We start from the raw sequence: 72089 nt of genomic DNA, 5'->3' as shown, positions 1-72089 counted from the left end.
TTCCGTGCCGATTTTTCAGCGTTTCAGGGCCCGTTATGGGAAAAATCGGACCTGGAGTGGACCGATAAAAAAGAGGGATACTTCGGAGGAAGTGGTGTGGAGAGGTGCTGTCTTCCGCTGCTCTGAGAAGAGCCCTTATTCCGGACACAGGAAGAAGGCCGATTGGCCGAACCAGAGACTCAACGTCTTAAGTACAAAAGCAGGAAGCGAAAGAGTAAGTACAGGGTGAAGATTGGTGAGCAGGAAAACAACAAGTTGAAATAATTCCATTTAGGATTACTGCTAGGAGGGGATTAACCTTAGAGTCCAGAGGAGCAGCGAAAAGGCAGAGAGACTCGGAAAGGTGCAGGCGGCAAATAACGAGGGGAGCGAAGTGACTCAGCGAAACCTGTCATATCAGCTTTATACAGTGAAGAGACGTTTGGAAGAGAGTGTAAGCGGAGGAAAGTAACAAGAGGAAGCAGGACGCTGATTTTTGTCAGATAAAGCTGCACCGATGGAGAAAGACAATATAGGTAATAACTGATCTGATACAAAGAGAAGCCGGAAAGTTGAGATTGCCATTTTGGACAGTAATAGTGAAAGACTGTGTGCTTTGTTTCCTGTCTTTAAGAAGATTAGATCTCCCTTGGACTAATATTGGTGGACCCTGGAAAGCTGCAAAAGTGTGATTAGAGAAAATAACAGAAGAACTTCATAGTGATTAACTCCTAGAAGGAAAATCTATATATATTCCACATATATTTTACATATATCTTAAATATATTAATTATTAATATTAACGATATTCTGAACTATTAAGTCTTATTGTTTAATTGTTATATTTTATTCTTAATTATTTATTAGATCAATTTAACCTAAACGGTATTAATTTATATATACATATACTAACAAAGTACTGTCTATATATCTAATATTTTGGTTTTTATACTATTACTTATTACATAGCTTGCTAGATAATTAATTAATTAATTAATTAATTGTTTTAAAGATAGAATATTATAACATTTAGTATAAGTCTGTATTATTAATATATTTTTATAGGATATATAGTATTTATAGTATCATAGTATAATCAATTGAATCAAAATTAATTGCAATCATAGTGATAGTGATATAAAGTAAATTAGTAAGGTGTTATAGATTGAGATTTTATATTTGAGTATATATTTATCATAGGAATAATAGAAATAGAGGATTTTTAAACTTACTTAAAAATTTTAGTACCTAACAGTACATAGAATTGATTGAGAAACTGATGTTGATTTGGGAAAGAATAGACAGAATTTTAGAAAAACAATACAAAATCCTGAAAGAAATGACATCTACAACAGTAACCACAGTAAAAGCAGGAAAGAAGGCTACTTCAACACCAATTGGACTAATGGCCTCTCCAGCGATGCAAAAAAACATAGAAGGGATCTTCTGGATTTTTCTGGATGCACAAAAAGCATTTGATTGGGTCAATTGGAGATTCATGACACAACAGATGAAAAATATGAAATTTGGGGAGAAATTTGAAAATATAATAGCTACAATATACACAAAACAGAAGGCAAGAATACTAGTGAATGGGGAATTAACAGATTTTTTTGAAATAAGTAGAGGAGTATGACAAGGGTGCCCACTCTCACCTTTGCTCTTCATTTTAACTCTGGAGAATTTGCTTAAAAGAATTAGACTAAATAAAAATATAAAAGGACTTAAAGTAAAAGAGGAAGAATACAAGGTCTAAGCTTTTGCTGATGATCTTGTATTCTTCATAGAGGACCCATTAGAAATACAATTCAAATTAACGAAGGAGATAGAGAAATTTGGCAGGGTGGCAGGGTTAAAAATTAATAAACACAAGACTAAAATATTAACTAAAAATTTAACAATAAAACAAATAGAAGAGTTGGAACAACAATCAGGACTGTAAGCAGTTAAGGAGATAAAATACCTAGGTATAAACTTGACAACTAGAAATGTAGCTATTAAAGATAATAATTATGGAGAGCTAGTACAACAAATCAAAAAAGACCTAGAGAGATGGGGGAAACTTAAATTATCACTGCTAGGAAGAATTGGGGCAATAAAGATGAACATACTCCCAAGGCTCCTCTACTTATTCCAAACTATTCCGGTCAAATTAGAGAAAAATTTCTTCACAAATCTGAATAAAATAACTTCAAAATTTATATGGGATGGGAAAAAACCAAGGATAAATTTAAAAATATTACAGGATGATAGAACTAGAGGAGGCTTTGGCCTACCAGCCTAGGAAAAATATTATAAAGCAGCGAGCTTGATATGGATTAAGGATTGGGTCAATTTGAATAATCAAAGAATATTGAAATTGGAAGGCCACGATTTATTAAAAGGGTGGCATGCTTATCTGTGGAATATTGGAAATAAAACATACAAACATTTCAAAAATCATATAATAAGAAACTCATTAATTGGCACTTGGTTGGAAATTAAAAATAAACATTACATCAAAGTCCCAGGTTGGATATCTACATTAGAGAAAGCAATACATCCTAATATATCAGCCACCCAAAAAATAATATGATATAAAGACGTTTTGGATGTACATGGAAGACTAAAAACACAGCAGGAGCTCAGAGACCAGGGTATAGAAATGGACTGGTGGCCTTATCTATTAATACAAACTATATACAAAAAAGACAATGAAGAAGAGGAGTTGAAATAAAGCCTAGCCAGTTAGATAAATTATTAGAAACCAAAGAGGGAAAATTAATCTCAAAGTTTTACAAATACCTATTAGAATTTGATTTGGCAGAAAACATAGTTAAAGATCAAATGATAGCTTGGGCTAGGAATATTGGAAGAAACATACAATTGGAAGAGTGGGAAATGATATGGGAAAATAACTATAGAGTAACAAAAGCAACAACATATAAAGAGAACCATTATAAGATGTGGTACAGATGGTATCTAGCTCCTGCAAGATTGGCAAAGATGTATGTAAATTTCAACCCGAAATGCTGGAAATGTAAACAAACACAGGAAACCTTTTATCATCTTTGGTGGCTTTGCCCAAAAATTAAGAAATTTTGGATAAAAATTAGAACCTGGATATTATTATTATTATTATTATTATTATTATTATTATTTATTAGATTTCTATACCGCCCTACTCCCGAAGGACTCAGGGCGGTGCACAGCCAGACAATAAAAACACATACAATACAAAATTTAAAAAATAGAATAAAATCAAATTAAATAATTTTGGCCCCGACAAATTTAAAACCCCAAACTTTTAAAACCAATTTAAAATTGAATATATAAATACTAAAAGATATTTAAAATTTTAAAAATCTTTTATAAAAGAGGGGGAAAATTAGGCCAGGCCGGCCTGGTGAAATAGTAAGGTCTTTAAGGCGCGGCGGAAGGTGCGCAGATCTGGGATCCTCCGTATCTCTGGGGGGAGCTCGTTCCAGATAGTAGGTGCCCCCACAGAGAAGGCTCTCCCCCTGGGGGCCGCCAGTCGGCATTGTTTGGCTGACGGCACCCGGAGGAGCCCCTCTCTATGGGAGCGTACCGGCCGGTGGGAGGCTATTGGTGGTAGTAGGCGGTCCCGCAAGTACCCGGGTCCTAAGCCATGGAGCGCTTTAAAGGTGGTAACCAAAACCTTGAAGCGCACCCGGAAGACCACCGGGAGCCAGTGCAGCTCGCGCAGGAGAGGTGTTACATGGGAACGCCAAGTCGCTCCCATTACCACCCGCGCGGCCGCACTCTGCGCCAGTTGGAGCCTCCGGGTGCTCCTCAAGGGGAGCCCCATGTAGAGAGCATTGCAATAGTCCAGGCGGGAGGTGACAAGGGCATGAGTGACTGTGCGTAAAGAGTCCCGATCCAGAAAGGGACGCAACTGGCGAATCAGGCGAACCTGATGAAAAATCCTCCCGGTCACGGCCGTCAAGTGCTCTTCTAAAGACAGCCGTGAATCCAGGAGTTGCGAGCCCTCTCCGTGGGGGCCAATGATTCGCCCCCAATAGTCAGTGATGGCGTCAACTGACTATATCGGGACGTCGGAAACCACAGCCACTCAGTCTTGGATGGGTTGAGCCTGAGCCTGTTCCTCCCCATCCAGATCCGTACGGCCTCCAGGCACCGGGACATCACTTCAAGGGCATCGTTGGGGTGATCCGGGGTGGAGATGTACAGCTGGGTGTCGTCAGCGTACTGATGGTACTCCACCCCGAAACCACGGATGATCTCGCCCAGCGGCTTCACATAAATGTTGAACAGGAGAGGCGAGAGGACCGACCCTTGCGGCACCCCACATATGAGGGGCCTCGGGGTCGACCTCTGTCCCCCTGTCAACACAGACTGCGACCGGTCAGAGAGAAAGGAGGAGAACCACCGCAACACAGTGCCTCCCACCCCCAACTCTTCCAACCGGTGCAGCATGATACCATGGTCGATGGTATCAAATAGAAATAACGGAATAGTATCAAATAGAAATAACGGATAATAGAAATAACGGAAGAAAATATTGATTTAAAACCTGAAATTTTTCTGTTAGGTATACTTTAAAAAAGTAGTAGAAAGGAAATAAAGTACATTACGTTACATATAATCACGGCAGCTAGATTAACCCTAGCTCAATCCTGGAAAACAGAACAATTGCCAACAGAGCAGCAAATAATCCAAAAGATATTCATATGCGCAGAAATGGATAGATTAACTTTAAAATTAAATGATAAGGAAGACTCACAGTATTTCAAAGTATGGGACAGATGGTACGAGTGGATTAATCAATGGAAGAAAGGAAATGTCAAATATAGTAAGAAAGCAAAGGTAACAAATATACACCGTCATTAAGATAAAAGAAGCAAAGGTTAATGTATATATTTGCATACTTATATATTATAGACAGGTAATCCTGTTTGTTAGTTTTGTTTATAAGTAGTTTTGAATGTATTTTTAGAGTTAAGAACTTTTTGTATAATTTTTATCTTTTTAATTGAATAAAGTTTGTTTTAAAATGGAAAAAAAAATATTGTGGGATTTTCAAATGCAAACTGAAAAAGCTTATAACACACCAAATGTAATTGTGATTGAAAAAAAAGATGGATAATTGATGTGGCAATATCAGGAGATAGTAGAATAGAAGATGGAAAATTGGAAAGAAGTATCAAGATCTGAAAACTGAAGTTGAAAGATTATGGCATAAACAGTTATGGTGATCCCCAAAATTACTAGCACATGGAGTACCATATCAAAAAAAAATGTTGGACAGCATTTAGAAAATCTGTGCATTGACAAAATTTCCATCTATCAATTACAAAAAACCCACATTGCTAGGATCCACACCAGTTGTGAAATGTAAAATTTGTTACCAGCAGTTCTGTGGGCGTGGCTTGGTGGTGGGGGTACTGTGACTGGGTGAGTATGGCCAACTTTTTTTTTTTTTACTTTTAAAAACATTTTATCTACAACCTTAAGAGGTTGAAAAAATGCTTTTAAAAGCCTCTGACGATCAGGCAACTCAGCTGGGATCGTCAGAGGCTTTTAAAGGCATTTTTTTTCCTACAACCTCTTCGGTCGAAGAGGTTTTAGAAAAAATTGTCATCAGAGGCTTTTTTTTTTTTTTACTTTTAAAAGCATTCTTTTGGCCAAAGAGTTGTAGAAAAAATGCTTTTAAAAGTTAAAAAAAACTCTGTTGATCACACAGCTCAGCTGGGCATGGGGGGGCAGGGATTTTTAATAATATTAATATAATTGTCACAGGTTGTAAGCTTTTCCAAGTAAAGATGCCTTTTGCAATTAGACTGATGGTGAATTTGTCAGTGCCAATGGTTTTAGTGACTCATGAAGATATTTTGGAATTGTACCAAGGCACCTATTATTATTGGTACTATCTTTGCTTTTTTGTCAAGTTATTCTATTATCTTTTGCCACAGTCGTCGTCGTCATCATCATCATCATCATCATTATTTAGACTGGCTTTTTTATCCATCTGTTGAGCCCTTCCCAAGAACCTGGGGTAGACAGATGTTATTGTTGATGGTGTTAACACTATTGCTGCAGGATGGTATTCAAGAAGTACTCTAGTAGGTGTGGATCAGGGGTGAAATGCTCCCGGTTCGAACCGGATCATCCAATCCGGTAGCGATGGCAGCGGGTGGTTCGGAGAACCGGTACCGATGGCAGCGGGTGGTTCGGAGAACCGGTAGCAAGCAACATCTGCCTATCCCAGACTCTTAAGAAGGACTTAATTGGTAGATAAAAATGTCAAAGCCAATTTAAATATCTGACTGACTGTGTGATCAACCATAATTTTTAATTTGGTGAAATGGTTTTCTGTTGTTTCTTAACAAGAAACAATATTTTGAAATTATGTTTTAATAATTTAATAAATATACTAAAAACCATACTGGCTGATTTTGGGGAAATCAGCTCATATATATTAATCAAGGTAGAGTATTGTCCTATCTACTTTCACACTTCTGGGGTTAAAAATAAGCAAGCAGTAGCAGTTTCCTATGACCTGAACATTTCAAATATTTCAAGTTTTATTTCAAACGTAGGTAACTTGAAATATTTTATCTATGTATTTAAAGTGGGGTTGTTTTGTTCCATCCTTGAAACAAATACATGTTTTTTATGCATACCCTTACACATAATCTGCCTGTTCCTTCTCTTCCTAAAAAATTTGCTAGTATGCTTAGAAGCAAACCGTATCTTTGAACAGGTATGTTTCTCATGAAAATCAACCAATTACTTTGTAAAAGGAGTAAGATCACTATTCTGGATAAACTACTAGGAAGAAAAATCATTTATAGAAATAATTATGGTAGCGATAGTAAACTGATTGAATTATGAAAAAAAGAAGGTAACTGGAGGCATAAACAGAGTAGCTCCTCTCCTTTGGTTGCTGTCTTTGATGCATTCCAATTGTTTCCAACACTTACTCGTCATTGTACACAGAATATATACTCAATTATTCCACACAGAATCAACATTAAAAGAATCAACTAATTATTAAATAATTAGTTACATGGAGCTGAAGCTAAGTAAGACATTGCAAAATTTTAAAATGTGGCGTTTATTAAATTTATAATACACCAAATTAAACTGCACTAAAAGCTGTTAAATTACTTAAAAACATACAGAAAAGACACACAGTTTATTAAAGGATCTGAATACATAAATAGGGATGGTCAAGATTGGAAAAGGTATGAAAGGAGAATCTGGGTAAGACATTTCATAAATGGAAGGACTATCTTGGCCTGACCTTGGAAAAAGACATCTGATGGGAATTTCATCATGGTCTGTGTAGAATATATAGGGACTTTGCACCATAAGCCACGAAGGCCTTTATATGTCAAAACATTCATTCATTATATGTCAAAACATATATTGTTTGGCCATGGTTGGCTTACTGTCTAGTAAGTCAGCCATGACCAAACAATATTTATTTATTGTTATACTATGTTTATATACAATGCATTCAACTGAATTAAAATTAAAACAAAATGTGTCATAGTATCATAAAAGATTACAATTAATTAAATAATTGGCAGAAAATATAGACAGTACAAAAGTGAGTTGAAAGGAGGAAAAATTACGGTATCCATGAAATTCATAGGAGGAAGGACTGGATGGACATATTTGTCTTCAACATGGACCTAAAAGATCTAATTGGAAATGGCTCCAGTATTAAGGGAGGTAGAAACAAACTCAGAAAGAATTCTTCAAGTACAAGCAGCAAGTTTCTATTAATGACTGTGTTTCTCCATTCCATGACTTAAAACAGGTACAGCAGGATGACTAGCATTGGCTACTAGTAATTTCCTTGAAACATTTAAGAATCTACTGGATGCCATAAATCACTGAGAACTGATCATTTTAGTGGATCTTCTTCATTTGCAGGAGGGGATATATGACTTGAGATAAGTTTAAAATATAACCATAGGGCCCGTTTCTAATTAAACGCCTTAGTGGTTAATAGTCTTTAATTTCCTGGTTTATTTTCAGTGGCATCAAACAGGCAATACATTCTAGCAATTAAAGGGCGCAAAGTCAATTGGACACAGACCAATTCAGGTAGGTGTACAAAATTCTACCTACATGAAGTTTTGTAATCTAATATCCAGAACAATTTGAAGCCCCTCAAAACTTTATGTGTGGACCCCAAAGCTGCTTTGAAAATTGCTGGTAAATTATAATGTAATGAGACATAAAGGGAATTTTTTAAAATACATGGGAGAATATATAACTAAATTTGAATTTAAAGTTAATAACTTTTGCTTTCAACTTTTCCCATGAACCTCTTCTCCCAATTTTTGGAATATAGCCTTCATAGGCCCCATGTGAAGATAGTGCAGTATGTAGATTTTGTTCCTTTTCAACAACACCATTCCATCTGCTCAGTGTTATCCAGAGGCCCTTTCCCAGGTGGCTAGCCGATTAATGAATTCTAGCTGTATCAGACTGTCCACTCAAAGTTAAAACCGCCAAGATTCTGCTGTGGAATACAAAAAGTTTCCAACATGAACTGTAATTAATACAGAGTACAAGCCAGAAGGGTAGTTATTGGGGAGTTTTTGTATATGTTTTGGTATATTTCAGCAAGTTTCTCTCACTCGACAGAGTGCTCAGTGAGGTATGTGTTGATGCATGAGCCTTAGCTTTGTTTACACCACAGTTGGTGTAAAAAATTCTGGGTATATTTGGCAAATACAAAAACATTGCTTTCAGCAGACGTTATGCTAATTCTATTATACAGTATAAAGAAGTAATAAGTTCCCTCCTAATGAAGCCATTTCCGTCGTACTTAAAACAGTGGCTGCAAAAATACTCATTACCCCTCCTCCTTCCTTAATACAACAATAATCTCTTCAGCCCCTTATTCCACTTTTTTCAATCATCAAATTCAGAAATCTCAATTTCACTTTTTCCCCCATTTTCAGTTCATAGATGATCTTATAAAAATACTTATTACTTTGTTCCCTGACCAGCTAGTTCTACCATCTTCACAATCCATTCTTCCATTGTGGATATGTCAGTATTTCTCCACCTTTGTGCAAATAATAATCTTGCTGCAATTAACATATATAAAATCAGTCTTCTTAAGTCTTTTTAACTGATTATCCATTAGTCCCAATAAAAAGAGTTCTGCTTTCATCTTGATATTACTATTCAAAAGTCTTTGTATCATATGGGTACTGGTATGTCAGTTATGCCACACCCTAATGGACAAGGAATTTGAAAAAAAGTCTAGAATTTTGTTACTGTATATGCTTATTGCAGCAAAAAACATTTATGCGCAAAAATGGTAAGATATAAAAACCCCATAATGGAAGAATGCATAGAAAAACTAAGATGGCCAAATTAACTGTTTTAATTAAAGAAAAGATGCTTTTTTCTTTTCCACCTGACTCCACACTTCTCTTTCTCCCCTTTTTTCTTCCATTTCCCTATTATATTTATTTTCATTTGTATTTTCTATTATGATAATTTCAATAAAATTATATAGGTTATGCCACCTCCTTGAACAGAAGGCTGTATTCACAATTACTGTGGCTTTAGGTACTTAGTTGCATTACTGCAATGCATTCTTCATAGAGCTATCCCTGAAATAAGTTTTACTTAGTGTCTGAAAAGTATACACAGAATTACACTGTCAATACATTCAATTATGTTTTCACAAAGTAAGTTCATACACTCAGGACTCAATTATGTTACAACTGATATGAAATAGAAAAAAAAAATCATGCTTGTTTATAAAAGCTATAAAACTCAACAATCAGAATTTTAATTGGGTGTTTGTAGTTTTTAATATAAGGGCCAAATTTTTAATATATTTTAAACAGTTTTTTAAATTTTGTGGGTACATGTTTTAATATGGCTGTACACCACCCTGAGTCCTTTGGGAGAAGGGCAGTATAAAAATTTAATAAATAAATAAATAAATAGAATGTTAAATATTTACCCGTTTTAAAATACTAACATTAAATGCCCTTGCAAAAGACTGAATACTAATGTATTTTCCTTGGATTTTCATTGAGTAACAAATGAACATAAGAACCGGCACTAAGAAGGAAACAAGCATAGTTTGATGGTCAATGCTAAAAATAATCTTCAGCCATCCCCTCAAGTGAAGGAAATTCCTACCACACCTCAAACCAAAAATTAGAGAAAGAGAGTTAAGCCACATAATTTCACCACGGTAAAATTACACCCTTACTTGTATAATCTCTTCTGTTCAACAAGGAATACTTCATTCTCCAGAATCTTTTGCAGCAAATTATACTTCAAGAAATGCTTATATCTACAAGATAACACTTATACCTTGAGGGCATTACCATCTAGAATCCCTGGTATATTCTTTGGCAGAAAACTAGCAAATTATCTTCAGGTAGGAAATTATTTGTTTTTAAAACTTCTATTAATTCTGTGGTAATGTGCCTTCAATTACTACATTTCAAATCCAACTTATCTACTATTGTTATATAATGTTACTTTTAATAACATATAACTTTTAAAAGGACGTACCTCATAATAAATATAAATTTGTCTAATTTATGCATGAATTAAGAACATATGGAAACTTCTCATGATAAAAGACTTAAGATTATTTTGCACAGGTTTGGTAGAAAACAGATTATTGGGCAACAGTAGAAGAAAACAATACTGAAAATTTCCTAAGAGTTAGCTTTAATGGAATCTTATCTTCTCCTGTGCCAGCACTAATGTAGATCTGAATCTGCTGCTTAGCTTCTCTATTGTAGCACTATGATGCTGCTATTTTTCCAGTTCTCTTAAACCATTATTCCAAGAAGCCTGCCTATTGCTCAGCTGCTTCCAGAACAGACTTTGGAGAGAACAGGAATATATTTCAGAAGGTGAAGTATACAAAAACAGAGCTGCATGTGTTGATTCACTCATCTAATACAAGATTCTGCTTGAGCTATAAAGATAACTATCTATTGAAAGCTATTAGCCTATTATTTAAGAGTCAAGGGCTTCATTTAGTTGTTTATATTCAGATCTAATAGTTCATATTCTTCAACCAATGTTGTACTTTTCGGGTTCTTTTGATAAAGCATTTCATTTTTTGAAAATCAGTTCAGTTCAAAAGCAGCAGATAGCAAACCAGAATGAAAAATTCTTTTAGACATAGTCAAAGCTGATAGCAAGAGCACATCTAGATAATGAAAACATGAGGCATGAGGAAACGGATTGGGACACCAGAAGCGTGTGCTTGAATAGAATTTTTAGCAGCAAATGAGGATGAAAAAAGTATGCTTGTCCTCTTGCTTTAGATAAGCTATGATACAAAGTAAACATTTAATTTTCTTAATTATGTGATTAAAATGAATTCAACAGACAAAAAAGATAGGTAGGAAGAAAAGGAAAACAGTGCCGGGAAAATATTTCCTATCTCTTAGGAGACTTGAAATACGTATTATAAACTTTTATAACAGAAGGTTTAGAGACTGTTCTGATTTACACATATGAAAGTGTATACTTCATTTGCCAACAATTTCATGGAACAGAATTTATTTAATAGAAGTGAATGCTTATAAGTGATCTCAACCAATTCCTAATTTATATTCTGCTTAGAAACTTTTGATCTTATTTTTTTATATAATTTGGGCATTTGCTTGAATACAAAATAAATCTATTTACTAATCTGAATTAGGCATAAATTACCTGTTTAGATTATTTTTCCATGTTTCTTGTATTAATTTATCATCTAATACTAACATTGTCAGGCAACAAATTTATATATAAGCAAGAATTTGTGCTATTTGATAGTGAAGTTAATTGCTCAATCTCTTATATGTAAAATTTCAATTTATAAATATTGATCTTGACTTGACATTTACTGAACACAACTGTTGTATAATATTTGGGTCCTTTAACTATGGTTGCTGTTTTGGCCATCATTGTGCATTCTCTCTTCCCAAATTTCCTGGAATCAATTAACTAATTTTTTACTCAGTTTTTGAGACCAACAAGTAATAATATTTTTACTGTGGCAGTTATGCCGCAGTACAATAGTTCCTTTCAATTTATTTTATAGGATAATAATAACTTATTTTAAATGGAAAGACAGTTAAAGAAAATATAATTTCTCTTACTTCTGAGTCTAAGGAACTATATCTAGGCTTTCCAATTAATTGTTTAAGTCCTCATTCTTATGCTTAAATAACTAATTTTTTTTTTTTACAAAACATACATTACTAAAACAACAGCTAACAACTAAATAGCCAGCTATAAACACCCCAATCAATAATTAAAAAGCCACACACAACCAGGTACAATATAAATATCACACACAGAATAGTCCAAAGCACTCACTCTGCTACAGAGAAGTTCCCTGAGAATGGGCTCCAGCTCGAGTCCAAAAGCTTGAAAGAATACATCTCTGGTCCCTGTGACCGACCCAGATTGGATCCTGCAACTTTATCCAGGGACACATATATTTGCCTTCATTCGTATCTAGCCTGTATTTGAAAATCCCTAATGAAAGGGAAGAAACCATTTCATGATGTAACACATTTGACTGATTTGAGAGTTCTTATTGTCAATAATTTCTTTCTACTATCTTATATATGTACATTCTTGGAGTTTCATCTCATTAGTTCTAGTGTGAAAGGCAAATGGGAATAAATCCAAATTCTCTCCAGTGTGACAGCCCTTCACATACTTGAAGACAGTTTCCATGTCCCCTCTCAACCTTCTTTCCTGCAAGTTAATCATACCTAGATCTTTTAACCTTCCTTGTAAGACTTGGTTCCTGTGTTTTCATTGTCTTGGTAGCACTGCTCTGGACTTGTTCCAGTTTATTGATGTCTTTTTAAAACTGGGATGGGCACAGTAGTGGGTTTCACTTACCTTCACTACTGGTTCGGAACTGTGAGCGTGCGCAGGCATGTGCTTGCTTTGCTCACGGGGCTTCTGCGCATGTGCAGAGTGTCCGTGATGATGTCCAGGTGGGTGGGCGGAGCCTCCCGCTACCGGTTTGCCTGAACCGGGGCGAACCGGTAGAACCCCACCGGGTTTCTGGATGTGCAGAATCGAACGCAAGTGAGGCTTGATCAAAACAGAGTAGAGCAGGATAAATTATTTTCTGATACCTGGATTCTGAAGTCCACCTGATGGCCTTCTTTGTAGCTGGAACATGTTGAGCTTGTGTTCTACTAGTACACTCAAGGCCTTCTCATATGTGCTTTTCTTGAGCCAGATTTCTCTGCTTTTACAAATGTTTCTTCTTTTTACCTAGATTTATAATTTTACATCTCTCCTTGTTAAATTTCATTCTTTGTTTCAACTGCCTGTCAAGTCTTTTTGAATCTTTTCATCTCCTCTCAGGTATTACCCACATATCCTAGTTTTGTATTGTCTGCAAATTTGGTAAGCATTTCCTTGACCTCCTCATCCATATATAATTGTAATTGTAATTGTTGTAAGCGGGTTGGTTGGCTGTGTTGTTACATCTTAATTAGTTGATGGAGTTGATGTTTGCAGATTAGTCGGCTGTTTCGTAACATCCTGTGTGGGCATGGTCCTAGCTGTGTGCCCATTAGTCTTTTGTGTTTCAACGACTTGGGTAATGGGATGTTATGAAACAGCCGGCTAATCTGCAAACATCAATTCCATCAACTAATCAAGATGTAACAACACAACAACAAAGCCAGCACTCCACACCTCCCCACCAATATTTATAGAGAGATGGCATCTCCGATCACACTTTGCTCGCACTAGCACAAAGCTGAAGACACCAGCCTGAAGATGACGAGTGTGACCTCGTCGAAACGTTGCCAAGATACTCTCAATCTTACACGGGAAAAGACCCGAATATGCCAAGACTTGCATACCTGTATCCGTGGAAATCTCCAAAAACATATATATATATATATATATATATATATATATATATATATATATATATATATATATATGCCCGGACAGAGCTCATTTCTACTTGAAATGTCTCTCAAGACAGATTTGACACATTTATAAATGTTTAAGACCCTTGAGCAAATTATGGATCCACCTATGTTTTTAAATCCATGTTTTGATAATAAGGATGCTATGAGAGACTTGCCTAAAAGCCTTGCTGAAGTCAAGACACTGACTGCCCTTCCCCAATTATTTGTTTCACATTTTCGAACTTCCCATCTCCTTCAAAGGGCAATTAACCAAGCTTGTAACTATCATGAGATCAGGTTAGTTTGACATGACTTCTTCAGCATATATCCATGCTGGCTCCTGTTAATTAATCAATTCTTATTTAAGTGCTCACCAGGGTGGATAAAAATCAATGATTTTTTTAAAAAAATAAAAAAAAATCAGATTTTTTTGATTTAAATTGGATTTTTTTGATTTAAATTGGATTTTTTTGATTTTTATCGAATTTATTTTAATAAAAAACTTTTGGGGTAAAAATCTATAGTAAGATAGTTTTCTATTTAAGATACATAAATAATTTAGTTTATTCAGCATGAAATGGAGCTTAGTTATGTAGCATGAGGCTGTATATGCTGCAACACTGGGACTATCAGTGAGTCAACAATGGGTCAAAGGAGTAGCAGAGATGACAGTTAAATTATGATTTAAATCGAGTTGATTTAAATCAAGCCTTTTTACTATTGATTTAAATCATGATTTAAATCAAATCCACCCTGGTGCTCACAGACACTAGTTTTCTGTCACCTATTTACTTTCAATTTCTTTGCTGGACTCTAGGTTTGAGCCTTCGAATTTCCTTTAGGCTTTATTTTCATTGACCAGATAAAACTTTCTCCTAAATAAAAAGGCTTACGTTATATCCTACAAACTGAACAATAGATAGACTCTGAATCACAAGTAGAAACATATAAAAGTCTATATATTTCTCTTAGTTATATATCATATCTATTATCTAAGAGGACAAATAATTTGTATTATCTTTATATCTTTTATAAACTTGGCTAGAGAAAGGCTGGATCAATTTAATTTAGAATGCCAACAAGGTACAGAATTTCTTCTCTGACAACCACGTATCTATTGTCTTTTCTTACCATTTGTTATCACGAAGTAAAGTTTGGACTATGTGTTTTTCTACAATGTTCAGTATTTTTTCATTTTATAATTTAATTGGATATAAAAATTAGTGCACAGAATAATATCGTACATAAGATCTTTTAAACCATATTTTAGAAGAAAAGTACATCCAATCAACTGCCTAATTTACTTAGGATTTTCCATATATCAGGTAAACACAGAAAATTAGATTTGCAAAAATCCAGATATCTACTAAATATCTACTGAGATACAAAATACTGAAAATCTTTACTCCCTTCATCCAGATTTTTTTCCAGATTATTATATATGATAGCCTGACAAGAAGTGCTTTTATAAATCTTTACTATTGTTAGAACAATAAACGTTTCTTACTTACTCAATATGGCTTCCACAGTTGATGCTGATGCCTTACAGAAAATTCCTCAACTACCAGTCTTGGATGCCCTAGACATGCCTCCCTTTACCAATGAATTCAAGATTGTGATCTTGCAGATGAATTTAAGTAAAGCAACAGTGCAGGATATCATTCCATTCCTGCTGAGATCTACAAAGGCCTAGACCCAAATGCTTTATAGACATTCTAAGACATCTTGGATATCATTTGATCCACAGAGGACACTGTCTGTGATGCCCTAATTGTGGCTCTCTATAAAAGATAAAGAAAGCAAATTAGACTGCAGTTAGGAAGGACCTACCACAATTGATCAAATGGTTAAAAGTGACAGCAGGAAGTTTCTAATGTTAGATCTGCAAGGTTCTGTTAATGTAGCCTTATTTTTAAAAAGTAGTTCTTGTAGTCATATTTCCTGTCTGGCTTACCTGGGAGGGCTGACATGACATGCTAGAGACTCTGTGCTTTCAGACTGGGCTACAGAGCCACCACCAGGTCCAGAGTTGAACTGCACAACAGTATTTATTTATTTATTTATTTATTTATTTATTTATTTATTTATTTATTTATTTATTTATTTATTTACTATTCAAATTTCTATACCGCCCTTCTCCTTTCGGACTCAGGGCGGTGAACAGCCAAAATAAAAACATCTATACATAACATTACAGTTAAAAATTCATTTGTCTTTGAAGCCAGAGGATTGCCATATTATACTTTAAAACTACAGCCATTTTTCATGGCAGGGAAATACAAATGGAATCATACTAATCAATGTCTTAGTAAGCTAACATCAATGTTTATAATGTGAAATATAATAATTTATGCTATTAGGTTGAATATTCATATTGGATAATTTCAGCTGAAGGAAGAGATCAAAATAGACAATGAGAAAATGTATATAGAGTCCTAAAATAAGTTAAATATGTATGCTTTATCTTTTACATGCCACTAAGCACTAACAAATCTTTTTAATGCTACTTTGCTTAGCTAAGTCTACTGAAGGTTGTACTCATTCAAGCTAAGTGCAAACAGAAAGAGAATTTTAATTCCAAGCTTAGAATCATTTTAAATCTTAAATATGTAGAAGTGTTAGCTCCTAGACAAAACAAAGAAAACATTGTTCTGTTAACTATATAATACCAGTATTTCCTTTGTTATCAACTTTTTAATGTTAACACATTTAATCTTGTTTTCTTCTTTCTGCAGAAAGAAGATGAATGTGGCAAAACTAAGTCAAGTGTTAACTATTTTTCTTCTCTTTGAAATGTCAGTATTTGGTCAATATGAGAGTGATGATTTTGAGGATGAATACGAACATGAAGTGGATAGTGAATATCCATCTATTTTCCATCAAATTCCTCATGTAGAATATAACGTTCCATACTCTACCATAAGTGCTGAGTGTGCCAAAGAATGCTTCTGTTCACCTACTTTCCCAACAACCATGTACTGTGATCATCGTAAGCTTCTGACAATACCAAAGATTCCTGCTCACATCCAGCAACTTTATCTGCAGTATAATGAGATTGAAGCTGTGCCTCTGGAATCCTTTGTTAATGCTACAGCTTTGAAAGAAATTAATCTCAGCCACAACAAGATCAAGTCTCATAAGATTGACAATGGTGTATTCATCAAACTTGTAAACCTCATACAACTTCATTTACAATATAATCAGTTAGAAGAAATTCCATTCCCATTACCCGGAAGCTTAGAAAGGTTGATCCTGGGTTTCAATCAAATTTCCAAGTCACACAATAAAGCCTTAGAAGGGTTAACACATTTAACAATGCTTGACCTCTGTAATAATTATCTTGAGGATTCCCAGCTCAAAGGAATAGACTTTTCAAGTATGAGAAACCTAATGCAGATTAACCTTTGTAACAACAAGCTACAGTCTATGCTTCTAGATCTACCACCTTCACTGATGTATCTTTCGCTTGAAAATAATTCAGTTTCTTCCATTCCAGATAATTACTTCCACAAGTTTCCAAATCTTACTGCTTTAAGAATGTCACACAATAATCTTGAAGAAATTCCTTATAATGCTTTTATGTTCTCTAATCTTCTGGAACTTAATCTTGGGCATAACAAATTGAAACACGTTTTCTATATTCCAAGAACCCTACAACATTTATACTTAGAAGATAATGAACTAGAAGGTTAGTTTAATTGCTTTTATAAATCTAGTTTTTTTAACATTTACTTTTAATTGAAGTATATTTAATTACACTGTAATATATGTATTAGTGAATTAGCTTTCCAAAGGTTCTTATGCTAAAATTCATGTAGTACATGGTACTAAATTAGCTAGCAACCATATGGAATTTTAAGTTAGCATATTAGATATAGGAAGAAAACAAGTAGGAGCTATAATGTTGCAACTAGCTTTTTGCTTAAAAGATACACATACATGCCAAATCCTTACATAGGATTTGTTGTGCAAAAAAGATGGCCACAATTTCCCAAACTCTCAGTTAAGATCATATTTGATGCTGGTTTTTTGTCCCATATCAATGATTGAGGAACCTACATTAACAGAGTGGTGGAGACTGAAAAAATCAATTTCAGCTTAAGTAAAGTCAACAATGATAGAAGATTTCTAGTTATTGGTTTTGCTCTCATAACAGGAAAAGAGTACTTTGGAATATCTTGCAAGAACCTATTTATTTTAATTAACATTGTTTTTGTCTTTTTACAGTCATGAATGTTACTTTAATGTGTCCTACTGTTGATCCATTAAACCTCAAACATTTAACATACATACGAGTGGACCAAAACAAGCTTACAGTTCCAATCAGCACCTATGCATTCTTCTGCTTTCCACATGTGCGAAGCATTTATTATGGAGAACAAAAAATTAGCAAAGACCAGCAAACACAGCTGAGAACAGCTGTGTTCCGAAGATTTCTAACTCAAGAAGAATATGAAGAAGCAGAAGATTTTCACGAAGAACAAGGTGAAAGCCATGAACACGATTCCAGAGGAAGTGACAATGACAACTACCTTGACCCTTACTTCTATTAACAATCTTAAGAGGTAGTAAAACTATCAAACAAACAAAAAAATAATATCAAGTACAAAAGAAAACAGAATAAACTGGAAAATGCAGTAAACCATCTGAAGCATATCAATATATTTTGTAGCATATCAAATATTTTTATGTAGAAAATCTCAATAGCCATGAAAATAGTATTTCTTAGATCTTCAACCTATTAATAGCAGACTATGAAAACATTTTAAATATCATAGAAACATCTAGGTGAATAAAACAAATGCCATCACAATGTTAATATGGTAATGATATCTAAATCCTGATATATTTGAAACTGCAATATGACACATTACTACTATCTGACATAGATCTTATTTTTAGTTTGAATACATTTTCTAAGAGAAGTTACAGTTTATTCAGAATCCTAATTAGGCTTGCAGCAAAACCATTACAATAGTAGATTTTAAAATCTTTTAAAATATTTCAGTTAACATGAAATATTGAATGGTTGAGTGGTCAAGCATTTAACCATTTTACACTTTATTCATGAAAAATTCAACTTTTGCCCAAATTCACTTCACAAATATGAAATTATTCAGGGAGCTATCTATGGACTCAGAAGAATAAATTGAAGTTAATACTGTACTCAAGTGAAACAGATTGCTAGTAGGTAATAGGTCAATTAAAAACCATAATTTGAATCCAAAGATGTATTAATTATATGTATAATAGAACAATGAGCAATCTTTTAAGTTGACAGGACACCCAGAAATAAAATGAAACCTGACTAAAATCTTAAGAGATCATCAAATTTCACATAATCTTACTAACTTTACTCCTGAGAGCTTTGCTATCTCTCACGAGAAATAATAAAACATTCATCCTGCTGCATAACATTTCAGAAGTTTTTGGTTCATTATCATAAGCACCCTATTTTAATTTTTTTAAATTTTCTTTTGCCTATCGGCATTATCTACCTTTTGGGTTACATAAAATCATTGTTGATATCATGAGTACTTTACCATGGGCCCAATTCACTCTTGCTACAAAGTACATTTCAAGTACATTTAATGTGTAACAAACTTAATGTTTGTTACAGAATATAAAATGTTATCTAGGATGCAATAAAAAGAGAATATTTGTAGCTCAGGTTTGATGCAGTCTACATCAATGAAACTATCACTAAACAAGAACGTACACACAGACACATATTGCAACATAGGGAAAAATCAACAGACTTGGCTTATTCACTTCATCAACAATGCAAGACTATCAAAAATGCACAATATTTGCATTATTTTAAAAAATGCACAATATTTTTAATCAGTATTCACATTTATTTTGCTTTCATATATGGATTTTAACAATAAATATTTAAATATATATTCTGTTTATAAAAGTATAAAATGTTACAAATAAATTATGATACGATTGAAATACATAGATTATTTTTGCCAGCAAATTACTTTGCCTCTGTATTAAATTGGGTTATTGATAGACAGTGATGCACCAAAAAGATGGAATTTTATGCACCAAAAAGATGGAATTTCATTTTGATAATCTTTATTTTTCTTTTCTAAATACTAAACATCATGTTGTGCTCTTGACTTGAAATACTACATTAATTCATAAAAATGACTAACATTTAACAGATATTCTGTATTCTTAAAGATTAATATAATGTACTAGTATTCCACAGGGATAAATAATTAGCTTCTTTTATATTTATTGTTATATAAAGCTATGAATTAAAAATTAAACATATCATCCTTTTGGGAACATTTCAGAAGACTAATATAAGAGCTAACAGCAAAAGATATTTTACAAAAATTGGATTACATAGTTTTATTCCTATTTTCCCCTTCCTTTCAATCACTGGTACTTGGAGACTATCCGAACAAGTCCCTGCAGTTTTCTTGGCAAAGCTTTTCAGAAATTATTTGCCTTTTTCCAAGGCCTGAAAATGACTGTCCCAGTCATAGTCTCTGTGTTTCTAGTCTGATGCATTAAACTCTACAGCAAACTGGCTTTTACTTATAGAGATATTATATACAATATTGAATCATCTAATTAAGTACCTTTAATTGATAATACATGCCATAAATTGTTGTAAAGTGCGAATGCTAGCAATAGATTTTATTTACACTTGTGTTGTTTTAACAGCTTGGCTAAATTAGCTAGTATATTTTAGGTAACATTTTGGTTCTAAAGATATAGTCATTTTTGTTTTAAAATATATATATGAGATATATCATGTATGCCAATAAATCAAGACTTTAAATGTTCTTCATCCTGCGTGTAATTTTCAGAGTAAAGCAATTTTATACAATTTTTTTTATTTTATACATTTATCATTGATCTTTAATGTTTTGTCATTTCTACCCTAGCAGTTACCAAAAGGAAAAAACCCCCTTTCTTATTCCATAGTAAGTACTATCTTTATCAAAAGTAACAAATATCATTTCCAAAAATAGTATATCATATTATCTGATAATCTTTAATGTCATCTATTGCATTTCTTATCAACTAAACCAAATGTGAATCAATCTCTTATATTTCACAATCCACATATTCCCCAACATGAGAATAGAAAACTGAACATATGCTCATTCATTTCCACCAAATGAAAACCTCTGTCAAGATTGAGCCGCTTTGCTTCTTTCAAACCTTAACACTTTTCAATTTGCCAATGAACTGGAGGAAGGGAAGGGGGAAATAGAATGCTGAAAATGTGTGTGTGGACCGTGAGAGCCTGGCAACCGTCAAGGTCACCAATGCAGGAGCTTGAGAAAGAGATGGACTGTTCCCATTACAAAAGGACTTCTCATAATTGGACAATGTGATCACCCAGGGGTGAGGAGAAAGGGAAGTTGTTGTTTATCTAAGCAAGCATTTGCATGGGGAAAACCAGAACTGGTTTTGATTCTTCAGTACCAAAATGCTGTATCCAATAAAGTTTTACTTTGGGAATTCAAGGCTCCCAAGAGAGTTTCCTTATTTTGGGTTCACTAGTTGGACAGTTGATGTAGATTATTCTACATGTGCAGTTCATGATGATTCCTGTTATGCCATTATTCCATGTGCAGGATATTTGAACAGTTGAACCAAAATTTTAGTTTTCAGAAAAATTCTATTGCACGTAGCAGTATTTGCCATCTATAAAAAGGTGGTATTTTCATAAATAAATTGTGTTTAAGTAATCCCAACAAAGTTTAGATATTTTATAAATAATACTTTAAAGTTGCAATTGCACAAATTCTTCTATTCACTTGTTTTTTGAATGTACAGTATGGTGAAAAGTCAAAGAAAATGCATATTCCCTAGAAAACAATAACTATTTCCCTAATAGTTTAGGTAATTGGAAATAGTAACAAACAAACGACAACAACAACATTAGAAGGCTAACATAAATAACCAAACCATATTCATATAAATATGGTTCAAACTCAGCACTTTCTGAAAGTATTTTCAACTGAGCAAATTTATAGTTTTCATAGAAATGTTGATAAATCAGTCTGCTAGGATTTGCTAGGATATTATTAAAATTCTATGCTGCCCATATCACTGATACAGCAATTTAGGATGAAATGACACAGATAGGGCCTCTGAATACGAGAAGTTATTGAAACCTCCCTTTAACAACTTTGAGAATAAGGCATTAAATTTGTCAGTATCGACACCCTGTCATGTGAGGTGGACAGTATGTTAGAAAAATATAACATCAGAGTGTCTATTAGCAGAGACTCCCATAGCAAGTTGGAAGTTTTGGAATTGCAGTATCATCCTCCCTCTTTGTATGATCTCCAACAGGTCATGGTTAACAAAGACTGAGTTAAGAGGCTGCAACTGGAGATATCTCAGAGAATAAACTAGATCAGGGGCTCACAGTAGAACACTTGTTTCATCATCTACATTGGGGGGGTCCCAGCTGGAAAATTCTGGGAGCTGGGACACCCCGATGTAGATGAAATAAGTGTTCTACTATAAGCCCCTGATCTTTGTTTGTTTGTTTGTTTGTAATGGAATAGCATGAACAACCTAGTCACTGGGAATCAGCAAAGCCATACTTCTTTAAACAATGAGTAAAAGAACGAAACAAAACAAAGCCAAAGAATGAAATGAGATCATTGTGAGAATGCAATTGCAATTGTTTTTCTTCCCACAACCAGCTATTTAAGGTGCTGTTATCACCTATAAAGCCCTACATGGCACAGGATTGGATTATTTGCAGGAGGAGCCCTCCCAATGACATTATCCAGTTCCATTTACTATATTGGTAGGTACGTTTTGGGTCCCTTCCCTGAAACAATGCTTTTTCCATGTCCTGTGAAATGATCTACCCACTTCTCTTCCAATGTTTGGCTGGCCCTGATCCTGCAGGCCTTCAGAAAGGCTTTATTAAATTGAGTATTTCCCCAGATGCTGGGGCTGGAATTATTGTTCCCATCGAAAAGTAGGTATGAACATGTTTGTCTGAATTTTCATTCAAACTTTTTCTTGTTTTCTTGGCTGTTGTAAATCAGCCAAAGCAGCACTGAACAATCTGGGCAGCCAAATACATACTTTAAATAAACAAATAAACCAAACTGCTTATAAACTGCCTTAATCTGTACACTAATAGCGACTAAAATGTAAAATTAAGCTTGAGTGAAGAGTTGCTTATTATTCTTATCTGTAGAAAACGTGCTGAATATGGACATTCTCAAAGTAACTGGCCTTAAGATAAGAGTGCATCAATTTTAATAGATGGAAGCTACATTTACTGATTCCCCACCACCACCACCATTTTGGAGATGATTCCATACATCCAAAATGTCAGAAGAAAATTTCAGGAGGAAAAGAAGTATGGCTTGCAATAGGGAGGGTGGGATGGGAATTTTTCTTCTCTAAATATTGGCTTGGAATATATGTTTGTTTCCGTTCTTCCAGACTTCATATTTGGAAAATATAAAGATTAGAGATCTATATTCAATAACTCCTGAATTTACTAAATAGAAGACAGAACAGATGACAACTCTAAAAAGTCTGCAAATGCATTAAGATTCAAAACCAACAAAATACCAAATATATTGCAACATAATGTGAACTGATTCCAATTTTGCATTTGACAACACTCTCAGTCAGCACAGTGAATGGAGAGAACACAGTTATGTTAAACTTGGATCAAGTTGCAAAAGAGCACAAACTGTAAAGCAACAGATGTGCTATTATCCAAAGCATCCAATTCCAACTGAGATGGTATTCCAGAGCAAACAGCTGGTTTCTGAACTCTGACTTTTGTGGAGCAATAAACTGTGTACTGTATAACTAAAAACCTTCAGGGTAGCTGTTGTTTTAAAAAGCTCTCTAAAGTTAAGAAATAAAAATCTCAGCTGATACTTTTAGCAGGACTGTCAAATTGAAAAATGTAACAAAAATCAGTAAATGAAACAGCTATGTTCTTCAATGTTAAATGCTCTGTGCACATCCAGTTCTTATTAATCTTCACTGCCTATGTATAAAACAGTGAATGTTCTGAAATAATGTTTTATAGCAGGACATATCAAAAGATTTTCACTGAAATCCTTCATAATGGAAACCTGCTTCTCCTAAACATTGTACATTCAATGAGTATTTTTCACTCTTTTCTGTATTTTTCACTCTTTTCTGTAATGATCTATTAAGATTGGAATGCTAGCCAGTCTTCCAAAAAATAAAAGTAATTAACTCTGACACTGCTGAAGAAAGACCTCAAGGAGGTGAATGGAAAACAGTGTCCACCAATTTGTGTTTTAAAGTTTATGCTGCAAACTTAAAAGTTTTGCAACTTTTTTCCTACACACACAAAAATGGAATGCTTATGCTTTATCTGAAACGGAAGTCACTTTCTTTGTTTTTCATTAAATGCTAGACTAAATGAAAAGCATATGACTTCGCTGAAGTCTTTATTGCATGAAACTGCAGCTGATCTAGGAAATGCTTTCAACTATGAGCAACTAGATTAACATATTTTAAACTGGATTCATTCCATTTTGTAGCAGAGCAAAACTGATTTATCATGTAACATTTTGCACATAAGCCTGCATGCTAACACAACCCTTTTTACCCTACAGACAGTACATCTAAAGTCTATCCATCTTTGAAACTGCATTACTTTAGTTTCTTGAAAATAAACCATAACTTTTCTCTGGCCTTTTGGAATTAATGCACAGAAAACTGTATTGAACACAGATACACAAGAGATCTTATTCAGCAAAACGGTAGGTGTTGTTTTCCAATAAATTATCTTAATGTATACCACATGGTTACAAGTTACTGTAAAAAATATTTTGACTGTATAATACTTAATCTAGAAACTATAATCAGTATATCTTTCTTGAATTGTATACAAGCATGCTTTATGTTTAAAATATGCTTTTATTCATTTTTATTTTTAAATTCCTATTTTTCTGGATAGCATAGATCCCTAAGACAATACAAACTGTTACTTTCACTCCAGGGATGGGCTTAGCTTGACTCCACATTTTAACTATTTCTTCACTCTGTGTTTCAGATCTCAAAATATGGAATTTCAATTTCTTCTAATTAGCATGCAAAATCAGAAATTATAAGAATCTGAAATAATATCAAGTATATAAATATACATTGTCATACTGTATAGTGCCAATTTTTAAACAATAGAAGGATTTAAATAAAGAATACTAAGAGTTAAGTCATCTTTCCCTGTTCCCTGAGCATTAGAAAACTGCTGCCAGCTACTCTTCTAGGGCTTTAAATATTGTTCTGACAGACTGCTTTCCTTGTTTCCAGTTACAAGAATCATTCTCCTTGGTTCTTTCAGCAAAACCCAGGTCTGAGCTCCTGAAATGAAGCCTTCACAGAAATTTTATCTCTTCTGTTTTTTTATGCCCTTGGTGAAGTTAGCACCACCTAATCAACAACACTCAACCCTATTTCATGAAACATTCCAGCAAGGTTTTGAAGATGCATTATTTCAGGAAGACTATGAAGACAATCGACAGGACGGGGTAAAAAATAAGGTAGTTTACAAGTTCTATATTCCTTTTTTCCACTCTGCCAGTGTATGACTTAGCCCTGCATGCGTGTTTCATGGCTAAATATAACAGCCAATAAAGGGGGAGGGGGGGGAGAGCAAGGAGATACCCCCCAAAAAGAAAAAAAGAATACATATATATTATTGTTTTGTTTTGTATGCTTTATTCCTTTATCCTTACCTAATCCAAATACCTGTGCTTATAGAAATATATAATATGGCCATGAGCTCAGCTTAAATTTGACTCAAACTATAATTATTGCTTTGTTCCTAATGATATACACAACGTTATGTAGCGCTGCAAGGAATTATCAGGGTTCTCTTGTACACCAAGCATTCAGAGTGGTCTCCTGAGAGTCATAACTGAGGGGGACCTGCTGCTATTAATTAATTTTCTGGCCTGAGAAAGTCATGAACTAATTCTCCAACCATGTATAGAAAATATATTTAATAACAAACTACTTTCACATGAGGCAAATTAAAATAAATGCATATGAGGTGTATTATATAAATAACACACTGTTGCAAGGTATTCTTTATTGAGACTGAAAGAAAATATTGTACCATCAGCCAGCTGATTAACTCAGTTGCCTTTGAGTAAGAATAAATATAATTTACACTGAATTAACCACACAATAGTCTAATCTTAATCAACAATTATGTTATCTATCCATTCACTAGGTAGAAAGTTTGAGTTTATTGAGCCACATTGATGTTTAGTCAATACCAAGAAGAAATAATAGACTTAGAATTTATACCGTGTGGAGAGATCATGTTTAGTTGAAACACATAAATATTAAAAACATTGTGTGTGTGTGTGTGTGTGTGTGTGTGTGTGTGTGTGTGTGTGCATTTAAATTAATTCAAGGGAAAGCAATTTAATGATTAACATATCTAAATTTCTTTTCATTCCTTGAGAATACCTATTTGCTATCATTAATCTAAAAAAAAGTAAAAACACTAATAAATCATTGGCCTAGCAATCCCTAATTTGAGGGATTGCCTGCAAGTCAGTATTGGCTCCTGGTAACTACTTGAATTAGTCCCTGAAGGCTTCTTAGTAAGATTTTCAGAAGTGGTTTGCTGCCTTAAACTCTACACCAAACTGATTCTGTTACAACTATGTAACAGTATGATACTTACTCTGACCTGTAAGAGCATATATTTTGTGCTTTCACATAATGCCTGCCATGATAAACATTCCCAACAACCAAAATCCAGTTTGGCAAACCTTGGATTGAGTTTGTTTCTTGCCATTCCTAACTTATCTCTAGGACATAGTGCTTTCATGGGACCTGACAACCTACAGCACAATATTCACTGTTTCTCTCTAAAATTGACACATACTGACAGGCCACAAATGAACAATCCAATCCAAGACAGTTGTGACTTGCCTATCCCAGGCACAGGTAAAGCTTTGGTCAAATTGCCAATTAATTCATTGGCCTAAGTGAGACATAAAGCTAGTCAGCATGATTGTGATTAAACACTTATTCAAGTTTGTTCAGTATTTTTTCCTATTGCTTATCAAAGGCTGATGGAGGGGATGCAATTATAGCGCCTAAATTATTTTCCAGGCATGGAAAATAAATGCTTTCTTTGTTTTATATTATTAAGAAAAGCAAAATAAATAAATAAATAAAAATCAGAAAACCTTGGTTTTCCAAAGAGCTCCAGGCTATGAAATATCAAGAGTTTCCTCAAATGCAAGTAAAAGCCCCTATTAAATATTATGTAATAGCAATAGCCATAGCACTTAGGCTTATATACCACTTCACAGTGTTTTACAGCCCTCTCTAAGCGGTTTACAGAGTCAGCATATTGCCCTCAACAATCTAGGTCTTCATTTTACCAACCTTGGAAGGATGGATGGCTGAGTCAACCTTGAGCCAGTGAGAATCGAACTGTCGAACTGCAGGCAGCTGGAAGGCAGCAGAAGTAGCCTACAGTACTGCATTCTAACCACTCTGTCACTATGGTTCAATAATGGTGATAAAGGCAACAAAAGATACTTATTTTTTCCCTTCTGTCCTCTCTACAGATAACCAACTGGCAACCTGTTTAAGGTGATTTATTCAATGTTGGGAAAGAATGGGCTTCAGGACTGACTACAGGGCTGCAATGAGGACTGTACTCTAGCTACCTATGGGGAAAAAAAACTTGAGTTCATTCAAAATTGGACTTCAACTGGACAAGACCAGTTAAAATTCATTTGGCAGTCTTGTGGAGTTAGATAGGATGGCTTTGAGCCTATAAGTTGTTGAGTATGGTGAACCCAATCATTTATTCTTCTTGGCATGTGAAAGTGCTTGGGAAGTGACCTGTGATTGGTTCAATGTGATGATGCAATCCTCTTTGAGGAAGATGTTTTTTTGCCAGCCTTGAATAGGCCATATTCAAGAAATCATAAATGGATCCAACAGTGCTGGACAAACTTTTGTCTAGACTCCAGCCTTTCCTTTTTAGTGGTTGGGCTGAGACTCAGAAGATTCTGAAGGAAACTGATTATTTGGATTCTTTCACTTAGATTACAGTCTGTCAAATAATTTTGGCTGGTTTGGGTGGGTGGGGCAGAAGATTCTTCTCTGTTGTGATTCCCGCCCTTTGGAATTTCTTAACCCAATATGAGATTGGCTCCCACCCTTCTGACCTTCTGTAAGAGCCTGAAGATCTGGCTCTGGCAGATGGCTGTGGCCCCAGTGGGGGAAATATCACACTGGAGGTGGTTGATTAATTCAAAGTCAATCCCAACTCTTGCCCTATCCGGCTCCGCTCTTCCCTATCTAGGAACTATGATTTTACCTTGACTGTAGTTTCTGTTATCTCTGATGTTTGTAATCTTTTATGGGGTAAGCCGTCCAAAGTTGGTGCAAATTGAGATGAACAGCTTGACATTGAGATGGATAGGCTATAAATTTAATAAACAAATAAATAAATAGTAAGAAATAGCACTGATTGTGTTTGTGTATTACTACTGGGATGGAGGTGGCATATCTGAGGAGCAACCCTATCTAAGTCATTCATGAAAATGCTGAAGAGCGCTGGGCCCAGGCCCAGGCCAGAATCCTGAGATATTCCACTGCATACCGCATCTCCTTCTATTTAATTTTTCAAGCTCTAATTTAATTGATATACATACAGAGAGTAATTCCTAACACACTTATAAAGATTCTTCTTTTTCTAACTTTCTATAGTGTGATTCTCATTTTTTTCTTCCAAGTGCTATTGTCTTACACATATGTTTTAAATGCATTCTAGACTATTGGACAACTGTGTATTTGGAAATATACTGTGTATATATATATCTATCTATATCTATCTATATCTATATCTATATCTATCTATATCTGTTGTTGTTGACCAATGAACTGAGAGTCATTTAATAATACTACTCCCCAGTATTTAAGCTTTTCCTCAAAACTAGTGAGTACAATGGAATTTTCTGAGCCTGATAATGTGAATATTATCAAAATACTGTGGAAAAAGATCAGATGGACATTCCTTTTGCATTTTTTAAACAGGTAGCAACCTTCCCTTGAGTAAAAGGGCCAAAAAATAACAAATTTCAAGGAAGCCCTGCCTTAATGGGCTCACTGAAAAATGAGAGCTAAAGTAGACATATCCCATTTCCAAGATTCTAATCCCTTTTTCTTTGCAATAAACCTCACCACTGAGACTGTGAGAATCTAGATTTCTTCGTTGGGAGCACAGTTATAGATTAGGCAATAATATTGTTATTAATGTATGATCAGAAATTGTAATTGGTCAAATACTATATCGCTTAACTAACCATACATAGGATATTAAGAAATAGTTCGATCATGAATATATCCTATACAGAGTCGGTAAGAAAGTATATTTTTGCCTGTTTGAATTTACCGTCGCAAAGCTTCAACTAAATTAAATCCCTAAATAAATGCTTGAAAAAGAGCCTGGTGGCGCAGCAGACTAATAGCCTGTTATTAACATTCAGCTGCCTGCAATTACTGCAAGTTCGAATCTCCCCAGGCTCAAGGTTGACTCAGCCTTCCATCCTTTCTAAGATAGGTAAATTGAGGACCCAGTTTGTGGGGGCAATAAGCTGACTTTGTATAAATATACAAAAGTATGAAGGCTATTGCTTAACGCATTGTAAGCCGCCCTGAGTCTCCGGAGAAGGGCGGCATATAAATCAAATTACATGGTTTTTTTTTAACTAGGAAACATTTTTCAATCCAATAAAGGATCCAAAATTAAATAGAATTCCCAGCAATAATAATCTTATCTACCATCTATAAACCCAATCAAATTTGCAAAATGATTATGTAGAATAGCAAATTGGATCTCAAAAAAATATCCAAGCCATCTAGATTATCTATTTTTCACAAATAAAATTATATGGTATAAATTAAATTCTAACAAATTCAGAATTTCCAAAATTCCAATAGTTTTTCCATAATATTAATGATATAATATAATAGTGACAATATATATAGCAGTATAAAAATAAAAATGTATTCTGGTAGATAAGAATTTTTCCTTCAATTATACTACATAAACATATTTAATTCAATTAAATGCTCTTTAAAATCACGATAACAAGTTAGGATTTGATCCTACTAAGTATTTTCAAATAATTGCTATAGACTAACTCTCAACTCAAAGGTTGACATCTTTTATCTTGCAGAACAGATTCCAACCTACTTGGAAACAGAAAATTGGAGATAAAGTTCAGAAATTATATTTTGCACTAAAAGCACATTTGATACTGGCACAACAGCAGGTTATGGCAGCCCTTAAGCAAAGGATTCTTGATGCAGAATTGCAAGCTGAGCACAGCACAATGCCGGCTGGAATGCTGTGGGAGAATTGAGATACGTTTCCAACTAGTCTGGTATCTTAACAAATTCACAGTTAAGTGGTTTCTTAGGGCCTTCACATTGCTGTGCTTTGATATCCTACTATCAGGAAGGCAAATTTCAGAAAAACCTCTGAGCAGAAAGGACTTCCTCAGGTCAGTTAGGAACAATGACTCAAATGGAACTTGTATAGAGAGACATCAGCTCTTAATACCCAATTAGGCCACTCCACAGATATCTAAGATGAATTTTATGGAAAACTCCTTGGCAGATAAGGATCCTAAAAAAACATAAGACATGGCTAAATTTACATTTGCAACTTGTAGAACCTGTCCTTCACTAATGATAAATAACTTTGGACTGATTACTGGTTATATTGGGTAGACTAGAATATTGTGTTAGAACATAAGAATGTTGTATTGTTCTGATTTTATTGCCTTTTTTCCTCTTATTTTACTTTACTTTTATTGCTTGGTGGATCGTAATAAATTCATTCATTCATTCATTCTCAATGGAAACTCACTAAAAAGGAAGAGTTAAGTTTATGATAAAATTTTCTGCATTGTTTTCGACCATTCAGCAAAAACTTAAGATAAATTATGTTTTAACTACCGTAACATGTAAAAACATCATTACCATTATAGTATATTATCAGCTATGCTTATATGACATATATATTGTATATTATATGTTATATGTTATATATTATATTTTATATATTTAAAAGGAAGACAACACTTTCATAGTTTTCAATGAAAATAAGGTACAGCTGCAAAGAGATGATGAAAAACTTGCAGAGGGAACAACAAATTATACAAGTAAGTTTTTCAACTTTATAATAAACAGAATAGTTTCCAAAGCCTGTCAGTATTAGGGTTAGAAACATTATTAAGTATGTCTGTTGTATTAAACAAGTAACAACTGTTTGGTTAAGCAATTAAGCAGCAATTAATGGATATTATAGAAATTCTATATAGAAATTCCAGATTTTCAATAAGCATTTTAAAAAATATATAGTGCAATGACATGCTTACAGGTACTGGAGAACTACGATAGGACTTCCTAACACAAGCTCAGGTAGAGTTCCCCTTTCCTTTTGGCAGTCAAGTGAGCTCGTGAAGCAGCATTTGCGACATATACAATCTGTATGTTGCTGCACTGCAATGACTATGGAATTTCAGTGTCAGATAAAAGGCAAATCATAGAAAACTTCAGGCCTGATTTACGGATAATGGAGGAAGAGTGCAATCAGAACGCAACCAAAATACATTATTCCCTGAATGTTATGGCCCATAATCTACCATATTAATCCAGTCTGGTTTGGTAAACAAAGACATCTCATTTAACACATCACCTGTCGCTCTCTCAGGCTAGGAAAGGCAACAGATTTGTCACTATAGTATAACAGGACTATATCTAAAGACAGTGAATGCTGTTTCCAACAGCACAAAATGAATTTTCATTTTTTCACCATCTTCAATTGGTACATGCTATTGCATGGAAATTCACTGTTCAAAATTGCTCTAAAACAAATTACCCAAGTTGGCTAATTTGTTTCTGTCTATTGCTCATCACAAGCTGAACTTGGCTAATTTGCAAAGTTAAGCAGTGAGAACATTAGGAACAATTTTTTGTCTATGTTAGACTGAACATTTGTAAAGAATCCTAGAAGAAAACAATAGGATTGCCAAGAAAACTACATGGACTGGATAAAATGATCAGGAATTGAACTTAACTAGAGGGAATGTTTACCTTTTATTCGAAGCAATTTTTATATTTCCTCTGTATAGACTTTTTTCTCAAAGGCTAGAGCTACCAGTAAGCATCTATAACCAACCCCCTCTCCTCCAAAGGATGTTTGAATAACCTAGATTCTGCAGAAAAGTGTGAAAGATAATTTTATTATAAACTGTTGAAACGTTATCAGGCTTCTACTTAAACTGACACAAAATTATATACTTTCAGAATTGGCTACTTGTCTACTATGTGTTTGTTTAATTCGTTCAATTTACTGTGAAGAAATGGATATTGAAAGTATCCCTGTTCTGCCAAAGGAAACAGGTTACCTTTATGCACGATTCAATAAAATCAAGAAGGTGAAAGTGTCTGATTTTGCTGAAATTCGTAAGTAAACCGTAAAAATAAATTTGATGTTCAATCATTGGAAACACACTTTGGTTAGCATTTAGTTATCTGTACTTTTGAACCACTAGGTATTACAGAAAGTACTGTATGTTTCGGAGTATAAGATGCTCCAGAGTATAAGACGCACATTAGTTTTTGGGGAGGAAAGCAAGAAAAAAAAAATCTGCCTCTGGCTACCAGCATCCATCGGTATTCATCTGGCTAGCGTCCTTGCAGCAAATAGCAAATAGCTTGGTCAGCTTCAGCACATTATCGCAGCCTGATTCAGCATGAGCAGCTGATTGGAGGTGGATCGACCTCCCGGAATACCCCCAATCAGCTGTTCCAGGCTGCAGGGATCGCCACAGACCATTGCAGCCTCTGTGCCTCACGTTTTTGGCCTCCGAACACTCCATTTTAGACCCATTCCAAGCTGCAGGGATCACCAGAGCACATCGCTGCCAATCGCCGCCTCCGTGTGTCGGATTTTCGGCCTCCGTGTGTCGTGTTTTCAGGCAGTTCCAGGCAGAAGGGATCCAGGTGGGCGGGGCTGCATTCGGTATATAACACGCATCCAAATTTTCACCCTCTTTTGAAAGGGGGGGGGGAGTGTGTCTTATACTCCGAAAAGTACGGCAATAACTTTTTTCAGAGAAAAGTAATTTTACTGGCCAAATTAATTCACAAATCTGAAGATTATACTTTAAAACACTCCAATTTTCTGGTGACTACATTCCTTTGGAAGTGATTGCTGGAGACATGGTGCCGGGAATGGTAGTATAAGAGGTCAATAGCAGCTCAGGCAGGAGAGAGTAGTATCCAGGATCAAATGTATCCATGATTTTTAAAATGACATATTTCATTTCAGAAACATATTTTCATGTTGATTTTCAAATGGAATTGCACTTGTCAGATTATTTGTGTTTATGAGTAGTAGCAATTCAAACTGTATCACCATGGCTAACCAATGCATTCATAAAGCCCAATCTCATGTGACCACATTGCTTAGTGATGAGAATCCATGTAGTTCTAGTTGTTACGATAATCCAAGACACCTGGGCCATTAAGTGGGAAGAAGTAAGGTATGGGGTACTGTGGTGGTGGGAAGGAGAGCTAGTGCAGGCTGGCTTCCATGAGTCATGGAAAGGCCAGCACAGACCATGCGTGGAGGGGGCCTGGTTAGGCCAGCAGAGGCTGCATACAGGTCTTGGAAGAAAAGGTGGGAGTGACTTACTGAAGTGACTTGCAACTTTCCCTGCTGGCTTCCCCATTGCCTTTGCTTGTGAAAAGATGGTTGGGAAGGTTGCAATTGTAAAATAAAAATGGCAGTCTAGGCATGCAAAGAAAGTGCCAGTAAATTTATCCCAGTCTTACTCTTTGTATCTGGAGGAGGACATGGCCAATGGGCTTATATCAAACTGAGAGGAAGGATACAATTTTACTTCAGATCTCAATTGTTCTATCGTTTTGTTTTAAAAATATTACTACTTTTCTAGAGAATTAATTATTTACAAATAGTTGTGGTGTTTTTATAAAGGAGAAAATTTTCAGTGCCTGTGTTGGAAAAGTCATCTACCTCTCAAGTACAATCCAGAGAACCATCTTAACCATATATGTAGAACTGGTTCTTTATTTAGTCACTTCAGAACATTGTAGTGCTTGCCTTTAAGCAGTAAACACCTGTAGAAAATATATTTTAATTGTAATATTGTTTGCTTTTAAGCCACCCTAAGAAGAATTGATTTGACTGGAAATGCAATTCAAGAGATTGAAGATGGAGCCTTTGCAAAGCTAGTTCTACTAGAAGAACTTTCATTAGCTGATAATCGGATAGCCAAGCTTCCAGTTTTGCCTCCCAAACTAACTTCATTAAACGTAAATAACAACAGAATTAAAAGCAGAGGAATTAAAGCAAATGCTTTCAAGGTAAAATCATTAAGTACAAGCACTACTAAATGAATATCCTACACTGAAGGTGCCATTGTATGAACACAGTCATGTGATCATGCTATGATTGTAGTTCCTAAAGACTCAATGGGCCATCATTTACTATTGTTAACTCTGGGCCTTTAATCTGATTCTATGTACATCTATACGATCTTAATATATTTTTGTCAATATCCCAGAACTTTTTGGATTGTGCAACAAATAAACTGACAAAGCAAATGAGTAAAGCAAATAAGAATGCAGCTGTACTATACAACCTTTATGCATGGGCTATGTTTCACTTCCAGATTCAAGCAATTACAATTTATCCAATTTAACTACTAAATAACATAGTAGTATTTAGTAAAAAAAATATTATTTTCCTCTTCTCTTTACAGAAGCTGACAAAATTATCCTATCTCTACTTATCACAGAACGCACTGGAGTCTGTTCCTCCTAATTTGCCAGAAAGCCTACGCATTCTGCATCTTCAGGTTTCTCAATCTTTTTTTTTAACTGTTGCTCAAACATTACTGCAAGCTGAATGCTTTAAAATACATCCCCAATGTCTGAGAAAAGTGTGCATAAAATCACTCATTAATGTAGATTTGCAATGTGCTACAATTAAAAAGTGTCAAGTATGCATTTGACAGCATATGCATACTTGACACTTAGAAAACTCAGCACTTAGAAAATTATTATACTGATTAAACCTAACTGAAGTTAATATAAGCACGTTGTCACACTCTACTGTAGTAATTAAAATGTATGGATGAAGAATGCTGGAGAAAGATACACAAACTGCATTTCAAATAACTGAAAATGCTCTAAAAACAGAAACCCTTAGAATTATATTTGTTTAAACTTATTTATTGCTTAACTAAAGAAGAATATCAAAATTCCCATACTTGTGTTTACAGTGCAAATTTGGTTTCTAAATCTTGTTGGAGAAAATGTGTATGTTCTGTAATATTACAGAAATATTAATAATATCTCAACAAAAGGAAAATAAATGAAAATTCAAAGGGGATGCTTGGATTTTTCAAATGCATTGCTTTGAATTACAGTTCAACAACATAACCAGCATCACAGATGAAACTTTCTGCAAAGGAAACAATCAGACCCGTTACGTTCGTCAGCGCATGGATGAGATCAGAATGGAAGGCAACCCAGTCATCTTGGGAAAGTACCCTAATGCTTTTATTTGCTTGAAGTCTTTGCCTGTAGGCCAATACTTTTAGTTGCTAACCAAACTGAGACACGTAAAAATTAGATAAAATTACTGTTATATCACTGTTTTAAACATTTCTTTGTATTAATACGGTAGCCTCTCACATATATTCAGAACTGTTAATGGTAATGATGTATTTAGATCTTCCCTAATGTGGTGATATTGCACCTTCTGATTTTAAAAGTTTGAGCATTTTTCTACTTTTTAGATAATAGACTCAAGCATGAAACCAGGAAAAGGCAGCGACTCCTTCTGAGTAATCTATTACAAAATGAATCAAAAAATTGTTTTTAAAACTGTTACCATTATGAAGCTAAGAATGCATAGTAAACCTAAAGGAATGCATTCTTTTAGGGGATGAGTATAATTTGATTTAATTAAGGAAGGACTGTAAATAGACTGTACAATACTTTGGATTTAAAGAGGAAAAAGTCGTTCAGAGCACATACTGTGTGCTAAGACATATAGAAGCTCTTTCAATGCCTTAAATCCGTGTTTCTCAGGATCATGCTGTACCTCTGGAGGGCACCCATGTGTTCCTGGGAAAAGCCTTAGCTCATTTAGTAAGTTGCTGTTAGGTGGTACATAAGCATCCTGCATAGTTCAAACTATCTTTTTTCCTTGAAATGCAAGGGCTGCCCTTAATGAAAAATCCAGAGAATATGGGGCAACAGATAGAGCAAGCCTATGATGCTTTCTCAGTCAGTGTAGACACAGGTTGGATAAGAAAGGCAAGGGGTTCTTAGACAGCTGACCAAGTGCTAAAGTTTGACACCGTTGAGATTGCTGAAAGGTCAGACAAGGCTATGGCTTCATGCTGCTGGCAGGCACAGCTATTTATGCAAGAAAGAACCAATGTAATACAGAGGCTGAAATTGCAACATAGATTATTTAAGCCAAACAGCCCTTCCCAATTCAACTTCTGATGCTGATGAAAGAAGATAATATCATTTTGTATATATTAGGAATCTATTCTAATCTTACTGGCAAATGTTATTCATTAGCCTGGCAAAATAACAACTGCAAATGAAATCAAAAAACTAATTGTGCTGCTTCAGCCTGATCACTGCACTTCAAACTATTGAAATAAAACTATTCAGTGTAGAAAAATGAAATGTGTTCCCGTTTAAATTTTGCTAATATATTTTAAGGATATCAAAAAAGTGACCCAACCTTATTAAAAATGTTTATCACATTTATTAAAATGAAAGGGAAAACAACCACCAATCAATTTATACTACAGCATGGAGGATTTTGCTTAAATGTTAGCCTGCCTGCAAGTCCATTTGTGGATCCCAGAATAGGGCCTTTTGTGTGCATTGGGGGTGAGTACAAAAGTTTTAAAAAGTAAAATAGATGCCTTAAATCTTGAGGATTACACACTCCTAAGCTTTAGTGAGTTTGTGAAATTTGTCTCCAATCAACCAACCAACCAACCAAAGTGGCATAGTATTTACAATATGAATAAATAACATTTTTGAAATCTTTGTTGTATTTAAAGCATATTCACTTAACAATATCACAACTTTGGCGTGATATCTGAATTGTAATCAGCTGAATTAATTCATAAAAGTCAGCTTAGCTGATTTCAATACAGCAATCATACAATTTGTATGCATGTATCAGATGAAGGGTTTTTTTCAGAAATACCAGCAGTAAGTCTTATTTGTACTCATTCTCATTCTTTGCATATGTTTGATTAAGACAGATATATTATTTCTGATTTAATTATTCACCAATATTGAAGACTATTTTACAGCCATGAGCCTTTGCTGTATCTATACACTTTTAGCAATTTAAGATATCAGACTTCAATTATATGGTGAATTTGTATGATGTGAAACCTTTACAGAGATTTCTGATTGATTTTAGTCTGCACATGCTTCCTGTTGTCTAGAATTCTCCATGCCTAATAAATAATTATAAAGAAAAAAAAGGTTTACTATTCTTTTGTAGATATTTTACTTATCACAGACAGTAAAATGATAAAGCTGTAGTTCCCTCATTTCTACTACGCCCTACCTCCCACAACACCTGAACGAATCGGTCTGTTTGAATTCTTCCTACCATCAACAGGATTAGGCTACATTTTAATCTTCCTTCCTGCCCTCAGTCAACTGAAATCACATGATTCCCCACTCTTCCTACTGTACCTTCTATGGTGATTCTATAGGATATTCTCATATTAATCACTCTCTGATATTCCAAGCAACAATTGGATGCCCATGAGTATACTGTGGATAACCAAGAAAATAAATAAATGGATCATAGAACAATCCAGAGTTTTCACTCAAGGTACACATGACCAGACTCATGTTGGCACATTATGCAAAGACCCAACTCTCTTGAGAAGCTGTAACTCTGGGAAAGATGGAAGGAAAGACAAGAGGGTCATGAGAAATAAGGCAAATGGACTTGATTACAGCAGCCATAGAAGCACCCTTGAAAGGTTTGAAAGTTCAAGTCATCCTGGAAAAGTCGGTCTATATGATTCTGAAGAACTGACACCAACCTGATGACACATAATTAATCACATTTTTTATTTAGGCAAACTAAATCTGACAGTGATAGGCTAATACAAATACCTTTGTACATGATCTATTGAAAACTGAATTTGGTTATTAATATAGTAACACCCCTGGTGTTACAACTAAACTGACTTCCAATTAGCTACAGTACTGAGTCCTGTTCCAGAGTGTGTTTTTGACATTTAAGGACCTAAACCACTTGGGACCAGAATACTGGAGAGACTGCCTATACAAACACAGAACTGATCTGTAATTACAGTTTTGTACAGCTAAATGTAATCATTAAAAGATTAAACTTATCAGAAGTCTTGTTGTGTGTACCAAGAGTGACACACTACAAGAGTCATCTTGTAATTACTCAAGGTAAGGGCTTTCTGTACCTTGAGTTGTTTTATATAATGCCCAGAGTTGATCTGATGATGGTAGTCCAGCTATATAAAAAATAAATATACAACATAATATCTAAAATTGTGGGTTTGCCAAAATATTATTATTTTGGCATACTCATCCAGTATACAATCTCTACTGGATGAGATAAACTTTCTGGCTGTCCTTTTTTACACAGTCCTCAGACTAATGGCACAAGCTGGTGTTTTGTATAGTCATTGGGAGAGAAAAAAAATCCCACACTTCTACCCAGAAAATTATAAACAGTAGAATTTTGAAGCATTGCAATCTTCAAAAACTTATATTACTGAAATACTCCCAATTTATAATATCACAATGATATATTAAATCAATGGATCACTACACATTAATTTAACCCCACTAATTCATGTACCAAAATTAATGTTTCCAAAATACTACCTTAAAATGAGCGAAAGTACGTTCCCGATGTTTACACCATTCAGAGAAACAAGTGAGACTTCTGAAGAACAGGCAGAGATTCCCACTTTCTTCTACCCTAGAATGCATTAATATATATCTATTATTTTTTGCATGGATAATTTTCCATACTATTTTTCTAAGCTCTTGAATGCATAAAAAGTGACAAAAACTATTAATCTGAAACATTTTTGCATAATTAAATTGATAAACAGTGTCCTTAAGTTGTAAATGTTTTATTTAAGATCATTTGTTACTTTAATAAACCTTGATAAATTGAGGCTTAGTTTGTATTAATTTTATTTATACTGTATATTTAAAACATTTATATAGTCACCCATCTTGTAATCAAATTGAAATGTATTTCTTTCCATCATTTTGTTTTCAATAATCTCCTTTCCCTGCTGACATCTAAGTAGTCTACAGCAATATTAATAATAAACTTTACACATATCTAACAAAGACATATTAGCACCATATGTTAGTGCTTAAAAAGCTAAAACAACAGTTCAAAAGACATATAATTTAGTCTCCCTAATTTTACCAACCACTCTCTTCCTCCAAAGGAAACTAATTTGCTTAATAAATACTGATTTTGGTTTCTTCAAGAGACAGTTATTAAAACAAAGTATTACTTAGCATGATAATTTAATCAGGTCTATGATTAGATTTACATGTCGTGCTATGTACGGTTTACTAATAAACCACAGTTATTGGGTTTATAAAATCAAACAAGCCACATTTTGGCTTAAGGCATGCTGTATAATTTCTAAACATGCTTTTTTTCTGAAACACAACAAACAATATTGTGTCTCCCTGATTTACTGGAAAGACAAAACAACGAATGACTGAACTTTAAAAAGATACAGAAAAACTTTATATAGTGTTTTAGCAACATGGTTATTTAATCATTTCATTAACCACTCCAGGCCTAAGGTTAAAAAAGCAGGTGACAATACATATTATCTTTAAAAAAGTAACAAAAGAGAAGATAGCTGTGTTCAGGAATTCAAAGCCAGCGTAACTGAATTGTTATTATTAACATGATTTGGATATTTTGTACCATTTCCTTCCAAATTACTGCAAGAACAAGTGTTCCAGAGCATTATAAGATCAGTCTAAAATCACTGTACTAAAAATGCAACAAACCAAAAACCAAATGGTTGAGTATAAAAGTAAAAATATGATATAAGGGGTCCTTGATGCTCTATGCAAAAGAAACTATTACCCAGCCAAAAAGGAACAAAGAGACCCAAGCACCTCTCCACCAGCAATCAGCACCCAGATCAACATACAGTTTAACTCCAAGGTTAACATCAGACCAACAATCAAGTAAACAATACCCCATTCAAGAAACTGCCTCAGAAGCCAAGCAAGCAGCCCAATCAAAGAATCTCTAAAACCACCCCCACCAACACTGACAGGCAAGCCACTAGAATATAAACTGACAGCAAACAGCACTCCTTACTAGCACTGATGATATTACGTACCGTAGTTTGGATAATGAAATGTCTACAAGAAAACAAGCTCAGAGAGCACCAAGGACCACTCATGTCAACCCTGAGCTACAAATATTCTCCTTTAAAAATATGATAAGAAAGTCATAGGGAAAAGGAGGAATGAAGAAAAATACGTCTAGAATGAAAGAACCTGTTAACATGTGCCTACTCTAGTAATATTTGCTTAACCTTTAATTTCTGTAAAAGGCTGAAAGAAAGGAAAAGGAGGGGAACGGTGCAAAATGTAAGGAAGAAAAACAAAAACTGGATTAATGTCTAAAGAAGACTGGCATGATCAAACTAAGTCTACTCTTCAGCTGGCTTCTCACCATGGACCATTATGAAAAAATCTTATCTAACACTAAATGGATGAAAGTTCAATGTTTGTCTCAAAAAGAGGAAGACGACTGTAGTATATTCCTAAAAAGGTTAGATTGGTGTTTGATTGCTATATATTTCTATATAGATTGCTATATAGATTGTTACTTTTTGTATGTTGCCCATAGTCCTGGATTAATAATTCTTATAAATAAAAAATAACTGCCAATCACTGCTTTTCAGAGCATGCAAGAAATTTAAATCTTTTTCCCACAACATAATTTCCCTATGATTATTGCCCACCTACCCACCCAGTAGCAACACGTCAAATAATGTGAAATCTTACCTTGAAACAAGGTTGCTTAAATCACAGTGCCTGTCACATTCTGTTATAATATTAAGATCGGTTACTATAGCTGAAGCATTTCTGTTCATCTGGGAAAAGAAAGTTTATTAATAAAAAAGTGAAGAACGAATCAAATTTATGAATAAATCTGTCAAAGAGTCACAGCTTACTTAATACTGTATTTAAATATAAATGTTATGAGAAACTTCAAATGAGCTTGAAATGTAAATGTTCCCCAAAATAACTGCCAATTGGTAGAGCATGATCAAGTTGAGCTTCTGAGAATGCACCCAGGTTTATTTATTTATAAAATGTATTGGCTGCCTATTTTACATAGGAAAACTGTGGGTGGCTTAGTTTTAAATACACACACAATTGTGTGTATACAATCACAACATAAACAATTAAAACCAACAAAACAAAAGGGGAGAGCAGGGGCAGAGTGGGGGGAGGTGGGATCAATTTTTACTCAATCAACAACCTTCACTGTGCTGTGTTTATGCATTCTCAAACCTACACATTCTCAAGCCCTTGAAGGGATTTTAAAATTTGAAAACTCATGGTCCAAAAAGTAGGAGCAGGAAGGAAAATAATTAAATTTATGCCATGTTTGTAGATATTTGACCAAGGGGGGCACATTATTTTGTTTTTCTTAAACTTTGTTTTTATTATTAGAATCACATTGTGAATTTATAATGCAATGTTTGGAATTCATATTTAGATATCTTGTGTACTGTATTCTCAAGTTTAATTTTCCAGAGTTTATTTTATGGAATATATTAAACTCAAACAGGATCCTATTTTATTATTTAATCAAAATATGATAGAATATGGCGTTTGCAAAGAATTGTATTTAACATTTAGATTTTAAAGTATATTTAATCCAAATGCCTATTTAATTTATGAATCCAGCATGTTTAGTAGTCATTACCATACTTTATATTGTCAAGTTTCTAATTACCAGACAACAAGAACAGGCAATTAACTCAAGATTATTGTTGCTAAGATCAATCTTATTAAGAAGGCACTGAGGACTCTATCAGAAAACTCTTCTTGTCCACGTGGTTTACCTATTGTTCGGTAAAGAAAAATGTAAGCCTACAACGTGTCATGTCACTTGCTCTCCATATACAGGATCATCTTTGCAGAGCAGGACAATGCCTTAGGTTCAAAATCCTTGTGGTAAGCTATAAATAATAATAAATCATTTTTTAGATCCACTATGATTGAATTTACAGCATACTAAACCAAAAACAAAGATAATGCTTTTATGCTGTTAAACTTATGCTGTGTGAAAATGTTCCTGTGTATTCCTAGAAACAGAACTTATCAATGGTACAATATTTTAGATATAAACACTTGAATACAATAATTAATATTGAGTTGTCATTTTATGATTGAAGGAGCAAATTGCCAAAGATTATTTAACTTGTTTTATATACAGGCAGTCCTCAATTTATGACTGTTTAATAAAATGCAAAGTTAGGACAGTCTCAGAAAAAAATGTTTTATGACCTGTACTTGCACTTATGATTTGCATCATCCCCATGGTCACGTTTGCAATTCGAGTGCTTGGCAATTGGTTCACATTCATGACCAGCTGCAGCATCCATACAAAAATGGTTGTGAAATTGGGTCTGGTCATGTGGTGACTTGACTTACAGAATGACTGCCTGTATGTATGTATCTTCAAAGCAAATCAAAGCTTTTATTATGTATATACCTGTATTCCATTCCAAAGATTTAAAAAACTAAAGCAATTAAAAATTAAAACAAGTGGATCCTTTAGAAAAAAACAGGGAAATGGAAGAAAAGGAAATACAAAGCATTTCAAAATACCAAGACTTACGATAGATGTTTATGTACTGTAGAAACATACCGGAGCCTGTGCAATGCTTCAGATTCAAAGGAAAAAGGATGTTGGATTACAAGTGTGCAAACTATTCCTATTGGCAACTCTGTAATCCAAACACATCTTTTTTTGGGATCACGCTGCCACTACGGAAGGCAGCTCTGCAAGCCTAAGAAGAAATGCCACCTACTGGCAATTTAGATTTAGTACTTGCTTGTTTATCAATTTAACTTGTTTCTAAGAAATCAACCATAAGAATACATTTCTAACTGAAGTATTACTAGAACTTACTTTTGTGTGAGTTTCCAAAACAAACAAATTTAAGCTGTAAGTTTTGGCAAATTTTATTTAATTTTATTGGGATTCATTTTTGTGCAGAATTTCAGGTTCTGTTTCTTCTATTAACTCTTTCCTGTCAAGGTAACTGTTGAAAAATTATACAGTTAAAATAATTAGGAAATTAATGTCCTCATCTTCCTCTTTCTTCTTCAACTGTTTATCCTACTATGTTATGTTTTTAACCACATGAAGATTCATCTTACATTAATCCAATGTAAATAGTATTAATTCTCAATCAAATATAAAGTACCAAGTTTGGAATACAGTATTATGTGGTATCCAAAATTTATGGATTAGTACAGAAATACATTATTTTAATACATATTCATCAGCATAAAATTATTAGCCTTTTCAGAAAAATGAATCAATGTATCAAAATGACACTAACAACCATGGGTAGTTTCACAAGAAATGTCACAAATTCAGTTTGTTTATGAAGCTTAGTAAAATGCTCTAGTTTATTTTAAAAACATCTTCCATTACCTGATTTTCTTCTGTGAGTTTAAATTCCAACAGAAATGTGATTGACTGACACTTTCCTGACAGCTTATAAATTTGAATAGTTTTAGATCCATCTGTAATAAAAGGAAATATTAAAATACACAATCAGCTTCAATCATACGTGTTCTTTATTTATAACATTTAAAAGCTAACCATATTTAATATAAGATACATAGCGTATGGCCACGCAATGAACCGTAGTAAAGGTAAGTAGAACCACCCCTGGATGACATCCAATTCTATTATTGCTTATCCAAGAAAACAACCTGAAATATTGGCAGGGATGAGTTTCTGGCTAAAAATTGCAACCTAATTTAGTGGATTCTTCTCAACGGAAGAGCAAGAAAACACAGCATTTGAGAACAAATCTCCTGCACACTTAGAAACTGCCAAAAAAGTATTATATAAAGAGCTATTCCTTTGTTACTTTAAACTTAATATTGTTTTGAAGTTGTTGGTGTTTTTTGCATAACTTTGAGTTCTCTAGGAGATATTAGATTTATTTCATTCTCTTCCCCATTGTTTGAGAAAGCAGCAATGCAAGGTAGCATAAAATGTTTGTGTTCCAGGAAACCATGTAAGTTTCCCTGAAGCATTATTTATTATGTATGAATTCAGAATCATATTTAATTAGGATTTATTACCTCAGCTTTAAACAAACCATACTTGAAATTGTTTTGACTTGGAAACAATAAATTGTGGTTCACTTAAACTACAATAATATTAATACCTTTGCATATTAGAATAGTTTTTGGGTTTCTTTTAATATAATGAAGTTTTTTATTCAAAGAATGTCTTAATTACATCCAATGTTAGTCCAATTTTGGGACTATGAAATAAACGTAGATATGTAATAATTGTCCTGACTACTGGGATTTGATTGACCAGTTTGATTCTCTTTGGTTGATAGGACTAGCCAAATCTGAACTGTAACACTTTTGCTGTTTTAGGTACTGAATAACAGTTAATATTTTTAATTTTATTAAAACATGGCTGTCCAAGTAACATACCCACAGCAAACAAAACTCCGAGGCAGGTAGATTCCTCTAAGATTAGTTTTATTGGATATGTCACATTGGCACAGATAGGGTGAAAACCGACTCTAAAGGTTTCCACGGTTTTCACCTCATTAAAAGTAAATGTTTTTCCCCCTCCCCAAACAATCAGTAACATAGTCCAATCAAGGCGCTGTCTGGTTGCCTGGTGACATTACTCCTCCTTCCTCTGACCAGATGTGAGAATGTTCTTGGTTCCCATGAGAAAGTAATTTATTTTGGCTACAAAACCCCAGCTATCCCCCCTCCCTATCCCTTAGTTCCAGTGTGGCAACACTGAAGCTCCAAGATGGCTTCGGTTAGGTCAGTTTCAGAGTTGACAATGGCAATATCAATATTTGAGATTAGAAATACAATTTTGAATCAAAATAATGTATGAAGTGTGAAAAAAAGTATATAATACTGTGACAATCATTAAAATACCTACTTTTTTCCACAAGTTTACGTGAATAATGTGTAAAGAAAAGGCCTGTAAATTTCATTATAAATGAGAGATCAGCTTCCAACAAGTGGAGTTCAGTTTCCTGATCTGGAGATTTAGATTGCTTCAGTTCTTCTTCAGGCTTTTTTCTAAATAATTTCCTACAGTAAGAAAAACTGTTATCAGCTAGATCTGAATGAGAAACCTCTAGTACACTGGCATAGAAACTATGTTAATGAACAAATACTTTTATTTTTCCACAGATTTTTTATCTGTGTGAGAAAACCCAAAAAACCATGAAGGGGCCTAGGACTGAACAAGAAATGTATTTTTTATATTACAAGTAGATGACGCACCATGTAACTTACAGCTCTTTCAATGCCCCAACAATTATTCTCTTTATATATTTTTGAGAGGTCAAGTATCTTCCAGTTGAGATACTGGAGGCCAAAACTCTTGCAAAACCTCCATGCAGAATATAATTAACTCATCTATCAATTTTTACCAAATGAGATTACCCAATCCAAATTTTTGGGAATATTAATGCAGGTCAGTGGTGGGTTTCAAATTTTTTTACTACCGGTTCTGTGGGTGTGGTTTGGTGGGCGTGGCTTGGTGGACATTGCAGGGGAAGGATATTGTAAAATCTCCATTCTCTTCCCACTCCAGGGGAAGGTTACTGCAAAATTCCCATTTCCTCCCGATCAGCTCGGACTTGGGAGGCAGAGAATAGATGGGGGCGGGGCCAGTCAGAATTTTTACTACCGGTTCTCCGAAAATTCTTAGTAATTGCAAGCCAAATACATGGTAGCATCTACCTTGGACAACAACATTTTCCCCCACCACCAAAGATTCTATCTAGACGGAGTTGACTCAATTGGCCTTTTGTTGATTCTGCAGACCAAGCTGTTTCCCAGGCATTTCGGTCAGGAGGGTAGCCTAGCCATATTAGCCATATATTTTTTATCATTGAAAGGTGTCATTTAACACCTTAATGCTTTAATTGTTGGGTCTTAATCTTTGTAGTCAGCCCAGTGTCACTTCAGAGATGAGTAGCCATATACATTATTTAAATAAACAAACAAAAAATTACCTACATGATCTCCATTATTTCTGCCTCAGTATACGCCATTGACTGGTGTCGACTATGTTCATATTCTTCTGTTAGCACTTTAATTTCTTCTTCCAAAGATTTAATTTCATCTTCGCAGGCCTGAAGTTCATTGCTATTCATTTTTCAGACACTTATCTTACTAAAGAGAAAAAAAAAACTAATATAAATACAGCAGTTAGGCAACTTTTTCTCCTCCCCTTTTTCTAACTTAGAGGTTTCAGTTTGTCTCCATCAGTCTGCCGAAAATAAAGAAGCATTATTACTATTATTTGATTTCTTGGAAGACGTTGTGGAAAGCTATAATTGAAATACCACTAAAATTATAACAATTTATAACTATTCTGGGGATCATTGGGGATTAAACTATGAGTTGTAATACTTTTTACCCCAGAAGCAAAAGGGTGAATCATATAAAATATAAATGCAAGAGAGTTTTCATTAGGGCAGCCTGTGTTTACTGGACCACGACTTCCAACTCTAGGACTGAAAAGCAGACTTTTCAAAACCAATCAGATATGTGATGCCAGTAACCTATTCGCCTAAGCCTGGGGATCGTCAGGAAGAAACAGTTGGGAGTTTTGGGGGAAAGAAGAGGAAGAGAAAAACACTCGAGGTCTCTGTATTATGTGAAGAAAGTCCTGAAAGCAAAACAACCCGCAGAGCGATACGCTCTCCGACTACAGTACCTTGCCTGGACAAGACACTGCCGGTCGCCTTAGAAGCCCGCCGACCAAACTAACCGAAAGCCCCACTCTGCCTTTTGCGCCGCTTCGAATGAGCCGCCAAAGAAAGCCGTCTCGGACACTACCATTCTGCAGAATGCAGCGAGGGGGTAAGAGGAGACGGAGAAAGACAAGAAAGGCTTTGATACTGAACCGGTTGTAGGTCTTCTCCTTTCTGGGTGAGTTTACATTACGTTTACACTATTTGGCCACAAAACATTTTTGCAGCGCAGCATAATGGGCCTAGAAACTCTTTTCTCCACTTCGTATCTCCCGCTTTAGGTCCATCTGATAGTTCGATCCAACTGTGCCGGGGGGGGGGGGGAAATCCGACTAGGAAAAGGAGAACATAGAGCTTCAAAATATTGAAGAGTGATTTAACATCTGAACTTCCGCTTAAACATGTAAAACGGCTCACAGACCCACGCGTTTGTACAAATTGGAGACTCCGATTTGGGTGGAGAAGCGTATCGCGCCTACCTGAACTTATCTTCTGTCTATTAACTTATCGCTGTCTATTAACACTTCAGAGTTTCTCTGTCTTGCATCTTTTTCAAGAGAAACCCAAGTCTAATAGAATAGCCGCTTACGATACTTTAAGCCAATGTTTCTCAACCTTGGCGACCTTATAGATAGGTGGACTTCAACTCCCAGAATTCCCCAGGTAGCATGGCGGAAGTGGTGAGTGAAAAAAAAAAAAAAAGCAGGCGACGAGCAAGAGTTGTGGCCACGCTGGGCGCCGTCTTGGGTGGCGAGCGGTTCGGAAGGGGCGAGTCTCGAAGTGCGGGATCGCAGTGGCTGGACGTGGTTTTTTTTTTCCCCCGCCAGTAAGTCCGATGCGTTTAGTGGGGAGTTACAATGAGGGTTGGTGCCCAGTTTCCATCGTGGTGTCCAGATATCGCTCCCCGATGCAAGGCAAGGTTAGCAGATCTGAAATGCATAAATCCCGGCGACCGCTAGATAGCGGCAGCGAGAGGGTGCCCCATTTCTCTTCTGCGCTGCCACCTTACTGATATTGTTTCCTGATTGCTTATTTGTTCCCTATGACTATCATCAAGTATTGTACCTTATGATTCTTGATGAACGTATCTTTTCTCTTACATACACCGAGAGCGTATGCACCAAGACAAATTCCTTGAGTGTCCAATCACACTTGGCCAATAAAGAATTCTATTCTATTCGTTTCAAAGTCGTGCGGATCTTTACAGCTCGGATCTGGTAGCCCAATGCAGATAGATCCACTTTCAGAGTTTCGTTCTAGCTTATAAAGCCATCATCAGCACTGGCTTCTGTCTGGTTGAGGTTGCGGCTGTGGACTTCCTGACGATTTTAAAACTTGAAGGACTCAGTTTTGAAAATATATGCTTCAGAGCAGGGTTGATGACTTCTAAGGAAGAGTATTTGTAGCTCAGGGTTGACATGAGAGGTCCTTGGTGCTCTCTGAGCGTGCTTGTTTTAATGCAGACATTTCATTACCCAAACTAGGTAAAATCATCAGTGCTGATGATGCTACCTACTTCAGTTAATGAAACGTCCGCAAGAAAATAAACAAGCTCAGAGAGCACCAAGGACCCCTCACAGATGACTTCTGCTAAAATTTTAAGCTGTTGAAGATTTGAGTAGGTTGAACTAATTACTCTGTTTAGAATTCTGCTTCGATACTAGGATGCTCTTTATTTTATTTATAAATCCATATGCGGCGCATCTTGCGTAAAGGCGACTCTAGGCGGCAACATGATAAAACATTAAAATAATATTTGTATTAAAATTGATATTAAAAAGAGCCAATTTATTTATTCTGTTGATGTGAATGATCATCAGAAACTGTTCTTTTAATGCCCCAGCCCCCTTCTTCTTAGCTTGAATTGTGGCTGTCTTTAAGGTATATGACTCCTCTTTCCTGTTTTTTTCCCATTATTTTAACTTAAGTTCCAAAACCTGTATATAGTTCATTCATAACAGTAAATGAAATCTCTTAAAGCAATATTGAACATTGAATGATTTTTTTTCTCTTCCTGGTCACACAAGCTGGCATTTTGTTTGTGGTTCTTTCTGTTTATATGTTTAGCACTGAATTGTGGTTAATAAATGTATTTATGGTTAATGTAGTGCAAAAATGATATAACAGGGCTACATCATCAATAGTTTATAACACAGAGTATTATAGCAATTGTTAACAGATAGTTAAGGGTTAGAAAATTATCATAACAACAAATATTAAAGTGGGGATCTGACAAAACTTTATGAACTGGACTGCTCTGAAGATATTTTGTACCACAGTAATTCTTAATATTGTTCAAAATATTTTGTTGTTCCTATTTACTTGTCATTTTACAGAAAAATTGTAGCTGAAAGGACAGTACCTTGGACATTTGTTGAATTTTTGGATATGGAACCAATCTCATTTGTAAGACGATTATACATTGGAGGACTTGGTCATTCAATTTCTGAAGATGAACTATATGAAAGATTTAGCAAGTTTGGAAATGTTACAGAAACTGAAATCATTATCCGGAAGGATGAGCATGGTAATATTTTAAAATTGCCTAAAAATAATTTCATCCACTTGTAATGGCAGCCCTAGGCTGCAATCAGGAATAAGCTCTATTGATCAGATATACTGCTAAGAAAATATATGCTCAATTCTGCTGTTACTTTCTTATTTCTGTTTTCCTTTTGGCAATGATCATTTATTTTAATTTGAAAATCAGGTTTTTTTCTTTTTTGAATAATTAGGTTGTTATTTTTAAACAGGAAACCCTACCAAGACATTTGCATACCTTAACATCGTCCTTTCAGAAAAAGAACTTAAAAAATGTAAGTATGCAAACTTACAAGCTTTTTTTGGTTCTTGTGAATATCATTATTCACAAGAAACTGGTTAATCATACTAAAATCTGTGGACTAAAATCTGTGCCTGATAAAGTTCGCAACCAATTTTTTTTAGTTGTATTGATGAACTCTTAATCAGTAGATTATTTACCTTTAATTTTAGTGCAAGTCATCTTAAATATTTCTGTATTTATGTGCATTCTATTGATAAGGGCAGGAGAATGTCATACACATATCTTTCAAATAACCCTTTAACACAGAGGTCCCCAACCCGCGAGCTGTGGCCTATTCGCAACAAGCCATGCAGACGGTGGGCCAGCATGCATATACAGACATGTGCGCAGATTGACTTGAGCAAGTGCACGCAGCTCAACTTGCACAAGTCAAGCTGCATGCGTATATGCGTGCACACCAGCCTGCCCCCCTCCAGTGGGCCACTAAACTGCAAAAGTTGGGGACCATTGGTCAACCACACTGTTTGCCGCAACATTTCCAATATTTAACTGAATATCTTCTTAAGTGGTCATGTTCTACGCTACTCCTTCTTTATGGATATCAGCTTCCCAAGCATGCTTAAGCAGTTGTCCTTCAAAATCTGAAATATTTTCTCCTTACTTATCATGCTAGGCATTCTCTTTTCCCATTATCAAATGAGAAAATTTCCCACAAGCTTGGATCTAGAACCATTTTCCCCAAATGGTTATACCACACTGGTCCTTGTTCTTCTCTTTGAGGCATCCCAGAATTTGTGGTTTATAATGTTTTAATAATAAGCAGAATAACCACTTGATTGTTTTTGTCTTTAAAGGTATATCGGTTTTAAATAAGACGAAATGGAAAGGTGGGACCCTACAAATCGAATTAGCGAAAGAGAGCTTCTTACACAGGTAGTACTTAACATATTGTATACAGTTTCTGGTGAAAACCATTGAGTTCTGCATACATGTGAGCAGATAAAGGTTTTCACAGAAATATATAATTTCATCTTTATAAATAATTCAGGCAGAATCCAATTGTACGTTTCCATTAGTGGCAGGAAACAGCCTGGAAGCAGGTACTCCCAGCAATCCTACATTTATCTCACAATCTAGTATTGCGTCTCCCTCAATTCTTTGAAACAGATTTGGAGGGATCATGGAGATCTGAAGAATGGAAGAGGAGACTTGCTTGTCTGGTTAAAGTGCTCAGTGTGGTGATAGATTTTACAGTGGGTTTTAACAAAATACTAGAAAAATAAAGTGAATGCTGTATGAGCAACATATTTAATGGAGATATTTCATGCGAGAGCTGCTTCTCACACTGGCAGTGAAAACATGATAGCAAAACTGACTGCTGCAAAAACAAAGGACTGGTTCAAACTTGAGCCTGTTATACATAGTGAAAAAAAGAAAGAAGTGATCAGTTTGGAATATTATTGCTATCTATAGAACCTGTTTGTGAAACACGGCAGTTGCTGAAATTCTCTGGTTTTAACTTAAATATCAGAAATTCTTGGATTACTTGTGAAGTTGCCTAAATAGAACTGCTAAAATGGGTGAAACCTGGCAGTTGGTGTGTTCGTTCATTTGTGTGGAAGGAAGGACTTTGCATGAAATGAAGCTTGCAAGATTACAATAGAAGAGTCCAAGTGCAAAATACAGTGGAAATTATATACTATGAACTGAGAATTGAGAAACTCTTTTTCCTTTCTAATTATGGAATTAAACTTGCACTTTGATCCCAAAGAAATCTGTTTTATTTTTAGCAACCTCATTTACGGGATGCAGGATAGGAGTGAGCTTTATTGTGAATTGACACAGCTCTTATTCTTACAATTATGGAAGATAGAATCTCTTGGTAATTTTCACACATTGCACAGATATCAGCCAGTAGGTCCCGATCTACCTCCATTCCACTCCTAAGACATGTAATGTTGTAAAGTGGAAGGGTTTACTATGGAAATATGAAAGAACTTTTCACTCATTTTTTTGCTTTTTCTGTTTAATAGTACTAAACTGCAGTTGTGTTCTGTGATGCAGACTAGCACGGGAGCGGCAAGAGGCAAGTGCGACGAAGGAAAAAAGAGATCATAATGGTATGACAGATATTCAAAAATCTCTGAAGAAATCTGGAGTTGTAGATTTCCATGTGAAAGCAGTACCAGGAACAGAAATACCAAATCATAAGGTATGGTAAATGTAAAGGAAAGAAATGCAATATATTGTTCCTCCATATTAATGGGCTAAATTCAAAATTGTATTGCTTAGCTAAAAAAAATTATTTAAAATTGCTACATTGCTTAAATACTTTCTTTTTGTAAAGTTGTTTTGCAAATGTTATTGCAAACTTTGAAAACAGTTTGCAAACTTTGTTTGCAAACAGTTTTGTAAAAGTTTATTGCAAACATTCCCCAAAATAATATTTATTTTATTTGTTTTAATAGGACTGGGTGGTTAGTAAATTTGGCAGAGTTTTACCTATTCTTCACCTGAAAGATCAACACAAAAGCAAAATATCCTTTTCTGCAAGCTTTTACTACCCCAATTCCTAATATTCTCTAAATAATAGTATTTCAGGAGCACTATCTTGCTGCCCATGTAAGAAAAAACGCAGCCAAGTATAATCAGTTGAAGTATCTGTTGAGTGGCAATAGAAATTTATGAGAAGACTTTAATGGTTCTGTCAGACTTCACTCCATACACAAGAATTAACATTTAGATTTACCATGAAATTGATAAGAAATAAAAATTATAGATAAGTAATATTATTGAAGAAAGTAGGAAGTCATATCAAAGAATGCCATCAGCTGCAATGATTCAAGAACACGTCTTGTAGACAGACGCAGTACTCAGAAATTCTGGCATTTTCTTCTCCTTTACACCCAATGCCATAAGCTCCTTAGTTCTCTCTTTTCTGGATTGTTCACTCACCTTTTTTTTTTCTTTTTGAAACCATCAGATTTGATATCATATTGTTTTTCACTGACTGAAGGCTAATTCTCATATTTTCATGCTGAACATTTCTCAACTTTTTTTTAAAAAAAGTTCTTTATGACAGACTAAGATGGGTTATCTTTGTGCTCCATTAACATTTGTAAACACCTGCATTCCAAAAATTAAGCCATAGTTGGTAAGTGAATCACTGCAGTTGTTAAGTTAGTAGTATGGTTGAGTGAATCTGGCTTCCCCATTGACTTTGTTTGTCACAAGGTCACAGGAGGAGATCACATGATTCCAAGAGACTGCAACCATCATAAATATGAGCCAGTTGCCAAACGTTTTGAATTTTGATCATGTGACATGGGGATGCTGCAATAATCGTTAGTGTGAAAAATGTCATGTTACTTTTTTCAGTGCTGTTGTAACTTTGAATAGTCACTAAATGAACTCTTATAAGTGAAGCACTACCTCTGTAAGATTTGTTTTTTTAAAATGATCTGTCTTTAATTTTTTAAAAACCTCTCTAGAACGTCTGAACTTTTACTTGTTCAATGGTATTTAGATGTTCCTTAATTCAAAAATCAACATCATAAAATATGACCCTTCCAAATATTGCCAGAACCTTAAAAAACTAGATCAAAAACCTATAGATGCAGTTCCCATTTCACAGCTCACTTGGCATCTGCAAGAAGCTGACAGTATCATGAGCAAGAAACGGCAAGGACAATTCCCTGAAGCTAAGAAGCCACCAAAAAAGAAAACGAAAATACAGAACAGTGACAGCCTAAGCAAAGTCGAATCAAACCCAGCAAATGTTGTCCCTGCAAAACTAATTCAGAACTGCACCTCTAACTCTAAGAAGCTACCTAATCAGCACTCTTTGGGTCCAAAGCTAAAAGCTGGAACCATATGTTCTAGGCATATAAAAAGCCTGTGTGATGATGATATAGATTCAGAAGAAGAAATCAGAGCAATCGAAGCAAGTGAGAGAAAAAAGCACAAAGGTAATTCTAATATTGTGCCCGAAGATAATATGGAAGTGGTTGGTAATGACTTTAAGCTGAAATACAGTACTCATTGGTCTCTACAGAAAGCAAACACGCATATAGCCCAAGCATGCAGTGGACTAATAAGGCCTGCAGAAAATGAATCTGATTATGATTCAGCTGACACTGATGAAATTATAGCTGTTACTAAATTATCTGATGAAAAAGAGAGAAATGGATCACTAGAGAGCTCTAAGGAAACAGAAGAGCAGAATCATGGCCAGCCAAAAAGAACCACCCGGGTTGCAAGTTCTCCATCTTTTGGTTCAAAAGGGTCCAAAGCGGGAGGAGAAAAAACAGCAGAGTCTGAAAAACCCTCAGATGCACAAGGTGTTCTCGACAGAGGCAGATCTGAGAGTGAGGAAAACTCAAGTTCGTGTTCAGACACAAGTGAGTCTGAAGAGGATGCCGATTATGAATCCATGAGGCAAAGTGGCTTTCGATTAGATCTTACCTTAGAAGATTTAGAGAAATTAGCTGGTGACAATAGTGAAGAGTCAGTGGAAGATAATGAAATAATTGAAAGGACCATTCAACCACAAGCTAATCACTGCTCAGGTAGTAAAACTGGTACTGCCCCAGAGACCCCCACAATTCCCACCACCTCCAAAAAATGTATCTGCCCTGAAGAAATACTTGCTGCCATTTTAAAAGAAGAGGAATCTGACAAAGATGATTGGAAACAAAAACAAGCAAAAGTGAATATTCAACCTTTCAAGGGACTGGGGTCACTTAGAGTACTGCCTGAGAGCGAGTTGAATGTAAATGTGAATGCGAATGAAAAGAAACACTCTTCTTTTGAACTTGAAGTGGAGTCTCTGAAAAGTGTTACAGAAGTGAAATATTCAAGTTCTGCCAGTAAGAAACTTAACTCCAAACCACTATCCTTGAAAGACTTGGACATTCCCAAAGGTGGTCTTTCTAGAAACTCAAGTGAGCATTCTGACCACCTCCCAGACAGTATTGGAAAGGCAGAGAAAATAAGCCACGATGTAAGTATCATGTCTGAAAGTGAACCCGCCAAATGTGGAAAGTCTGTTTCCAAGGGAGCAACAACTTCCAATCTTATACGGAATAAAGATTTAAATGGCTCTCTGAAAAATGAAAGCAGCTACTCAGCTTCTCCCAGAAAAACAAAGAAATTGGACAACATGGGAGTGCAACTGCAGGACAACGAGAAAAGATTGGCAGCAATACAAGAGAGGCAGAAAGAATGGGAACTCCAGAAAATAATTATTCAGGGAGCTCTGACCAGCCAGGTAAGTTTGTTTCATTTGCCTATTTATTTCATTTGACTAGTGCTGAGAGGAATTGTACAGTGCTTACATAAGTTGGAATTTAAACATATAGCAATATTTTAATTATTAATTAATTATTTATATTTACGTGTACTACCGTATTTTTCGGAGTATAAGATGCACCTTTTTACCCCCCAAACGGGGGTGAAAATTTAGGTGGTCTTATACACCAAATGTAGCATTGGCCCCCACCCTTTGGCCTGTGCCTCGCAGCAGTTACCTTCTTGCAAGCAAACAGCAAGAAAAAACAGCCCCTTTCAGCTTCAGCATAGGTTAATTAGCACAAGTTGATTAGATCAGCCTCCCGACTCTCAGCTGATTTGCTCTCAGCTGTTTTGTGCAGGGCTCTGTTGCTAGCTGCAAAGAGTGCTGGAGCAGGTTTTTTTTTCCTAGCTATGCTGAAAAAACGAAACTGAAAGTAAAGCAGGCTCTGCTGCAACGTGACAAAATGAGGCAGAAAGAGATTTCTTTTTCCTCACCAAAAAAGGTAGGTGCAAACAATAGGAAATTTAGGGCAAAAGAGGAGAGTTCAAGATTTCTATTTATCTAGGGAATTGTAATAATTGAGATACTATTAATTGTATATTGTGTTGAAAGCAGAAATGGTTAAGTTGTGGTTTGGGGGAATATATGGGGGAAATTATTTGGTTTATTATTATTGGTAAATATAATTAATTGATTTGTAAGAAATTGGATTGCATGGAAATAATTCGAATATTCATGTTCATATTGATTAATATACAAAAAAGATAGTTATAACTAATTGATTTATATAAAAATGTTGAATTTGTATTAAACAATTGTAATATTAAATAATTAACCAATGTGAGGATGGATATAAAAATAGATGACAATGGGAAGGGGTATAATATAGAAAGGAAGGGAAAAATTGAATTTGATTAAGATTAGAGATGAGAATGAAGGGTAATATTGGTTTTTTAAAAAAAAATAGATGAGGAATATGGCAAAAAGGAAATATAGAAATTGTAAATTTAATTGAAATGACTAAACACTGTTTAAATTTGTGAACCAGCCAAATACTCTGTTCAAAGAAAATACATTGTATGTGTGTATGTGTGTTTGTCTAAAAAATAAAAAAAAACTTTAAAAAAAAACAACCAAAAAAGGTAGGTGCGTCTTATACTCTGAAAAATACGGTAATTCTTGTAATTCATCATAACCTGAATTTTAACAGTAAACAAGGCAGTAAGTAAAATATATAAATATTATTTCAATAATGCTGCATTCCTAATGTACTGAAACTTAAGCACGTTTGTTAGAAAGTAAATGTGATTGAACATAGTGGCAGCATTTGGAGATCAACAAAGTGAAAATAAATTGCACTTAACTGCTTCCATCTATAGATCAGCACAATGGCCATTTGTGGTTCCTTTATTCTTAGCAAATCATTCAGTTGCACGATACTTCTTATCTCTGTGGAAGTGAGAGTTGATACAAAATTGAATAGGAAAGAGAGTGACTTATGTGAAAGAAATTGAGATGGTTTAGTTAAGATATAGAAAGAAAGAATGAAGATGGAATCATAAGTGAAATTTATGAAGTGAGAATGATAGGATGGTGAAGATTGGTGAAATTTGTAGTTGTATGGAATTAATTAGCTTTTTGGAAAGAAAGAAATTTAAAGGAAAAAAAAGGCTATATGTAAAACTGGTTTTAATAAACTAAGATAGGCATGGAGAGGTGTAATGAATAATTTTGATATAAAGTAGATTTAGTTGTATGTTCTTTTCTTATCTTGTACCTTGAATTTCTTTGTCCTACTATTTCTTATTCTGCTTTTACACTTATAATTTTGCTTTCCAAAGGGAATAGAATGATGCATATGTATATATGAATCTAATGAATTTGAGCCTGATCCACACAAAAATTATATTATGATTCTCAGTTTTATAAGATGCCACAAGACCCTTTAATTATTGCATCTCTGTTTCTTTTCCATCCTTGATTTTATATCATCTATGTCCCTAATAATTCTTAGTTAACTCTTACTGTAATTTTAGCAAATTCAGTCAGCAAATAAACAGAAGCACATCGTGTTTGATTCAGATAATGAAAACGAAGTACAGGAGCATGCTGAAGAAGAATCTTCAGGAAAGATCCCAGTAAAGGTGAGCAAACTAGAAGGGAATTTATTCTATCCTTAGAGTTTATCTTTACATCTCCACAAAGATTTTCTGTAGCTAGTGGTTGAAGAAAAAAAATTCACATGTCCACTTATTTTAAATTATAGTTGCCCCCAAAGATATAGTCAGAACACTTAAAAAGAAAGGGGAGGAAAAAATAAATAAGTTTAACAATTAATAGAGGTTCTATAGAAGGGCAGAGGTTGAGTTACCAAAGACAAAAGTAAATATAAAATAACTTAATCAGATACTTAACAAAATGTAGCACTGCTATGCTGCACTGCTACACTGTTGTTAAAATAGTAACTGTTTAACAACAGGCCTGCTCTCCCAAGTTGGGGTGAAGAAATTCTGCAAGATTTCATTGAATTAAATCAGAAATTATATTAGTTTTTCTTTTAAAACAACAGAAAAATTCTGTTAGTTTCAGCAAACAGTTTAGGTGACAAGCAGGTACCATCTATCTCCGGAATTTTTACCATCCTATTTATGGTGGAAGAGAATGGCTTGCACCATAGTTAAGGGAGGAAGAAAAGAGGTTTCGGGAGGGACGGGGAGAATACTTTCCTCACCTCTTATCTTGCTATAGCTGGGGGTGTACTTGCTGAAAACATTTGGTGTTACTCTGACAATGAGTTTTTTCAAATGAAATGTGTGTTCATTACTGTGCCCAAGGAATTCACCCCAAAAATTTCTGGGAAGCTGTTCGAGAGCAGCGATGAAGAATCAGACACTGAAGCTGACGAAAATGATCGGTTCAGAATCAAACCTCAGTTTGAGGGCAAAGCTGGAGAGAAGGTTGGTATGCTTATTTAGTGTATTATTTTCATAGCTTTTTATAATTCTGGAATAATTTATCTTCATGTAGAAGACTTACACGGCCATATATTTTGGTGTTTAAGCCAGGCAGGGGGAATTGTGGCTCTCAAAGTGTTCCTAATATTGTGTACGGTTTCCAGCAGTTTTATCCAGCATGTAAGCATCTGGAAAGTCACATGCTTCTGTCTCTAAGCTCCGGATATAAATCATGTTCATTTCATCAGTTTTTGTCCTGCATCATGTAGCATTTTTCTATAAGCCTATACTATGAACAATTTTGTGTCCCTTGGTTTCTCTTTATTTCTTCCAAAAAGTATGGTACCACAAAGTAAAGAATGTCCCAAAGTTGCTTTTCAAAAGGCACCTGGACTTTCTTGGTGGTGGTTGTTTTCTTGAAAATGTTTTGCTTCTCACCCAAGAAGCTTCTTCAGTTCACTTCCTCAGTTCCAGAACTGAAGAAACTTCTTGGATGAGAAACATTTTCAAGGAAAAAAAATCAGCTTTTTGAAAAGCACCTTTGGGACAACCATGACCTGGATGATTGAGAATTTCCATAGACAAGAAATAAAGGAGAAACATGAAAAGGGGCAAACCTGAAAGAGGTTCATAAGGATTAAAAAATGTTTATGTTTATAACTGGTTTACCAAGGAAAATTCAAGAGCCAAACCAAGGAAAACACTTTACAAAAATGGATATTCTAGTAAAAAATCTGTTCTGAAAAATTAATTGCAATAAAGAATATAATCCCTCTGTTACTCTTTCTTGTTGCAGCTTATGCATTTACAGTCACATTTTGGCACAGATGAAAGATTTCGTATGGATACTCGTTTCCTTGAAAGTGATAGTGAGCAGGAAGGTAAGATATACAGTATTCTGTTGATTACTAGTAGAATGCTTGCAAGATTTCATTACAATAAACTTCTTTCTATAATTCCTTTAAATATTTATTTTGGAGTAATTCCTCTGCATGGATCAAAAAGACTTCAAAAACATTTTACACTAACCTAAGGTATACAATGGAAAGAGGAGTAACATGTTTCCCTTGAAAAGGGGAAACCACTAAGTATATTAGTATATTTACATCTACATTTTTTATACTTTGTACTTAACAGGGTTAAACTCAAAATATAAAAAGGTATTTCACAGAATCTCTTAAAAACTTCTTCCACTGTAAACTGATAATGATGAAAAATGCTTGAAAGTGGATATGTGTCTTCAATTATATTTGTTAGGCTATGGATTATTTTAGAAGATGACCTGAGTCCTTCTAGTTGTTTTGGGACTATACCTCCTGAAATACATTAATATTAGCATAGAGATACTACTATCTCTCTGGAAAGCCAATGATTAAGCTCCAGGCCTAGAAACCAGGATACAGTGAATTCTAGTCCTGCCTTAGGCATGAAGCCAGCTGTGTGATTTTGAGCCAATTACTCTCTCTCAGCTCAACCTACTTATTATTGTGGGAAAATAGGAGAAGGAAAAGGTATTAGATATGTTTACCACCTTGAGTTGTACTATATATATATTAAATAGGTGGGATAAAAATCTAATAACCATAGTAATAATGTTATATAGACAGTGGATAGTGATTATTGAGGACCTACCTTTGATCTGAAAAATAGAAATAGGCATCTTAAATTAAATTTAACCAAAGTATGAAGAAAATATATCCAGAGGGGGGAAATTGGTTTGGATATAGCTAATCTTAAAGAAAATACTTTTGGACAATGAAATATAGTTTAATTAACATAGACAAATTTTGAGCTGTTTCTATCTGAATCTCATTCGCATCCAGATTCATAAAGATGTACGTTATCATGACACAGCCAGTGTGTTAAGGCTGGATAGTGACTGAATCTATTAATTGAGACTATAAGCAAGCCTCAGTTTACACAAATTTTGTTGCAAATCAGGGTCAATCTATCCTGTATCTTAATAAGTAATCCTTCAAGTTGAGTTTGGTTCAAGGTGATCAAATTCTAATTGTTGTTTTGGTCCTAGATCAATATAAATAACAGCAATAATCATTACAACTATTTCGGGAATAACATTGAAACCAGTGGGATATTAAAAAATACATAAATCTAGCATTACCAACCCAATACTATAATATCAAAGCACTAAGATCTTCTAACATACAGCGCTACAATTTTTTGGTCTTTAATTCTATCCTGCACAACTTTTGAGCTAATATAGAGTCATGTGTTAAAATAATATATGATTTGATGTAATGTCAGAGTGCAATTGGTATCAGTTCTGTGAATTCAGTAACTAAGTCTGTTCCATTTTTTTCCTGTCAGAGGAATCAAAGAAATCAGTAACAGAGGAAGAAGAGGAACTTTCTTTAGAAAAGAAGAAGAATCTTGAGATCTTGAAAAATCTTCTACATATTGATATAGACCCTCCCAAACGTAGGAAGCTAGCTGCAGAAGGCCAGAAATTCAGGTATGAAAAATACTTTAGTAGAAAAACGAAGGCTAGATAAATTATTATTATTTTCATACCACTCCCCTAAATTAAACACTAATTAATCTAGCATTGCAGGCAAGCTTTGAGAGATACTGGACCTAAGATGAAATATAAAGCATTTAACCTTGATTTGAAGTTATTTATTATTTTAATACTGTAAGATTTAATAGTGTTAAATGATACCAAGTCCTCCCTGAAGTAGGGAAGCATAGAAACATTGGCATAATGAAATAATTGCAATCCTTTTTAATAATATAATCAGTGACATGTAAAAGGTAATATTTCTTGACACTTATAGAAAAATATATTTCTAGCTGATTGTGAACAAAGATAGCATAACATTGCTAATTGAGACTAGAAGCTTAAACCCATTTTTGTCAGATTAAGTCCATTCAGCTCAATGGGATTACTTCTAAGTAGAAATGTAGACTTATGTAAAAAAAAAATTTAAATTATTTGACATTTTATTGATTTATATATAGTTTGCTCCTCGACATATTTAGAAATGTTGTCATAGAATGAAAGATTTTATGCCATGGAATTTTTATGGTATCTAAATTTTCTTACGGATGCTTAATTCTTTTTGTTATTATATAAATATTATTTATTTATAGAGATATGAATACATTACGCTATGACCCCACAAGGCAAGATCATGCGGTGTTTGAAAAAAAGCCAGCTAATACTGAAAAAGAGAGGTAATGATTCAATCAGTAGCTGATTATGAGAACTAAGCTGTCTTTTCATTGACCAGTTTACTATTTCAACTCTGTGACTGTTTAGAGTCAAATATTTATTTTATTTAGCAAATGAATAAAACATTTCAGTTTTTAATTAAGAATTGGAATGAAAGAATGAGAAGAAAATCTTTACTTTGCAGAAATTTCAGAGGAAAGTTGCAATTTTAAAATGTTTCTTAATTGTCAGGACTTCTAAGAGTGATGGATTCAGTGGTGGGATTCAGCTGGTTCAGGCCAGTTTGGGTGATCCGGTAGTTAAATTGCTGTCTGGCCCCGCCCCGCCCCTTCCAGGAGTCCCCACACACCCCATTTTGGCTCCTAGGTAAGTGCAGGGAGGCCTCTTAGACCCAAAATGGGGCGCAGGGGGTGACAGCCCCCCCACGGCCCATTTTCGCTCCCAGGAGCTGCCAAGTGCTGCCTATCACACCCCCTGGCCACGCCTACAGAACCGGTAGTAAAAAAATTTGAATCCCACCACTGGATGGATTCCTTTTTTAGAAGACACATTGGTCATCCATCAGATATTGAAATTAAATATTGTACTTTTTCTGAATTTGATTATAAATCAATGCAAGTATTTTACTATGTGAAAAAATAACCCAAGTTAGGTTATTATATTTACTGGGATTTATATATTGAATGCATTAACAAAAATGGATTGTGGAAGTATCTGCATTTGTATTTCTTTGGTGTAAATGTCTAGTATACTATAAATTACTTGTATAAAATTATATATTAATATTAATATCAAATATTAGCAATTAACACATCCTTATTTACATTAAATAGTAAAGCTAAAAAGAAGAAGAAAAAAGAAGAAGCTCAGAAACTGCCTGAGGTGTCTAAAGATACATTTTACAATGTTGCAGTGGACTTAAAAGAAGCACTTGCATCTACAAAACAGGATGAAAAAACGGAAATAGTACCATGGGACCAAGATGATGATGCTGAAGAAACCCCTTCAACTGATATAGCAAAATTCAATGCTGAAAAACAAGAAGGAAATCAGGGTTTTACCTTTTCCTTTTTTGGTGATGAAGTGGCAAGATCACCTATTAAAGAAGGTATATTTACATATTCTAAACCGTAGTCTCAATATTTCAAACACATGTTTTTGCATTAGCATCCTTTGAGACCTGGTTACTGTGTTGCAATTTGTGTGGGTCTTTTCTTTAAAGAACAGAGTGGTTTTATTGTGATGACAGATGAATAGAAATATGTTATACCAGTTCTGTACTACCTGCCCTGGTTGCTAGGCTTAATGGATGGAAATGATCCATAATATTCCAAATTTGCTCATATCTAAACATTGCTTCTATCTTTTATTTCTACAGAACTTTAATATTACCCAGAAATATTATAAACATACCAGGACCATCAGAAATATATGTTCAATAGCTTTTCTATGGTTTTTGATTCTATCGTTATGATTCTTGACTAATGTATCTTTTCTTTTATGTACTCCGAGAGCGTATGCACCAAGACAAATTCCTTATGTGTCCAATCACACTTGGCCAATAAAGAATTCTATTCTATTCCGTTCTGTTCTGTTCTGTTCTGTTCTGTTCTGTTCTGTTCTGTTCTATTCTATTCTATTCTATTCTATTCTATTCTATTCTATTCTATTCTATTCTATTCTATTCTACTCTACTCTACTCTACTCTACTCTACTCTACTCTACTCTACTCTACTCTACTCTACTCTATTTTTATAGTGGTATCAGATTGAAGCCATTGGTGCCTACATATTATCTTTCATATTACCGTGGCCTGGTTGAAAATAGGACACAGCCCAGTAGTGGGCCATGGCCCAAAAGTTGGGGACGCCTGATTTAAACCATATGACTAGTTGATTGGGAGCACAAAATGGAAGAACTAATATATTTAAATCTGGCTTGTGAGTTTACCTGAGCTATCTATGAGAACAAAATGCTCAACGGTCCGCCATTTGAAATTATGAGTTCTTCACTGATGGTCTTTAGTAAGAGACTGGAAATCCTGCACTGAGTAGAGGGTAGACTAGATGACTTTCCAGATCACAACCAACTCTTTAATTCCATTTAGACCTGTCAATGTGATTCAGCAAAACGTCTTAGTTATTATGGTTTATGATTCCATTTTCTAGGCAACTAGAAAATAGATTTATTATTTATTAATTTATTAATTAAATTTATTTGCCGCCTATCTTGCCGTGGGGATATTAGGTGGCTTGCAACAATAAAACAGAAAAAATGATAAATGTAAAAATATCAATAATAAAGGAATAAAATAATAAAAATAAACATGTTGATATAAATATGTTGACTATTCATAACCAACAATATGCCAAGCCAGTTTTTGGACACTTAAGAGACCAATATCTAAGAAATGAATTAATATGTAGTAATCTGGGCACTAATTACTTTGGTTTGCAATACTCTCCTGCTTTACAAAAAGCATTTTCAGTATTAGAATTCTTCCTACATACAATTTCCATTATAAGTTGATGTGGTTGTAAAGCAAGTCATCAAGGGACTGGACCTGATTTTACAACCATTTTTTACTGTGCTTGTTAAGTGAATCACTTTGGTTGTTAGGCTAATCACATGGTTAAGTGAATCCAGCTTCCCCAATTGATGTTTTTTATTGGAAATCAGCTTTGAAGTTTGCAAATCATGATCACGTGATCCCAGGACTCTGCGATTAGTCATAAATGCAAGCTGGTTGCCAAACGCACAAATTGCAGTCATGTGAACGTAAGGATAGTGCAACCATCATAAATGTGAAGCTAGGCTGTACATCACTTTTTGTAAATTTGAACTGTTGTTAAGCAAATGGTTACATTTACTATCTGTAAATGTTTTTATATATTGAAAATGGTTGGGTCTTGCTTTCCTTTCCTTTTTTAATAGATCCGTACATAATTGAAATATTAAAACCTTCAAGCGTGGCTTGGCAAGAAGATCCCCGTTTTCAAGATAGTAGTTCAGAAGATGAAGGATCAGAAGCAGCTGAAGTACAAGATGTCAAAGAAAGGTAAATTATACTCCTGCAGTATTAATTGAACTTTAGGTAAGATAGAACTCAATTTAACATAGTGAGCCAGGTTATGCATTCTCTGAGATGATTGACTGTCAAATATTTTCCCTCCAAAATGAAGCTACTTATTTATATTGTATACTGTAGTTTCATTAGCGGCAGCCAGAAAGCCTTAAGCTAATGTTATGTGGCTTTCCCCTCCCATTGCATTTCCCATTATACCTCAAGCTTTTCCTAAAGATTATATGGGACTACACAAGAAGGACAATAAGGCAGGAAGCTCTGGTTTCTGTGTTTCTTGTATCTTTCACAATGTGTGAATACATTGCTAAAATATCCACCTTATAAATTCAGTCAATCAGCATTATTTTCTGCTCTTGCTGTCTTGCTCTTGAAAAAAACAACATGATTGTTTCTTGATTATTTCTGAGAATTCGAATTCTCCAGATTTTTAATGCAAACAAAAATGAGACACTAAATAGTTCGTTTGTTCATTCAATTCATCTCCGAAAATAAAAAAAGTATGCTTCTTCCTCAAAATGAATTTATTGCTCAGGCTTGAAAAAGTAGTTTTTTTGTCTTTGTTTTGGAAATTAATACTCTTGTTCCTTTTTCAGTTCTCCAGCTGAACTACATTCAAATATTAGATTTTTCTTCTTCTCACAGGACGATAACAGATTAAAAGGTAAAAATCAGAAAAAAAATCATCTTAATTATTTCTGTTACCAACATGCTTATTCTTCAGATTTATTCTTAAAAGGTAAACATCAAAGTTATTTTAAGTTAGAGGTCTCCTAAATTTTGTTTGTTGTGCGTTCAATGTACATAATTTCTGTTAAGTTTTTCTACTTTTTTGGAGAGTTTTAACATGCTGTGGATAACATTATCTATTTTAGTTGTCAAAGAAGTCTATCTTACAAATTATTAAAATTGATGTTATTTTACAAAATGTCTATCTGAACACTTGTTGCAATTGCCTAGAACACTAGTATTCGGTCATATTTTTTAAAATAGTTTTTAAACAATCAGGTACAATCTTAGGAGCATCCTGTGGCTGACAGGACTTTATGGTTTTGCCTCTATCATTGTGCTGGAAGGGTAAAATTTTCTATCCACCTCTTTCAAGTGTTTTTAAACTCTGCCTCAAAGAATTGGGGAGCCTTTGAAGCAAATGTTGAGGGGAGAGACGAATACAAGGGTGAGGCGAAGAGGGCCTCTTTCTCTTGTAAAAAAGAAATGTTCATGAAAATCTTAGGTTTCAAAATGTGTTAAATCTGATGGTCCATGAACTTTATATATGCAATTTTTTTTCCCTGAGGCCATGAGGATGAAAGCATGCAATCTCAACAGCAGGACAGAACACACTATAATACCTTGAACTACCAAAGTACAATTGTTTCATCTAGGCAGCCCTTGAGCCCTTGGCTTACAGGGATCATTTGCTTCTTTCTTGTTTACAGGGCAGGCAGTTGACAAAGCTTACATTTTTCTTTATGCCTTTTCTAGAGGGCCCCAAGCTATTCTATAACGCTTCAGATCTTGACGAAGAAATAGAGGATTGGGAAAGCAGGCGCCAAATATTGCTTGAGGTATGTGGCTAAAGCTATTCTTGATATTTGAGCCAGAGACTGTTTCTCACTTTTGATCCAGGATCCTAGCAAACCAAAATTACAATCTAAGATTCATTCTGTTTTCTATCTATCATTTTTTGTATAATATTAATTTATCAGTATGTATCCTAGTTCCACTTTGAAACCAAGCTGGTAAGAAAGCTGCATTTTGCCCTTCCAATCCAGGCATTGCTGGAAGAGGAGAAAACTGATTTCTATCCACATTTTCCAAAACTTGCTATTCATTGTATTATGGATCTTGCTTAATGCTAATTAATGCTAATTAATTTTATAATACCAAATCTGTCATAACTGTATTAAATTTTCAACATTTCCAGGATTGTCGGAAGAAACATAAAGATGCAAGAAGGAAAGTTAAAGCAAAACATTAACAGTTCTGTTAAAGAAGGAAGATTCAGAATGTATATACTTTGACTGAATCCTGGGATAATGGAAACCATTGAGAAAATTCATCTACGGGTAGCTTGGAAGTATAAATTAGTGCTGAATAAATAATTTTGTGAAATCAGAATAGATTTGTAGATCCAAAGTTTCTAAAGCTTACAGTTCCATTATCCAGTATGAACATGTTTATTATTAAAATTCTAAATTATCATAGGCAACGGTCTTCACAATTAGCATTTATATTTATTGTCTGTCTTTTATAATCCTCATGTCATACATATTTCGAAAGACAGCGTTTAGGATTTCATCTGCACGTAGGTTCTTTGTCACCAAAAAGCAACATTTGATGGACATTAATATAATTTGTTCTCTTATCTAGCCAAGACTAGGTGTAGAACAAGGGAGGCAAGGATCAAATGTAATACTTTGAAAGAGTGACTGAATATTAAATTTATATAATGAAATGTAATGAAGGCAGGCAGTTTTTTGTGTACAGATTTATATGTATTTACTAAATATAGTCAGTTTAAATTATACAAAAATGTTCGTTACTATTTATGTTAATATGTGATTATTTTTATACCTTGAAAGATTGAATCCAGGCCATTGGGAAAGAAGAGTTAGAAAAGTTAGATTCCTGGAAGCTCCTTTCATAATGGTGTATATTGTAATTGTGCATATAATACATCCCTGGATGATTTTAATATAGCAAAAAGATGATTGAAAAATAAAACTGCAAAATTGCATTGTTTCTATTTGAAAATGGTATCAAAAATATAGAATATGTAAATGATTGAACATCCTTATGAAATACAAATATTTTTTAATTTTAGTCTCTTTGTGGAATGTTACTTTTGGATAGATAATCTTCAAGCATTGTAGGCTTCTTTTTCTTCCAACTTGTATCATAGATATAAATTGCCATATTCTTGTTTTTCAGTACAGTAATGATGGTATGTTTAAAATCTTCACTAAAAGAGCCATTTGAGGCACAGGAGAAGAGATATTGAACTTAAAGAATGTTTGAAGAAACTGACTTGAAGAGGGAGGCTAGAGATCTTGAACAGCTTAAACTGCTTAGAAAAGAATGGGTTTTCTATCAGCTATAAACTCTTACAGGAAGTGAAATCCAGGCATCAATCTTTAAGTTTAAAACACAGGATTAATAAATGCTGAATTTTCAGAAACCAAAGCTTGCTGTATGATCTTTGATAGACAATTCATTGTTTTTCACCTTTTATTTTTAAGTTTTATTTTCTCTCTCTGGGCGCAATGAGTAATTGTCTGCTGTGAACTCCACAGAGGCAACAGGAAGGGCATTGGGCCAGTAAATGCTCCAGCTCCAATCAGTCACCCCAACACCACCCGGATGCAAGGGATTACAAAATCGTTAAAAGAAAATTCTTAGGTTTTAATCTAGCTATAAATACAGGGACACTACACAAATAATGAGTGGCATTCCACCCTCCAATTCCTCATCATAACTCCTAGTGTGGAGAGTGGATCTGAAAGAGAGAAGGAATGAAAAGAAAGTAATTAGAGGGGTGGGAAAATGTTTGAAACTTGTAGGATTCCAGTTCTTCACTAGAAAAATTACCATTCAGCTTGGTTTGTACACCACACTTAAACATAATACAGTGACTAAACCACAGCATGCTTCAAACAAAATGCTTCGTAAAATCAAACAAGCTTGTGTGGCTTAGTGCGTTGCATATTCAGTTATTCAGTAAACACTGTTTACAATAAATCATGACTATATGATATAGATATTCAGTCTAAAATTGCACCAGTCATTATCTTAAGGCAGATTATTTGTTCTGGCCTAATTAAGGCTGTTAAAAAAAGGTAAGATTATTTTTTTCTCCTTTAACGTTATTTTTAAAGACCCTATCTGGCCTGATGCATGTTTCCAGAACTGAATGGAAGTCTTTGCCATGACTGATATTTTCCATGCTCATTTCTCATTGTTTTTGATACAATATGGTAGCAAATTATTCTATATTCCCTCAAGAATTATAAAGAATTTATAAAGAATTATAAAAGTATTAAATGGTTTTCATTACAAGATTTTACTGCAGACATATAGAAAGAATCCTGATGCAGTTCTGGATGATACAAGCACTATACTCAAATATACTCACTATACTCAATAATTAGCTATTGTTTGGCCCAGAAAATAGGCACTGATATTTCTTACCCAAATTCTTTAACGTACATGACAATATATCTTCATTTTTACTCTACTTCAGGACTGCTTGGTAACTTAGGTTGCAGACCACCGGGTCATGCAAGCTTCTTAAAAATTGATAGTTCTTAGAAAATTATCCATCTTGTTACTGCGCTGACCATGTTAGCTTCTTTTATTCTACCAGCACAATTCAGGGGAAAAGGAAATATGAAAAGAGATGGAAATATGAAATTCCATCTTACAAAAAGATGGAATTAAGAAGAGTTTTAGGATTTTATTTCTCCCAGCCAGTAATGCTGAACAAGTTGGCTTCAATGGATTTTGGGGCTAATTCATTTCCCAAAAATAAAACTGGTTGGCTTTGCTAATGCAAAGATGGTTGTCTTTATTGCTGTTCTCTTTCATGTTTGGAAATCCATGTGTTTTGCTAAAGGCAAGAGACAAATCTAGTTGCTGTCAATCATTGTTTTTAGAAATGGGAATCAACGATTGGTTCATTGTCCTGGAATGGTAGATATGAATGCTTGCAATATCTACTCTGTTGGCTAATACAGAAAACGGTTGCAAACCACAAACTTCGCATATTATGCAAACCCAGACAATGTGGTTATAGTTCAGTGACAATGGAATTGAGTAATCCTCAAGTAATTGAGTAATACTCAATTAATTAAAGCAAAGTGTCAAGCGAATACAACAGGCTTTATTGTTTGAGGCTGCTTGTAGAATTTTCTTGGTTTTTTTTTATAGCCCTTCATCTTTCTAACCCTAAGAAATGTTGGGAAAATATGTAAAGGGATTTAGGACTCTGTCCATCAGTGTATCTGTCAGCTGGATAAGTCCCCCAAACTAGCAGAAGTGATGAAATTTGGTGGTGGGGAAGAAACTGACAGAAGAAGCAGAACTGCAAGAAAAATAAAATCTAAAATAATTTCGTCCAATGGGAGTAGTAGTTGGGCAGCAACTCAGAATGTTGGAGACTGCCATTCTTCAATTCCCCCTCCTGGTCACATGATCCGAAATCCTTTGCCCAGAAACACGGATGTCAAATTCACAGTATCACGTTGCCGTTACAAGATTGTGACGTTTTTCCTATCGTGGAGCTGGGCACGACCTGTGCGTGATACATCCGGTCCCCGGGCTGCCAGTTTGACACCCTGTCCTACAAGCTTCCTGTGTCTTATTTTTTTGTGATAGTGGTGTTTTTGCACCAGTGTCTCTTGAACACTGGAAAACTCAAGGGTTTGCCTTGTTTTGTAACATTTTACTATATTTTAATTCCCAACCACCTGATCCATGCAATTATTGTTGCTTTGTATTTCTTTTTAATTCGTAAAAGTTCTATGTGGGCTAGTATATTTTTATACATGCTAAGTCAAAGATATCATTATGAGGCCCTCAGTTTAACATGCAAATCTTCCTCTTCCTTCTCCTAATTTAATAAGTATACAGACTAGGCCACCTGACTTTCAGTGATGCCAGGTGATTTACACATTGTTAAAGACACTACAAAACAAGAAAAAAATAAAAGTAAATAAAGATGACAAAACTGGATGGGAACCAAGAGAGAAAACAAACCCCATAATCTAAAGGCGGCTTCAATCACCCTTGCCAAAGGGCTGGGCAAAAAGCCAGGTCTTCAGGGCCCTTTGAAACATCGGCAGGGTGTGGGCCACTTAAATCTCTAAGGGAACTCATGCCACAGGGCAGGTGCTGCTTCATTGAAGGCATACTTCTGGGGTCCTGATAGATGGCCTTGTTGAACTGAAGGAACCTGGAGTGCATTAACCCTGCTAGATTTGATCAGCTGGACAGATACTACGGGAGACAGGTGGTTTAGTTATCAGGCCCTATGCCATATAGGTAACCTTATAATGACCAATATCTTAAATAGAAAGTATTACTTATTTACTGATACTGAGCACAATAAATGATTCAAAATATGTATTTATTCCATGGACTTTAGCATCCCACAACTTGATGTCCTCTAAATGTGTCAGCACTGTAACAGACTTTACAGCTAGCCATCCTGCCATAGCTGAGAATTTTGGCAGTAGAATTTTGGCACCTCTAAAGGTGAAAGGCTAGTGTAGGCACATCTGAGCTGTGTGATACTACATGCACACTTTCATCTACAGATGGCAATATTGAGCAGGACTGAGTCAAGATAGTGCAAGAAAAGCAGCCCAAATAGCAGCTGCTTGTCTTAAAATAGCCCCAAAAGAAAGGGTACAACACTGATCTTAGTATCATGCAACACACCATAAGCATTTTCACTGCCCTATATCCGATGCCCTTCAGCAGCCTTCTTAAAAATTCCAGATATTGCCACCTCTACAGAGATTGCTCAATTGCAAAGCAGCATTTACTATGCTAGTACTACCTAGCAGAAGATACCTTTCTTGAACACACTGAATTATATAAATGAAGAAAATGTTGCCAAAGGCAACTGGGCAAAAAAACCACCTCCTCTACAATTCAGCATATTAGTTTTGCTCTTTACCTTTTCACGCGTAAAATTGAGAGTCACTGAGGGTAGAAAAAGTGCTACCAATAGCAAAAATAAAAATGTTACTTCCTTTTTTCAGGGCATGCTTGCTGTGAATATCCAGAGACACAGTCAGAACATATTGCTTTCTGTTGCATAATTGGAAGGTTATTGTCTCAAAATCAATGTGTTGCTCCAAAAATTGATTGATCTATGCTCCATTTTAGGAAGGAATTGTTTTGAAAGCATACTGATTTTTCACTCTAGCATTTATGATCTGCCCATTCTCCAGCAGGTTAACTTCAGTTCTCTTTGGGCTATCAATTCATCCTAAAACTCTTACTACAAAGTCATGTTATGTCTATTAACCCTTGAATTGGAATTCTTCCAGGACTGACCACCCTAAAGTGGGAGTATTGCAGATGGACACAACTCAGTCAAAAGGCATCAGATTGAGGAATGGTCTTTTGGAACAGGGCAGGTTCTACATGGCAACCCTGAAAATCCAGGGAATACAGTGGACTGACTTCCAGATGAACAGCGTAACAATTCTTTGTTACTATCTAGTAGCCATCCGGATTCTGGAAGTCCAGATTTGGTGGACCCCTTTCTTCTAATTTCAGGGAATAATCAAAACAATCGTGCCTGACAAGAGTTTGGAAAGCAATGAGGCGTTCCCTTCCTGCCTATGCAAGTGAGGCTGAAATGTTGCATTGGAAGACGCCTTATCACCTAGTCGTAAAGCCAAGAGCCAAGGCTGTGTCTCCCTCCAAGCCTTTCTCAACCCTCTTAACCCCAAAGTCCCCGGCGCTCTACGAGTCCATCTATAGCAGCAGCAGCAGTAGCGTTTTCTGGCCTGAGGGGCTAAAACAGAGAAGCCTTTCCTATCATGCCGCAGAGCCCAGGGTAAACGCGGAAGAGACGCCTGTCCTCCTTGCTGGCCATTGGCCCAGACACGCCACTCCTCCTTTCGGTCGACGGATCTGGGCTTGCAACTGAAGGCCTTGGAGTCCAGCCAGCTGGATC

At 34.9% G+C, this 72089-nt stretch overlaps 4 protein-coding genes across 4 annotated transcripts; 3 read left to right on the top strand and 1 right to left on the bottom strand.

Moving 5' to 3' along the window:
* The first annotated feature begins 16637 nt into the window (after window positions 1-16637).
* On the top strand, window positions 16638-18448 carry OMD (osteomodulin). The gene is made up of 2 exons (XM_070937011.1): window positions 16638-17583; window positions 18123-18448. Exons 1-2 carry the CDS (start codon window positions 16638-16640, stop codon window positions 18446-18448), a joined length of 1272 nt encoding a protein of 423 aa, XP_070793112.1.
* A 6799-nt stretch (window positions 18449-25247) lies between these two features.
* OGN (osteoglycin) lies at window positions 25248-35911 on the top strand. The gene is made up of 6 exons (XM_070937013.1): window positions 25248-25435; window positions 31015-31105; window positions 32253-32411; window positions 34135-34337; window positions 34736-34831; window positions 35405-35911. The coding sequence occupies exons 1-6, from the start codon at window positions 25262-25264 to the stop codon at window positions 35576-35578; spliced, it is 897 nt and encodes a 298-aa protein (XP_070793114.1). The 5' UTR covers window positions 25248-25261; the 3' UTR covers window positions 35579-35911.
* Window positions 35912-38278: 2367 nt separating this feature from the next.
* Window positions 38279-47256, bottom strand: LOC139310206 (centromere protein P-like). The gene is made up of 8 exons (XM_070934368.1): window positions 47053-47256; window positions 46350-46505; window positions 45259-45413; window positions 43759-43850; window positions 41085-41173; window positions 38904-39000; window positions 38477-38527; window positions 38279-38365 (listed from the first exon to the last, which is right to left on the bottom strand). Exons 2-8 carry the CDS (start codon window positions 46484-46486, stop codon window positions 38279-38281), a joined length of 708 nt encoding a protein of 235 aa, XP_070790469.1. The 5' UTR covers window positions 46487-46505; window positions 47053-47256.
* A 579-nt stretch (window positions 47257-47835) lies between these two features.
* NOL8 (nucleolar protein 8) lies at window positions 47836-67582 on the top strand. Its single transcript, XM_070937009.1, has 17 exons — window positions 47836-47915; window positions 49426-49616; window positions 49843-49905; window positions 50729-50807; window positions 51939-52086; window positions 52343-52411; window positions 53425-55143; window positions 57204-57311; window positions 58002-58124; window positions 58918-59002; window positions 60450-60594; window positions 61233-61316; window positions 62148-62422; window positions 64249-64372; window positions 64993-65060; window positions 65882-65964; window positions 66324-67582. The coding sequence occupies exons 2-17, from the start codon at window positions 49478-49480 to the stop codon at window positions 66375-66377; spliced, it is 3366 nt and encodes a 1121-aa protein (XP_070793110.1). The 5' UTR covers window positions 47836-47915; window positions 49426-49477; the 3' UTR covers window positions 66378-67582.
* The last annotated feature ends 4507 nt before the right edge of the window (window positions 67583-72089 follow it).

This window comes from Pituophis catenifer, unplaced genomic scaffold (assembly GCF_029215685.1).
Source record: "Pituophis catenifer annectens isolate HBS135680 unplaced genomic scaffold, rPitCat1.0.hap2 SCAF_2, whole genome shotgun sequence".
Lineage (NCBI taxonomy): Eukaryota > Metazoa > Chordata > Lepidosauria > Squamata > Colubridae > Pituophis > Pituophis catenifer.
This window is presented reverse-complemented; position numbering and strand designations above follow the sequence as displayed.

What these genes read in the sequence shown, in the direction of transcription:
- OMD (XM_070937011.1), top strand. Translation starts at nt 16,638, where the DNA reads ATGAATGTGGCAAAACTAAGTCAAGTGTTAACTATTTTTCTTCTCTTT. An exon ending in AGAAGATAATGAACTAGAAG is followed by an intron (nt 17,584 to 18,122) that starts GTTAGTTTAATT and finishes GTCTTTTTACAG; the next exon opens with TCATGAATGTTACTTTAATG.
- OGN (XM_070937013.1), top strand. Translation starts at nt 25,262, where the DNA reads ATGAAGCCTTCACAGAAATTTTATCTCTTCTGTTTTTTTATGCCCTTG. An exon ending in GGGAACAACAAATTATACAA is followed by an intron (nt 31,106 to 32,252) that starts GTAAGTTTTTCA and finishes ATATACTTTCAG; the next exon opens with AATTGGCTACTTGTCTACTA. An exon ending in TTAAAGCAAATGCTTTCAAG is followed by an intron (nt 34,338 to 34,735) that starts GTAAAATCATTA and finishes TTCTCTTTACAG; the next exon opens with AAGCTGACAAAATTATCCTA.
- LOC139310206 (XM_070934368.1), bottom strand. Translation starts at nt 46,486, where the DNA reads ATGAATAGCAATGAACTTCAGGCCTGCGAAGATGAAATTAAATCTTTG. An exon ending in AACTCACAGAAGAAAATCAG is followed by an intron (nt 41,174 to 43,758) that starts GTAATGGAAGAT and finishes TTCTTTTCCCAG; the next exon opens with ATGAACAGAAATGCTTCAGC. An exon ending in TTAAGCAACCTTGTTTCAAG is followed by an intron (nt 39,001 to 41,084) that starts GTAAGATTTCAC and finishes AATGCATTCTAG; the next exon opens with GGTAGAAGAAAGTGGGAATC.
- NOL8 (XM_070937009.1), top strand. Translation starts at nt 49,478, where the DNA reads ATGGAACCAATCTCATTTGTAAGACGATTATACATTGGAGGACTTGGT. An exon ending in TATCCGGAAGGATGAGCATG is followed by an intron (nt 49,617 to 49,842) that starts GTAATATTTTAA and finishes ATTTTTAAACAG; the next exon opens with GAAACCCTACCAAGACATTT. An exon ending in GCTAATACTGAAAAAGAGAG is followed by an intron (nt 61,317 to 62,147) that starts GTAATGATTCAA and finishes TACATTAAATAG; the next exon opens with TAAAGCTAAAAAGAAGAAGA.